Source organism: Pyxicephalus adspersus, chromosome 2 (assembly GCF_032062135.1).
Source record: "Pyxicephalus adspersus chromosome 2, UCB_Pads_2.0, whole genome shotgun sequence".
NCBI lineage: Eukaryota > Metazoa > Chordata > Amphibia > Anura > Pyxicephalidae > Pyxicephalus > Pyxicephalus adspersus.
The window spans coordinates 143,389,602-143,461,690 of NC_092859.1; the positions used below are offsets into that span (position 1 = coordinate 143,389,602).

Sequence of the window (72,089 nt, forward strand, 5' to 3'; positions counted from 1 at the left end):
GGTAAAAGTTTTAGTGATTAGTCGGCTTTAGGGGGTAAGCTCTCCTCTGCACATCTAGTCCTCCATGATGGTTATGAGGATTTACTGAAGAGGTGTTTTTATTGTGAAATCTTCATAGGAGGCTTCCAAATATCTGCCTTCTTATCAAGGTAAATAAATACAGGGTTACTTTAGTACCACTTATTACCAAGAGTTAAAATGTATATAAAGACAGTATATGTACTTTCTCATTTTTAGTATGAATTCTTATTATATCCCTAGAACTAAATCACTTGTCAATAACTTCATCCAGTGATGTAAATCCTTGTCGGCCATGATGACCTGATAATCAATTATGTAAACCCATTGCAATGCCACCACTAATCTGATCACTGCAACATTTCCACAGATTCTACAGGATTCTATCATTGCCATTGCCTTGCCTATGGGATTCTATCATTTCCTCTTCCTGCACTTTTTTTTAAGGTGGTGATGGGGCTTTTGAAGCCAAAGTTTTCAGTTTAGCCCAGGAGTGGGTATTTTTCTTATAGCTCATGTCCACAATTGTTTTAAATATTTTGGGTTGCTATTATAGGTTATATGTTTTAACGTGTGGATCCTAGAGGCGGTAAATGTATTTCTAATTACAACCATATGGGTGATGGTTTTGTCCATACATACAACTGAAGGTCTCATTCCCATGTTACATGAGTAGGTGAGATGGGTCAATCTTGTGGGCAGATCATGAAATTTCATAGGAACATAAAGAGTGAAATGGGAAGGGAGCCTGCAAAGTAACATTTAGCAGCAAAATACAAACAATGACTATAGATAAAGTTCTATAAATCTGTTTTCATTCAGTGAATATTTTGGAGATCAAGTGGTTAAATAACCGCCATTAATAAGAGAATTCTTTAAAAATGTGACTCACATATGTGAATGAGATTTCATGTTACAGCCAACAGTTACCTGTAGCTGGAATTATATGAAAACACATGTCTTCCTCTGGTATGGCGTCTGCAATGCATTACAGTGCACTCTCCAGCCCTTTCAGGAGACGACGTCTTAAATTACAAACAAGCTATGCCTAAAGAAGCCTTTGAAGATTTGGTAAAGGAAATAAACGGAATGGTATTTTAGTATTTATTTTCATTCAGCATTCCGCTAAGTTGTATGAGGCACTGGTAAGTAAATATTGCGCAGTACTTTTAAAATAATCTGTACATGTAAACAGTACAATGCTTATAGCAATAACAAACAAGTCTTATGGAATTTGGATTGGCGCAAGAATCGCTGTGTAGGAAGCAAACCCAAATAATAGAAATAAAAGGAAAATATCTAAAACACATATTGCTGGGATTCTATTATAAATATATGGATTTAAAGCCACATGGAAAAAATGAATGGCTTAAGATGATCATCTTGGGCCAAAAATGTAGCATTTGAACAGTGGTCATCTGACAATGCTTAGTGATCTACTAAAGCAGACCACTAAATCACCAACTGGGGAGGATCAGTGTCAGTTCACATAAAGGAGGATGCTATGGAGTGCCTCCCATACGCTGGGTGTATAGCATTCTTTTTGTCTATGGAATGGATTTGTTCAGTGGCTAGCAATCTTGCCTATGCCACGTTGGGTCCCAGGTTCAACGGAGCTTGTATGTTCTCCCTGTGCTTGCATGAACTCCCATATCCTAAGTACATGCATTTAGGTTAATTGGCTTTCCTTCAAAAATTCCCTCTGTTGATAACACATGACAATAGTAGGGGCATTAAATTGTGAGCCCCTTTCAAGGACAGTTAGTGACATGGCTATGGACTTTCTACGGCGCTGAACAATATGTCGGCACAATATAAATACAAGTTCATAATAATAACAATTCTGTCACTGAAATCTGTCATTTAATTCACAAAAGATTGTTTCCAGCAACTGAGATTTCTTGTCTGTACACTGTAGTGAAAAATCTTCCATTCTGGTAACTGTATGTGATGCTGTCCTGTAATGATAGCATTCAGTACAAGAATTACGTTTTGTTCCTAATCTTTATTTCTTTAAAATTTTCTCCACATTTACATGCAAACTAAGGATTCCACAAAAGCACCGGATACTGTTGTTGTGACACGGGTCGGGGTGCTAACAATGCCCATCTTTATGAAAACATTGCAAACTTTTATCAAATCAAAAAAAGAAAGAAAAATTGTCACCATCACTAAAGTGTTAGATGGAGTCACAGGAGAAATAGGGAGCCGTTGTGCAAAAATGAAATTTGGACCTCAATTAATACTAACCTAACATATTAGGTTCATGGAATTGTGGGATCAAAACTAATACATTGGAATACATAATACATAATACAATACATACACAAGAAAAACACAAATAGAAGTAAAATAATACCTGGTAAGCCACTGTATGGTATAATTTTTACTGCAAATTTTGTAAAACTATTTTGTAAAACAATGAGCATTTGGTGTTGTATCATCCAGAAATAATATAGACTACTACTACTATTTAATAGGGATGAGCAAGCAAGGATATTAAGTTTGATCTTGTGGCGAATCGGGCCTTTCTCGCTTACCGAAAATGTAAGCGAGTACAGCCTTCTGATTCGCTGACCGGTCGAGCTCTCGCCGAACAGGCATCATGCAGCCCTGGAAATGCTCTGCCAACCCCGGGCACTAGAGGTTAATTAAGAGGGGATCGCAAACAGGAGGAATTCCAGGGAATCATGTGAATCTTCCTGTTATAATTTCCTCGATCTTCTGATGGTTTCATGAAATTGGTTCACCGAAATTTCGCTCAACCATCGGAAGTTCGAGGAAATTTTCGTCCCTACTTTTTAGCTAACTAACATATTTTTTATAGTGCTGACATTATATGCACAGCCTTTCTACAAATAGCATATATAGAGTAGATAGAGTTGTTCCAATTTGGGCTGGTAACAAAGTCATCTTTGCCATTTGGTTCAGTCCTAATAGAACCTAATAACCATGCTGTATGAGCTAGCATCAGTTAGCTTGTTCTCTGTACTGCCTCATTGAAAAATGAGTACTTTTATTCAATGAACAAATTCTGGCCATCATCTGGCCACTAAGGTTCTGGGGCTTATTACAGGCAGTGGCATTCCTTACTGTAATTTGTTCCAGGATCTTAGAGGCCCATGTGTGCCTCCACAGGCTGCACATTTGATATGTCTGTCGCTGGATAGAGTCATGTTTGCTCAGGCAACATGCAGGGTCCGAATCTATTCCTAAACTGAGAAGTTCATTTAAAAATGACACAGTTGTGTAAATCCAGGTACCTGTGCAGTTCTGGCCTGTCTTCAATATTATATGTCACAGATCAATCCCTTGCTGCAACCTATAACCTAACAAACATCTGTTGCCTAAATAAACATGCAGCAAAGCTGCACTCTCTTACCACCTATAAATAAAATAAATTATATCAAACGCACCCAATAGATCCAATGTTAACTATATTGTCTATCAAATACAAAATGACGAATAGACCCAATGGATTTTTGTTACCATTTTCTGTCCAAAAAGTTTTGAGCAATATTGCAAAAACATTAAAATGAAGTCCAAGAAATGCTTCAGATCCACTGCCCAATGCAGTGTTTCTCAACAAGGGTTCCATGGAACCCTAGGCTTCCTCCAGAAATTTTTAGGGGTTACTTAAACAATGAGCAAGTTCAATGGGCCTGATTTATTAAAGCTCTCTGAAGCTGGAGAGAATACGCTTTCATCAGTGAAGCTGGGTGATCCAGCAAATCTGGAATGGATTTATTCAATGTCATTTGCTATTTGTTTTCAATCTTGGACCAATCTATCCCTGGTTTCCTGGATCACCCAGCTTCACTGATGAAAGTGTATCCTTTCCAGCCTTGGAGACCTTTCTTAAATCAGGCTCAATGACTCCAATGACTTTTTTGTCTATATGTAAGGGTGACATTCTTCTCAATGGCCAGCAATTTAGGAGGTTTTCTTCCCATTGACGACCACGCTGCTGTGCAGTGAGTTATAGATATAGGAATTTTAGCAGGGATTCTCTGAAGACGTGAACGTTTTTTTAAAGATTACCCTAGGTTAGAAATATCTGGTCTAATAAGCCATGTGGGTCTACCTCTACACCTTCTGTTTCCCTTAGATTCTACATTTTTCCTATAGCTTATTATGTCCTCCCTATTTTTACTACCTGTCTATATTCTTTTAAAATTTCCAGGTGCAGATTATTTCAGTATCAGTCATGAAGATGAATGTTTTCTATTGTTAATTTAAATTGGCAAATGAACAAAAAATAATTAATTCCTAACACTTGCCAAGTGCTCCCCACCCCAACATATGAATAGTAATTGAGCTAGTAGTTTTGTAAAAATAAGGGATCGCCATCGTGCATACAATTCAGCACAGGTTGTAGCATTTCATACAGCAGCCCATATTCCTGGCAATAGATCCCCCAGACTGGTCCCCCTGCTAAGCATAGAGACAACCAAATTCCACATGTTTTGCTGTTTATAAGCGCACCATGTGTGTGTTATCAACTAGCAAGTGTGTGTACAAACACTAACTGTGCTTATAGGTAAAATGAGCTATATATATCCCCGTAACATCCTGCCAACTGGTGTTTTAAAGATAAGAAGTTGCAGATGAGTAAAGGATTTTATGCCCTGCTCTTTCTTTTTTTTATTATATATCTTTGTTAGGTTATTATTTCTGCATGTACCTATTGAAGATACTTTCCCTACACTGGGGTGTTGTGCTTTATTTGAGGGGAACAGGGGTTTTGGTCTTCCCTATATATATATTCCCTATATATCATTTCCTGGGCATTTGTCGGGGCTGCCAGAATATATACCATTATTCTTTTAAAGGCACCCTAATAAATTGTCCATTATCAGCAGGTAAAGGTTTATTTAAAAGATTTCACATTTACCAAGGCTAAATTGTATGGTAACAATTTTTTGTTTCTTTAATTGCTCCAAAATCATATTATCATTCTTCTTCTTATGGAACAAATGAAAGTTTCTTCTTTCAGTACATGGACATGATGGTGAAACCTGATAATTACAAGGAAATAAAATCAGGAAAAACTTGTTTCTCAACATTTAGCTCTTGCAGTTAGTATACTTGTTTATTCAGCAAACTTTATTTTAACCCTCAAATTACAGATTTTGCAGTTTCTAACGATCTGTTTTGTTAATTAAAAGCTAAAAAGATTAAATCCTTGGCCATCATGGTTCATTTTGTAGAAAAATGCCATGATTATGAAATATTAACTCTTGTTTAAAAATAAATGTGATTATTATTATTATAATGATTACTGGGACAAATTCTGTTTTCTTGATCCCGGATCATCTATGTATAAAAGCAGGCCAACATACACATACGCCCTTTACAATTTCTCATTAGAGCTGCTGCAAGCATGGGTGGAGGCCCCTGGGATATTAGGAATGCCAAGCTTCTTCCAAATTGCTTAGGGCAAGTTTAACATTAACAATTACACTTATGTGCTATAAAATTGATTTCTCTAGAACCCCCTTTCTTTAGCTATATCAGTGTCCTCAAATTACATCCAAGAACATCCATAAGGAATTTGTGGTGCTTAGAGTGGCTTTTTAAAGCTGAGCTGCAAAGTAATATCAAAGTAGACAGCTGAAACACATATATTAAAGCTGCTTTACCCAGCATTGGATTTATTTTTTGTAATTAACACAGCCTTTCTAGATAACACATCCAGGTGCAATACCATATTGTTAAAATGAAAGCAGACCTAGGCTAAAAAAACATAAAACCACTAGGAGGTGACAAAAAAAGACATGTAAAGTCTCTTTTACCAAAAATAAAAAAAAGCATTGGTATCTGGTAACTTTTTGTTTTAACCCTACACTGTATATGTTCTGTGTAGTGTAGAGTTTAGCTTTCTATGTGGCACCAATACATGTGCAGGAGTTATATCTCCAGGGGCCATCCAATAGCTGAAGAGGATCATCAGGGATCCAGAAGTCCATTGTGGTGTTGGCAGTGAAGATGGCAGCTTCCTGGGGCGCAGATCCTGGACCTGTCATTGCTGCCATGCATCTACAAGTGGGAAGTTTGTTCCATGCTTTGAAAACTTGCCAAATATGGCAGAAGCTCACTACCCACCAACAAGTACAGTTCTTGTTTAAGGAGTATACTACTAACATAAGTGTGGTTCCAGTCCGCCCAGACTGGACAGTGAAGGAGATTTATGACCTTATCTCACCACTGACTAGGACCTTGCACCTGTAAGTGTTTGTTCCACTGAGTGAATACATGGGTTGGTATTGCTGTCTTTCTACTTGCCTGGTTGGCATGTAGGTCCATTAGTTTCCATACTTCCTGGAGGCACTGGGCCTGACTTATTAAAGCTCTTTAAGGCTGGAGAGAAAACACTTTCATCAATGAAGCTGAGTGATCCAGCAAACCTGGAATTTACTAGCTAATGTTTGGAATCTTGGACCAGATCCATTACAGGTTTGCTGGATCACCCAGCAATACTGATAAAAGTGTATCCTCTCTAGCCTTTGAGAGCTTCAATAAATCAGGCACAATTCATATACATTATTTCAATCTATATAAAATAAATTACTTTAAATCAGTACCTCTTTTTCCCAACGTCTCTCTTATATAGCATAGACCCTGCTTTCACCCCTACAACCTCCTGCTGTCCCCAAGTCTGTTATGTTTGTACCTCATGCTCCTAATGTTATTTAAAGGATTTATGTAGTTGCAACATCCAACAATTTTCTAAGGACCCTTACTAAATAAGGAGGTTCTATTCCAGAATTCAAAATCCAAGTGGAACAGCACTCAAAACTGAAACAAATTTAAGCAATATTATTAATGATATTAGCAAGTATTTATATAGCGCTGACATATTACTCATATTACAAAGTCTGTTACCATTTTTTACCATTTTGTTTTTAGTTTTGCTTTTTTGCTTCAGTGACAGTTTGTCAGTGGGTGACTCCTGGGTTGCCATTGTCCAGAGTTGGGAGGCTAATTTGCCAACACGCGCTAATTTAATGCAAGACCTTTTTATCCTTCAGTTAATGACTTAGTGCTTAGTGTGTTTTATAATAAAAGCTGTTCATTGAATGGTAGTGGTAAATTTCACAGATTAAAATATATTTTCAGCATACTAATTAATAATATTATTACATTATTATTATTACACAGTATTTATATAGCGCCATCATATTACGCAGCGCTGTACAACGTCCATAGTCATGTCACTAACTGTCCCTCAAAGCAGCTCACAATCTAATGTCCCTACTATAGTCATGTGTCTGTTATACAGTCTAAGGTCAACGTTTGGTGGGAAGCCAAATAACCTAACTGCGTGTTTTTGGATGTTGGAGGAAATATACCAGTTCCAACTTAGCGTTGTTACCCTTAAATGTAAATCAAAGTTTACAATCCAAAGACCTAAGGATGAATCTCCCCCTTTTATATAAAATGTATTACGTCATACTGGTTTATACCATGTTCTAGTAGCTAAAGTCCAGGAAGTATGGTTTTTGTCATCCAGCTGTCCCTTTTAGACTGTTGTTGTTATTGGGGCAGTTATTCACTTTTCAGATATTTAGTGCTGTGTTGTATACTACATGCCCTGTAGATCGAATGTAGCCTCTCCTAAACTTTTTGTACCAGATTTGGAAATAAATTCAGGTTTTAGAGTACTCCTGCTAAACATAATTCATCTGGGGTCAGTTAAAAAAACAGACCTTGAACTGGTTATTAATGTAAAGTTGCCCTCCTTACAGTGACAGTCCAAAATGGCTTCCTTGTAGACAGAAAAAATGATCATTGGTATTATAAAAATAAGTGTAAGAGGACCTATGGTGGTTGACCAAACTGGTGAGCCCATAAAATTAGTACCTACTTTTATGGGCTCACCAGTTTGGTGAACCAATATAGGTCTTTATAGACCATATTTCCTTTCTATCATATGCATTAGGGAGGTGGCAATATGCAAATATAGTAATAAACCTTTTTGGGAGTGTATCATTGGGATTAGGCCAATGGTTCTACCAGGTGGCAATGGACCCAGAACTATGACGATATTGTCAACTGGCAGATCAACCAGCCAGAACTTGAGGAACCCCTAGGGACTTCTGAAGGAACACCAAGATTAGACGGAACTCTGGTTGAGAATAGCTTATCCAATGTAAAGGGTTCAGACATCTGGACCACAAAATTAGTGCTTAACCAGTACAGGTACCAAGTAAAGGAAGAAGACCAAAATAATTAGTTGAAGAGCAAAGCTCCTGGAAATGATAGGGTGTGGTAATATGAAGATCTACAGCTGTTATTCTGGGCAATATATTTTACATTTATTTACTTTTCCATTTTGTCATTCAGCTTTAAACTCTATTGAAAGGTAAATATCATTATACAGCATATGTTAACCAATCTATATTTCTTTGTTTAGATTTTCAAGGCTTTACCAGTCCTACTTGACACAAGATTACAAGTTACTCCTGGTACTATTGTGTGTTATCATTCTGCTAAAAACCAAATACCAAAGAAATAGGGTGTAGCAAATGCATTAGACATGGTGTAACCAATGTGTAGGACATGATTTACTAATGACATCACTTTCACTCCTAATAAAGTTAATGAATAAATGTTCACTTGAACAAAGGTGAAAATCACTCCATTAGCAAACCAACGCAACCTTTCTGCTTAGAAGACTGCAGACCTTCAACTTTTCTTCACCAGCTCTGGTTGTGCTGGAAACACTTGCTTGACAAGTCACATTAGTTTTGTCACTATCACGGATGATTTTGTTATCTGCTAACCCTTCATCAGCTGTAGTGTGTCAAATGTTCATTTAGTATACAAAGAATGAAAGTGTTTTTTATTAAGTTTAGGCATAATAGAGGGACTCATAATGCCTTATTATCTGAAAGAATTAAAGATTGTTTTTCAGCATTTATGGGTGTTTTAACTTCTTCCAAACACTGCAAGATGCATTTTCTTGCTCTGGTGTGGACTGGCCCTTTGGAATGAATAGGAATTTAAAACATGGGGGTTTAATTGCTCAGGTTAAATGCTGGGGAACCAGTTTGTGTCGACTATGCTCCCAAACCGGTCTTTATCTCTTTTTTAAAAACAATATTTCAACTTTTGTCTTCACCTACAGACCTTCAACTTTTCTTCACCTGCTCTGGTTGTGCTGGAAACACTTGCTTAACAAGTCACATTAGAATTGTCACTGTCACTGATGGTTTTGTTATCTGCTAAGCCTTCATCAGCTGAAGTGTGTCCAATGTCCAATAATTTAGTATCATTAAATTACAGGGTTTGTTTTACTTTAGACATAATAGTGGACTCATAATGCTTTATTATACAATAGAATAATAAATCAGGTGTGTTGCTATATACTCACAGTTCAGTTATATATGGGGAAACCGTCATGCAGTTATTGGACTGGAGAAGTTTAATAAATACATAAAAAAAATCGCAAGCTCAGTCATTTAAAGCATAGTACATGTGCATAGCAATACTGTTCATACCAGAGCAGTGCAGAGAATTTACAATTATTATTTGTAGACTTGTAGCTGCCCATAGCGTTCTACTACAGCCTTAACCACGCTCCTAACTGCTCCCATTCATTTGCAGTGGGCAGTGGTTCCTGGAGGCAACAAATCCCTTCTGGCCCTAAGGTTTATTAGGGTTGTCTGGGATTGTCCAACCACCCAGTTATTAAACATAAGCCCACAAGGTATCTACACTGAATTTCACAAATGAGCAGGTGGATTATCTTAGAAATTGGCACTTGTAAAATTTGGGGTAGGAAGGTATTTGGCACATATGATCCCATTATAGGAAAGGTGGCCATGCACATGAAGAGTTAGGCAAGTAGCGTTAGTGTAAAGCTGCATACAAACTATATAAAGATTTATTTAAGATTTATTTTTATTGGACTCAATACAGCTATTTTATATTGAATCTAACACATAATTTTTTGAATTTCCCACCGCTCCTCCCGCTCCAGGAAACCCCGGAGAACGTCTCTGCGGAAGAAGAGGACGTGTTCCAAAGACCTGTGGGGACCAGCAGGATGCCAGGGATGGATAAAGGAACAAGGGAACAAGGTGTTTTTTTTTTTTTACCGGCCCCAAGTGAAACTCACTTGGGATGTCACACCCGGGATTACCGCTGGGGGGAGGGGGAATTAAAAGTTGTGTTCAGAATAATAGCAGTGTGTTTAAAAAAGTTAATAAAGTTCAAAATCCTTATAATAGCTTTTATTTCCATGCACTCAAATGAAGAAAAAATGTATCAAATGTGTGTTATTCACCTACAGAAATTGAAGAAAATGGAAGATTACGCTGTTTAAAAATAGTATACCGGTAGTATCTGTATTCTTCTTTACAAACACTCACTGTATAAACTGAACAATGATTGAAATTTTGCTTTCGTTTGAATCACTGAACTAATATTTATTTGTATAACCTCTGTTTTTGAGAACTGCTGTACATCAGTGTCGTATAGAGTTGACCTGTGAACAGGTATTCCAGCCCAGGATGATTGGACTCCGTACCACAATTCTTCCACTAATTTTGGTTTTGCCACAGAAACAGCATTTTGGATAAACACAAATTTTCTATTGGATCTGGGGATTGGCCTAGCCACTCCAAAATGCCAATTTTGTTGGTCTGGAGAGAAAATGTTACTTGTTTACTGGTGTGTTTGGGGTTTTTGTTTTGTTGAAACACCAACACCACAGCCATGGTGTGTGGACCTCCTCACAAGGTAAAAGACATTCCACCTATTATATTGTCTTCCAAGGAAATTACTACGATATGCCACAATGGTATGAAGACAGATTTCCAGACCCATGTGCTACATTTATCATATGTTATTTTCTATTCCTTGCTGCCTTAAATCCTAGAATGTAAAGTTGTTTAACGCCTTTTAGGAGCTCTGAGCTCCCTTTTCCCTATTGACACCTTCACAGATGGCATGGTGGGACTTATAGCTGCTGTTACCGCTTGGTGTCTGTGTTCATGCAGCGACAATAATCTCCTGGTTCTTTTTAGATTTCATCCATGTGACTTTTCACAGCTGCTCCACAAAAGGAGAAGAAGGGTTTTTTAGTGTGTTGTAATCGGTAAAAACACAGAATGGGAAGGCGCTCAATATCTTTATATAGCCAAAGTTATCTTTATGTTGTTAATATTATGATAATAATAAAAAAGTTTTGGCTTTATATATAGTTTAAGTTTACATTATTCCTGTTGCTCATGAAACGTGTTGTCTGAAAATCTACATTTATTTAACACAAACCCAAAATAACTCTCTCTCATGATTTTATATATTAAATAGTTCCTACCATCTGTATTATGATTAAACCCATTTAAAAGTCTTCGATCTCCTAAATGTAAGAATTCTGGAAAGAGATAAATCAGCACATTGCAGCATTTTTAATATGAACTTTCTCAAGTTTCCTCAATAAAGTAAATACCTGGATCATGTAAGGATAGGCAATACATCTTTAAAGATCACGCAGCCTGAAAGTGCTGGTATGGTGATTAAAGACAAATGCCATAATTATCTCTTCAACCCCAATTTTTATCAAATTAAACACCAAAATAAATAAAGAAATGAAAAAGAACATTTACCTTCTACACATTTCCCTTTATACCATTATCTATTGTTCAAGAGGAGTTCACACTGATCTGCATTCATAGGGATGATTTCAAAGTACATCCTGTACTTTTTTTCCGCTTTTAGGTTCATGGTATAAGCAAAATGGAGAGCAAAAACTATTGATATGCAAAATGAATCACTGTTAAGATTTTACACCACAGTTTTAATCATTATTATTCTGTATGGCGACAATATTACATAGTCATGTCACTTTGGCATCAATCTAATGTACCTACCATGCACATAGGATAAGTCACCCTACACCACAGGGGTCTATTTATAAAGCAGGGAGGTGATATTCACCAATCATTCCCAGGTGGATAATCTTCCATGTTCATGTGATAGAATGGCAATAATTGATTTTCTCCCAAGAAAAATTTGGAAAAAGCCAGATTCACTGCTTTACACTAAAGCTGCATACACACGTCAGATTTTTCTCGCCCGATAATCGGCATCGGCCAGATATCGGGCGAGAATCTGGCGTGTGTACAGTCGGCGTTGTTCATTGTCCGTGGATCCGTCCTGGCAGATCCACGAACGATGAACGACGAGTGATCCTAATGCAAGGGAAGGTGGAGAGCGCGCAGCGGGGTGCCGCTCCGTCGCGCTCCCCCTCCCCTCTCCATAGAGCAGAACGGTGCTGTAAGTATAGCACCGTTCATGCATCGTGCAGTCCTTTGTCATTGGAAAGGATCGTGAAAGATCCTTTCCAATGACAAAAATTGCATGTGTGTACGCAGCTTTAGACCCCATAGCCTATGGACATTTTTTTGGGATGGGATCAATACCCTAGTATAATGGTTGTGTGCTGTACCTACAGCTTTCCAACACACCTGCAATTGTTTTGATTTATATATAAAATGTTACTTTTATAACATAAAAACAAAAAAACATTTTGTTCATATTTTCTCCTTTTTTAGGAACTTCCCAACTCCCCTGCAGTAATGTATATTTGTGAAGCAAATGAAATAAAAATAACAACAGTATTTATACCATCATTAAAATATGCTCTGACCACATGAAAGAAGCAGCGTGCTATTTTAGAACTTGGTTTTATGATGTGTCACATGTCTGTGATTGTTTTATGGTTTCCATCACTGAAATCTGAAATGGCCAGAAACCATGTTTAAAGTGTAGCTAGTTAACTTGAGAATTCCATACAGTTATTTCCTAATAAAGTTGGGGATTAAACAATTTACACATCAATAAATGTTTTTATTGTAAGAAGATTAAGGGTTAGTACGCACATTACACTTCTGATTTACTTCCTATATGATATAAGAATCTAATCTAAAGTAATTCTGTGCGAAAATTAACAGCTGATGAATTATAAAATATCTAATTTTTGGGTTCTGATTGGTTGTGGATAGAAAGATGTGTGGGTAAAAACCAATCACATGTACACATGGAGCCTGATTTATTGAAGCACCCCAAGAAAATAGGCTATCATGGGAGAACCTGGGTGATCCAGCAAAAATGGAAAGGATTTCATAAAACCATTTCCTATTATTTTAAAAGTTTTTAACCCTGGGCAAGATCCATGGCCGCAACAGGGCATGCGTCCCAGGGGGCTTTCCTTGAGTGTTAGGAAAATGTGCTGATCTCACGCATGAGCAGTGAGATATGTTTTTTTTTTACATTTTTAGGAAAACATCCCCCAATTTTAATGTCTGCGCAGTGCAAGATCGGGTCACATAGGCAGAATCAGTAAGAAGTAAAAAGAAGGTGGCTGCATCCGCTGTCCAGTCTGTGCCGGAGAAGGAAGAATGGCATGGGGTCTACTGGACTTAGATTGTAGAGGGATTGGCAGACTATAAAGGTAAGTGGTATTTTGTTTCTTTTTCTTTTTTGAAAATTTCAGCAGTGATAAAACTTTTGCAAAAACTGCTGTGAACAAAAACTTTTATTACGCCAGTGCATTTTTTTTCATTACGCCAGTGCATTCTTGAACCCAAGAACACAGCAGCAGCAATCGGCTCAATACGGTTTTCTGCTCTATACAATACTAAAACAATTTGCCTGGACATACACTATAGCTAAGTTTTCACTGGTGGTGAGGTTGTGATGTGTTTACAGCTTCCTCATGCCTGGGAACCGCTGCTTATGGGGAACAGAAAATAATTGGGGATTGCAGTGAGCGGTACTAGTACCACTCACTGCTGCCAGCTATCAAATCTGCAGATCCTGGTTCTTTAAAGTGGAACTTTTTTTTAACCCCGAGCGGTAATCCCGAATGTGGCTCAGGGTAAAAAAAACATGCTGAAAGAATTAACCCTGAGCCACACTCAGGGTATCTAAAAACATAAAAAAAAAAAAAACACTTACCTGGTCCCATCAGCATCCTCCGGAGTCCTGCCTGTCGTATCCCATCCTCGGGCCGCGTCCTTTTTCCGGGAGTTTCCAGTGACGTTGGTGTGTGCGAGGGAGCGCAGCAGGAAATTCAAATTATTTTGTATTGAATCCAATACAAAGTAATAATTATATTATATATAAATATATTTATATATATAATATATATGCTACTGTACAGCTATAATACAGGATTCAGTAATTTTATGCACCCTTGTTTTAACAGATTTTTGTGATTTTTTATTTAAAGTTTATTATTAAATGTATTACATTTATTAAATATGGAACATATTTTGGTGAGTTATGCCTAAGAATTATAGGCCTACAATGTAAAATACATTTTCATGCAAAACAATGTACCGCTTTTGGCATAAAAATACTGACATAACTAGACCGGCAGGGAGGTTAAAAAAAAAAGAACACCTTTACTTTCGAAGAGCCCCTATTCCCTCTACAATCGGATTCTAGTCCATGCCGTCCCAAATGTTTTTTTCTTTCTGGCACAGAGGAACCAGCAGCTGCCACCATCTTCTTCCAGGTTCTTCTTACGTCACCCGATCTTGCACTGCTGACGTTTCCTCTTGAAAAAGTATATAAAAAAGTGCTGATATCTCCCTGTATGTGTGAGATCGGCACTTGTTTTTACATTTCAGGACAGCCCTTTATCTAAAATCAGGCATGAGCAGAAGGAGCAACATGCAGTTCCAGGGATACGTGACCTCCAGTTTTTTGGCTACAGCCGTAAAGATGTAAGAAGTCCTCTGTGAACAATTAAAAAAAGGCATTTTTTCATTATATTATTGTTATACAGTATTTATATAGCGCCAACATATTACGCAGAGTTGTACATTAAATAGAGGTTGCAGAAGACAAATACAATGAAAAAGACAGAGAAGTAGAGGACCCTGTCCAGAGGAGCTTACAATCTAAATAAAAGCGTTAGCCAACCTTTTATAATATGTTAACAATGTCATGATAGGTCCGCTTTAGAGGCAACGCTGCGGTGCCAGCTGCGGGGATCCATGCGGGATTGCTCATCCTGAAGCAGCTCTGAAGCTGCACTTTATAGCTGACCAGCAGAAAAATGTTTTAAATTGCAACATTGTAAATCTTTAAATCTATTTCACAGAAATGGCAAAAATGTCCAAAGGAGGGCTGGGTACAGAGATATAAAAATACATGCAGCAATACCAATATCATTATTATTATTATTCAGGATTATATAGCACCAACATATTACGCAGAGCTGTAGGCTAAATAGGGGTTGCAAATGACAGCCAGATACAGACAGTGACACAGGAGGAGGGGAGAACCCCTGCCCCGAAGAGCTTACAATCTAGAAATTGTATACCAATATAAATCCAATCACATTACATGGGGGGGATTTTAGATATACACCACAAACACATAAATATCTCAATAAACTATTTTCAAATGATTTATTTCTGTAGAAGCTAAGGTTTGAAATGTATATTTTTATTCACAATTAATGATATTTTTGTATATTTCTTGGTGTGTCAGAACCATGATTTGTAACACATGTATGTGAATGTACTGGGGTTGTTTGTGAAGTGTGGCCCTCAGCAGAGCCATTGTGGTCCCTCATATGAGTTACTACAGGGCCTTGTTTTGCCTTGGCGGTTGCTAGGAGACGGTGACAGGATACAGCGGAGGTCTTCCCTGTCAGTGTCCCCAATCCTCGCCGCCCTCTCATGTGCCCCTCATCAAATGATTCTCTGCAACGTGGTGTAAAACCCTTCCGGGTTCCAGCTCCATTTCCTGTAGTGAGAGGAGAGAGCGAGCGAGGAGCATCCAGCTGGGAGCGCACCGGGAAAACGTCCACCTGCCGCCGCCACTACCGGTGCTCAGAGTGCCTCCACCGCCATAACCGGAGCAAGCGTGCAACCCCCTACCCTTCTACAACCGGACCCACCGTGCACCCCTTCCCATAACCGGACCCACCGTGCACCCCTTCCCATAACCGGACCCACCGTGCACCCCTTCCTATAACCGGACCGTGCACCCTCCCATTGTAAACCCGGTCCCTGCACCCCTTATGCAGAGGGTCACCATGACAGCTCCCGGGCTGACCCTGTTAGTGTGTTTGCTCGCCTGTGCAGCCCTGGGCAGCTCGGTGTACAGACGGGAGCAGGACGATTCTCTCCCTCCCATTAGCAGCAATGGGAACAGCACCGCACAGACACCAGCAACGCACGGTAACGACACCGCCAAGGTGACCCGGTTCAGCTCCATCAAAGAATATATGCCAACCATTAAAAGTGTATTCATCTTCGTGTGCGGATTCAGCAGCCTCCTCATCATCTGTCTGGTCGTCAAAATCTTCAGGTATTGCTGGGGGGAGAATGGAGGCTGCAGGGCTGTGCAACCCCAATATGTCAATGGCAGGTCTTCATAATTATCATCCCTATCATAGGTCTATATCATATGTTGCATGTCCTGCAACTTAGAAACTTATTTATTTTACATAAAGTCATCATAATGTCACCTTGTCATATTCATTCCTATTATAGCTTTATATCATATGTTGGATGTCCTGCAACTTTGAAACTTATTTATTGAGATTTGATATCATTGCAATTCTTATAGTGGGGTTAGATCATTCCAGCTTGGATGTATTAAACTTTTGTAATGAGATATATTGTCACCTTGTCATCCTTATCATGGGTTTATATCATATATTGGATGTCCTGCAACTTAGAAATGTATTTATTGCGATTTGATGCCATTGCAATTCTTATAGTAGGTTTAGATCAGTCCAGCTTGGATGAACTAAAACTTAAACTTTTTTATTTAGATGTAATGTCATCATAATGTCACTTGTTATCCACTTCATGGATTTATATCATTTCCATATTGGATGTCCTGGAACTTAGAAACTTATTTATTGAGAAGTCATCATAATGTCCCAATGGCATTGCAGCCCCTACCCTGGGTTTAGATCATTTCTATTCATAAGCTGATCCTTGTGTATTGGTTTGATGTTATTGCAATCTTTATGGTGGCTTTAGACCATTTCAGCATGGATGTCCTGGAACTTAGAAATTTGTGTATTGAGATTTGATGTCATTGCAAACCTTATGGTGGCTTTAGATCGTTCTACCTTGGATGTAACTTTTTTAATGGGATATATTGTCATTAGAATGTCACCTTGTCATCCTTATCATGGGTTTATATCATATGTTGCATGTCCTAGAACTTAGAAACTTATTTATTGAGATATAAAGTCATCGTAATGTCACAATATCATTGCAGTCCCTACCCTGGGTTTAGATAATTTCTATATTGGATAAGCTGAGCCTTGGAAATGTATTGAGATTTGATGTCATTGCAATCCTTATAGCGGGTTTAGATCATTCCAGCTTGGATGTACTGAAAATTAGAAACTTTTTTTTTTTTTTTATGAGATAAAATGTCATCATGATATCCTACTGTCACTGCAATCCCTATCATAGGTTTAGGTCAGTTTTATATTGGAAGTGCCACAACTAAGAAACATATTTATTGAGATTTGTCAATTGCTTTTTCCAGATTTTCATTGCAGTCCTTATGGTGGGTTGAAATCATATCCATATTGAATGCACTAAAACTTTGAAACTTTTTTTTAATGAACTGTAATGTCCTCCCATCCTTGCAATTCCTATGACAGGTTTAGATCCTTTTTCATATTACATGTCCTGTCACTTATAGACTTATCTATTGAGTTCTGGAATAATTAGGATGTCCCACTGTCATTGCAATCCCTACAATGGCTTTGGATTCTTTTCCGTATTGGATGTCCTGGATCTCGTCACTTTTTTATTATGGATATGTCCTCCTGGCATGATCGCCCGTGTCATTTGCAGAATGTATATCCCTTAAGTTACAGACTTGTTTCTCCTGAGATATGATGTTATCACCCCTTGTTATTGGAGTCCTTATGGTGGGTTTATGTCATGTCCTGGAACTTAGAGAAACTTGTTTATTGAGATATAACGTCATCATAATGTCCCAATATCATTGCAGTCCCTACCCTGGGTTTTAGATCATTTCTATACTAGGTGAGTTGATCTTTAAAAAAAGTATTGATATTTGATTAAAAGTTTTTTATGACATATAATGTCCTCCTGTCATTGTTATCTTTATTCTGACTTTAGATCACACCCATATTGGAAGCCTTATCACTTGTAAATGTATTTATTGAGATCTGGGGTCATCATGATGTCCTACTGTCATTGCAATCCTTACAATGCCTTTATTTTCATATTGGATGTCCTGAATCACAGAAACTTTTTTTTTTTTTTTGAGATATGATGTCTTCTTGGCATGATCACCTGTGTCATTTGCAGCAGGGATGTCCCACAACTTGAAAATATGTTTCTGCTGAGATATGATGCCATCACAGTGTCCCCTTGTTATTGCAATCCTTATGGTGTGTTTAGAATATTCCAATATTGGATGTCTCGGAACTTAAAAACTTTATTTTAATGAGATATAATGTCCTCTTGTCCTTGCACACTGGCCTAGGTTTAGATCCTTTTTTTCCATATTGCATGTTCTTTCACTTAGAAACTTGCTTATTGAGATTTGATGTCATCATGATGCCATGATGGCATTAAAATCCCTATCATGGGATCAGATCCTTTCTATATTGGAAGTGCCATAACTGAGAAACATATTTATTAGGATTTTTTTGTCCGTGTAGTGTCTCCTTGTCATTGCAGTCCTTATGGTGGGTTTAGGTCATTCCAGCTTGGATGTCCTAAGCCTTAGGATGACCTAAATACTATTTTATTGAGGAAAAGTCCTACTGCCATTGTTATACCTATCATGGGTTTAGATTATCTCCAGGCTGGCCTTCCTAAAACTTTTAAACTTAGTTATTGAGATAATATATCATCGCAATGTCCTACTGTCATTTCAATCCCTATGAGGGGTTAGATTCTTTTCCATATTGCATGTCCTTTCACTTTTAAACGATTCCACATTTTCACAGACCTTACAGTGAAAAATCCCTCCCTTATCCGGAGATTAAACTTCTTTTCTTCCAGAGGCAACTTATTATTGTTGTGATGAGAATGTTGCTGAATGTGTGACTCACTGCTATATAAATAGACCCCATAATGTCAGAACACCTATAAATTGTACGATTCAGTAGTATTGAATAGGAATAAATGGAATATGTTGCTCATTGCAATGTTATGATCATACCAGGGAAGGTAGGACAGAAATGTCAAACGCAGACTTAATGATTTGTGCTTCCAAATTGTAGAGTTTGTGGCCTGTTGAGGACGGAGGTGAGCAAACCTGTGGCATTCCAAATACAAGTATACCAGGATATAATGTGCCTACCTTTAACATTTTTGTTTTGTAGATTATGTAGGTTTTCTTTCCCTGAGTTGTTACAGTGCATGTCAATGCAACTCACTGGTCTATCTTGTTCCACAGAAAGGTGAAGAAGGAAAAAACACAGAAAAACATTCCTAAAATAAGTATATTGCACAATGTGTAATGCACCTCTTGGATTGTAAGCTCTTCTGAGCAGGGTCCTCTCCTCCTCCCGTGTCACTGTTTGTATCTGTCTGTCATTTGCAATCCCTATTTACTGTACAGCGCTGCGTAATATGTTAGTGCTATATAAATACAGTTTAATAGCGTATTGCAGTGCGTTAAAAAATTGTGCTGATGAGAATTTGTTTTCTATGTATTGTGGTTTGAACAAGCCCTACAATTTCTATTTATTTTCATTTACACTGGGAAGGTAATTATAGGTCTTTATTCCCTTAGTGGAACATCCAGGAGACATTGGGCCTGATTTATTAAAGCTCTCCAAGACTGGAGAGGATACACTTTCATCATTGAAGCTGAATGATCCAGCAAACCTGAAATTGATTTTTTTCAAAGTCAGTTGCTATTTGCTAGCAAATGTTTTGGATTCTGGACCAGATCCAGTCCAGGTTTGTTGGATCACCCAGCTTCACATATGAAAGTGTACCCTTTCGCAGCCTTGGAGAGCTTTAATAAATCAAGGCCATTCACAGATCTTCCTATTTGTGCAGCCATTACAAAGGGGTTTCTAGGGATGATCTAAAAATATGTATTGTGCTTTTTAAAAAATGCAGTGGTACAGCAGGGTTCCTCCAGAGGTTGCTGGGGGTTCCTTGAGCAATGAGTAGTTTGTGTTTCTCGGGTCAGTAATTATATCCGGGTTTCCGGGAGACCTGAAAGTTATTTCAATAGTTTCCCCATGTTAAATAGGTTGAGAAAGGATGACCTGGAGGGATATTCCTCCAGCCTTGGTTAGGCAAGTCTCCATGGTGAGGAACTGGAAGATATTACTGCTGTATTCTCCAAGAGATATAAAGATTCCGGTGGTTACTAATCCTCAGTGTCTGTTTTTAGTAGACAGATTCATTTTTTTAATTATTCTAGAATGCAATTTAAGTGATGTAAAGACTTGTGTTGGATATATTTTTTCCAGTTTCCTTTTACAGCAATGATAATGTTTCATGTGTCTTGACACATTTTTAATTATAAGGTACAATTACATGCTGTAATATGGTATACAAATCCTGTATAACCAGTTAGAAAAAAAGCTTTCCTTTAGGTGCCCACACAGGTGCAAATTATCTGCAGAAAGACTTTTTAGACAAGCTCTGCCAGTAATTGGCATGTCTATGCGCTGCTGCTGACTTTCTCACCATGTAATTATAGGGATGGGATGCAAGATGCAGCTTGAGATGGGTGTATGCAGCTTTCAAACAGTTAATACTAAAGTTGGCCATAGGATCAGAAAGGTGTAAATATTTGGTACAGCAATTTTGGTATTCAGTTTTTGTTGCAGATTTTGCAGTCTGATATTTTGATGTAAAGAGTTTTTAAAGTGTATCTGGACCCTATTTGGCATCATGGCTTAAGCTTCTTTTACAATATGTGCAGTATAGTATTGGTACATCACATGGTATCGGAGATTGCATAGAAATCAATGTGTGCTGTTCCTATTTTAATAAATGGGGTCAACCTCACAACAGACCGCAATACAGGTATTTGTTTTAGAGGTAATGAAGCCTCAGGGCCCTTTCACTTTTGCAGTGGAAAACCACACTGTAAGCCACTTCCGGGCATATAGCAAACTGCTGCTTAGTTCCCGGGAATTGGCAAACTACACTGCAGCTCAATGTATTTGCACACATCGCCCTTGTATTTGCAGTTCAGGTCTGGCTCTTCTTTTAGAGGGGGGTTTGATGAGTGCAAACCACCCATCAAAACCTTTTCCAAATCCTTTCTTGGCATTTAAATGAGCATAGCAGTAGTTATTTACCCAGAAACCCCAAAACCATAGGTTTGAACAAGTTTCTAGTATTAGATTTTTTTTTGTTTTCTGCACAGGCACAGTAGTATTTTTTTTTTTAGTGTGGCATTTGACTTAATATGTAGTGCTATTGTAAAATTTGAATTCATTATCAAATGCATTGCCTGAAAAGTGCAGTGCATGAAAAGTGCATGTCCATCATAAAACTATGCGAATGCAAGTACATAAGTGTCCAGGTGCTTCAGTGTTCTCTTGTATACGTTAGCTGACACCAAAAATGACTGCACCCATCTAATCACCCATGGCTCCTAGGCTGCCAGTTGGGTCTTCCATTCCTTCTGCAGATCTGATAGGGAGCCCAGCAACTTACCCAAGAGTTCACAACTGACTGACAAAGCTACTGCTAATTGCAAAGCTGTAGCTTAATGTTATTATTAATAAACAGGATTTATATAGTGCCAACATATTATGCAGCGCTGTACATTAAATAGGGGATTCCAATGACAGACAGATACAGATAGTGACACAGGAGGAGGAGAGGAATCTCTCTGAAAAAACATACAATTTAAGAGTTTGGGAAAGTAGCAAACAATAGGAGGGTTGATATGGAATGGCGGGTGAGTAGTGAGCATTTTTAAAGATAGGAGACGGGTAGGGGAGTTTGAAAAGATGAATTTTGAGTGCTATTTTAAAGGAGCAGCAGAAAGTAAGAGCAAGCTGAATAGGACGTGAAAGACCATTACAGAGAGTCGTGACAGCTCTAGAAAAGTCTTGCAGTCATACGTGTGATGAGGTTATGAGTGAAGAAGTCATTATTAGATCATCGGAGGAGCAAATAGAGCGGCTAGGGGGTATTTATCAGGTCAGAAAGGTAGGACAAGAATTGTGGACGGATTTGAAGTGTCAGTCTGAACCAGGATGTACTCAGGATCCTCAAGAAAAAAAAAAACTTTCCAATAGATTAATTAAAAAGTATTTGCTCAGAAAATTATTTATAGTTAGCCATGATGCTGAAAATTGCTTTACAATCACTTTTATCACAACTGATCACCATGGATGAAGTGGTTTCTACCTGCTTTACCGGGGTTACTGGATTATTGCACTTATCCCGAATAAAGAAGTAAACTCTAAAACATTGGTTAGTTTTTAATTCTTCCCAGTACATAAGTGAATAATACACTGGCTGTATCAATGCATCATGTGCTTGTAGGATGACCGTGATTGTTGAGGATCTCTCCGAAGCACCACGGGGCTTATTAAATATTGTCAGATTACTTTGTGCCCTTATGAACAGTAAACAATCCTGGTATTTGTTTTACATTGTGATTCTTCTATCAGAAACAGGATGTCCTTGTTTTAATTTATTCCCTGCTGATTTTTGTACTTTCATTATATCCAGATTCAAGCCCTTCTAGTTATTATTAAAGCTGGTCAAGCATTGTGTTTTTTCCTGTCTATCTAGGAAAACATTTAGCTTAGCTGTGCATCTTTATTAGTGAGTTTTGTATGAGCACGGCATGGACTGCGAATACAGTGCTGGGCAAATTCCTGCAAAAAGCCTGAGATGTGGAATTACCTGGTCCTGGTAGAATTTATTTTTTAAAATCGCTCCAATTGTAGGCATAAGAAAACCTGATGGGACCATCAGGCGCCTCGGCCCTTTTGGAAATCCTACACTTTTCAACAGGCAATACTAAGCACTAGAACTGATGTGCCTTGCCAGTCATTTTTGACCATTCCTCCTCTGAATAGTCCTTTTACCCACCTACCTTCAACTTTATATTCTAATGTCTATTAGTCTGAGGAAGCCGATTTAGGTGAAATGCGTCAGGACACGACATCCACTTCATCATTTACTTCTTTGCGCGTACCTCAGTCAATTAGGAGTCTATGTCTAGCTCCCCCAACCCCTCCCCCCACACACAGGTTGCTAGGGGGGGTACTATTGAATTTAGAAAACATATATACCAATTGTGATAAAACTACAGCTTACTTGTTCCTGTGGCCAGTGGTTTCTTCTCTGAGGTTGGTTTCCAACATTGGTAATATGACGCCATTGCTAACAAGCATCTGGACTTCACAGTGATGGAATTTCTAAGCCATGGCCATTATACTGCGCTTCCCTGCACTATTTTGCATTAGGGAGAATACCGGTTTTGTTACACAGAGGGTCTGTGTGTGAGGGGAGCTGCTAGGGTGCCAAATGACCCAGGTACGACCCTGTAAACAATGCCCAACCTTCCTGCCAATCCATACTGCTTACAGTCTCCATTGTATGCCACATCGGCTCTGTTGCTTCACTTTGAATGGCACCCAGTGTTTTCTCCAGCCCCTTTTAGCTGGGTGCACCACCAAGCACTTTTCAGTGTCCTCCCAGCTGGTTGTGGGTGATTGCTGAAGAATTGGGTTACAATACAGGGGCTTTCACCCTCCTACAATTTCTTCTCACCCAGCTTAAAAAAATTTTGGTTCAACACTGGGCACCCATTGTCTATAGACTAGACTATGGCCCTAATTTATTAAAGCTCTCCAAGGCTGAGGAGGATACACTTTCATCAGTGAAGCTAGGTGATCCAGCAAACCTGGAATGCATTTTGGTAAAAGTCGTTAGCTATTTGTTAGCAGATGTTTTCAATCCTGGACTAGATCTATTCCAGGTTTGCTGGATTACCCAGCTTCACTGATGAAAGTGTATCCTCTCCAGCCTTGCAGAGTCTTAATAAATCAGGGCCAATGTATGTAGTTTAAACTTGTAAGGACCCAATAGTGTGAATGTGCCTTGACAGATGTCTTCCATTGGCTTTTCTGCTTTTCCAGCATCCTACAGCTTTCTAGATATTGATATGAGCACACTTATCTTAAAATTATAGATTTTATCAAAAATGAGGCTCCTGTAACAGGTTCTGTTAATTGAACTTCAGGTTCTGCACAAACGTTTGAAAACAAATAATTATAAATACAAAAGCAGAAATTCACTACAGAACCCAGAACTTGCTCAGTTGCTATGATTGTATAGAAAATTATTATGGCTGCTGATTGAAATGGTAAAAGATATTTTACTGTTTTCTTATTTAGATTACACATAGATGGGCAGTTTTTGTTAGCAGATATGACGTGTGCCCATCCCTAACCAGCTAGGGATCTGGGGTGTACAAGGTAAAAACTCACCTCATATGCTTTGGTGTTTGTTCCACATGTATTACTTCAATAAGTGATGATAATGGTGTTGTCATATTATTAGCCCTGTGTCTGAAATGTAAAAAATTATTGTGGTCCATAAGGGAGCACAAAGGGATTGCTTAGCGCCCCTAACCAGTGCAATACAACTTACGGCCTTTAAAAAAAAAAAAGAAACTTTATCTGTGGAAAAGTTAATATAGGTTTGTTATAAACGAATTGTAGAGTGTGAGAAAATGTCTCCAGTTTCTACTGCCCTTGTTATCTGGTTCCCCACATACTGCTTCTTGTGATACTTTCATGAGTATTGAGGCTCAGGATCTATGTGGTTCTACTATCAGGCACTGGATGGGTGCTATTTATTTAACATGACCACCCAAAGTATCTGTTTCTGTAGACTGCAGTTGATATTTTATATAGTAAAGAGTAATGATGGGTGGTTGAACGTGAAAGTGAAGGCTCCTCGACGCTGTTCATTCACAGATTACTGAGTCTTTATTCCACACTGTGTCTGTTTTTAGAAGTGCCCATCCTGGGCATCACTTTGCTGCCTTTTATCAAAGCTGGCCCCAATGACTGGTGATTTGATCACTGGTAGAAAAAAATTTAGGAAATAGCTCAAATGCAGGATCAGAGAATGTATGAAGCAAGGAGATCTTACTTTGCAGCTTTCTCTCCAGCAATGAAAATAATGAGCTGTACAGTAATGATTTCACCATATCTAACTCGAAATCCTGTAAAAGCAGCTGTAATTATAAAAATAAAATAATGTGTGATTGTTTGAGTCCAGCTCATGCAAAATGCAGCCAACATACCCAGCATGGGCTGCGATAAATAAAGTTGGAACGAGAAGACAACAAGAAGATGAGGGACAGCTTTGATTGGTGAGAAAAATATATTTATTTCTTTAAAGCAGAACTACACCCAGTGTATACTCGCCTGTCCACGATCTGTCTTGGGTTCCACCATCTTCTTCCTACTTCTCCTCCTCATTGCGATCCTTGGCGATCTTGATTAGCAGCGGGGAACTACTTGGAACAAAATCCCTCCTGAGATGTGTGCAAACCTGGTGGCCAACTACAAGAAACATCTGACCTCTGTGATTGCAAACAAGGGGGTTTGCCACCAAGTAACAAGTCATCTTTTGCAAAGGTATCAAATCCTTTTTTCACTCATTACAATGCACATCTAGCTCTGACTTTTGAGCACTGGGTTTTTGAGGGTTCTTTTGTTGTTATTCTGTTTCTCGCACCTGCAATAAACCTACCGTTACAATTATAGACTGGTCATTTCTTTGTCAGAGGGCAAACGTACAAAATCAGCAGGGGATCAAATACTTCATTCCCTCACTGTACATGTACCATGTGCTAAATCCTTCAATGCCACATGCGTGCCGGTGGGGGTGAAAGGCAAGCCCTGTGCAGTTTAGTTGCTGTAACCATCACTTTCATTTGTCTTTGTTCTAGTTTTTTTATTGTAGCCGTTGATCCATAACAATCTTAAAAATATATGTAGTACATATTTGCTGTTATGTTTTGGATGTTGTGATAGACTTTCTGTGTACTAGATTGGGTCTTTTACGTTCTCTGGCTGCCTTCTTGTCCCTGAAGATAGAGTATTTGGTTTCTGCACAAAGCTCATTTGTAGGACAGCAAACCATGAAATTGCTCTTGTGGTTGGACATAGACCCCAACCGTTTGCTATTAATAGGCAACAACGCATCATTTTTTAGCTGTATGTATTTTATTATTTTCACACAGTCAAAGCCCATTTCCTGATTTCACCCAGAGCTGTTCTGAGTATAATTTAAGCCTTCTGTGATCATGTAGCTAAAGTCTGTATACATTTGTACTTTGGATGTACAGCCATGGGGAAAAAGAAAGTACACCTTCTTTGAATTCCAAGCTTTTATGTAACAGGACATAATAAAAAATAAATACGGTGCTTAACAATTTCTAAATTTTGAATTGAACCTCGGGTGTAAAACAACACACAACAGATTCTGCTGTGTAACTACCGGTATTAAACAAAATTGAACCCTAAATGAAGGAGCCATATGTGAAAAAATAAGTATGATTCCAGAGCTTATGGAATCAGCTTTAGCATCATTAACTTCGTCATACAGAGAATGATTGATTCATCAGACTCTCATATCATAGTGGAAGAAGTTTGTCCCACTTGTCTTACAACATTGGTTCAGTTCATTGAGGTTTCTGGGCATTCATTTATGCACAGCTCTCTTAAGTTTCCCCCACAGACTTCTATTGGGTTGAGGTCTTGACTTTGACTGGGTCATCACAACACCATGATTCTTTTCATTTTAGCTATTTTGTTGTAGATTTGCTGATGTTCTTGGGATCATTGCTCTGTTGTATAATCATTATCCTGTTGCATGACCTCATTTCAGCCAAGCTTTAGCTGTTGTACAGATTCCCTCACATTTAACTAGAATACTTCAGTATACAGAGAAGTTTGTGGTAGAGTTAATGGTGTTAAAGGTGCCCAGGTCCTGTGTCTGCAGAATAAGCCCAAATCATTACCCTCCACCAGTATGTGTAACAGTTGGTATGAAATTTGTGTGCTGATTAGCATTTTGTTTTTTCCCAAGCGTGACACTGTACATTATAGATCTACATCTCCAATTTGGTCTTCAGAAGTCTTGTGGTTTGTTCAGATGCCACTTTACAAATCTAATCTGTTTTGTCATGTTATTTTTAAAGAAAATAGGATTTAGGATTTCTCCTGGCAAACTTTCCAAACAAGCAAGCCATACATGTTCAGTGTTTTTCTTCTGACCTTTAACAATTAACATGCTGAGGCCTACAGAGTCTTAGAAGTAGCTTGTGTGCTTTTGAGGTGAATTTTCTGGGATGTGAACTCAAAGATTTCCACTTGTGAATAATCTCTCTTCTTGTACAATGATATACTTCATATTTGGAAATGGCCTTATAACCCTTCCCAGATTACTAGGGGGCAACAAATACTTCTCTAAGATCATTGCTGATGTGTTTTCTCCTTGCATAGTGTTAACACACAACTGAATGCTCCAAACCAGCAGACTGCCAGTACTTTTTTATTTTATAGAGATGGCCATACTTGATTTAAAATGGAACATTTATGATAATGATATATAAATAATGACACAGTGTAAATTCTTATGTGTGGTTTGTAATCCAAGGTTGTATTTATGACCTGCTAAGAACCAAGTCAGATGCACCAAATCAGTTTGGATATTTTCAGATTGGATAGAAAGTTAGCAACAATCTGCAAGGATTATAGTACTGTGATTTTGATAACTTTACAAACCCTCCATGTTCCCCTCATGCATACTTGTCCCAGTCTAGTGACAGGGATGGTTAGAGGTCATCAATGAAAGCCCATGCATTTTCATTGCTTTTGTGCTTTAGTGTACACTATATAGAGCTGTGTCCACACTAAAAAAACATGCAGTTGTTATGTGGTATACATAAGGCCTGGCCTCTTCTACTTTTATTGGACATAAATGCGGGTGGCTGTGCAATCTAGTGACTTCATGCAATGTAGAGCGCTTAGTGGAGATGTCATGTGTTACTTTCTGCAGAATGTCTGATATTTCTCCAAATCAGATACCACTTAAAGCAAAACTAACTCCTGGGAATCCTCACCTGTCCCTGTTCTGTCATCTTGTGTGCCACCATCTTTTCCCTTTTTTTTTTCCTGCATCCTGATCTTCGGCCATCATGATTGGGAATCGTTCCCAGCACCCACAAGGCCGAGTGTTCCTGGCAAATTTTCAAGATAGGTGGCAATCAGGCAGATAAAAGTACTGAATACAGAAGGGACAATTGCCTGTCTTTGTCTGCAATAAAGACCTGCCTGGTGCCAAAATTTTAATTAAATTAATGATTTAATTTAGAGTGGCTCCATTTTCACTTTCTTGGTACCTGAATGTGGATTGCAGCAGACAATAAGCTCTCTCCTACCTTTCATCTAGCTTAGATTGTTCTTGGGCTAGGTACACACGTTAAATGATTCTCGTCCGATTCTTGCCTCAGGGCTAGTATTGGACGAGAATCTGATGTGTGTACAGTGGCCATCACACGTCGTTCATGGATTCGTCCTGGCAGGTCTACAAACGACGAAGGATGAACAACCGCAATGCAAGTGAAATCGAGAAAGTGCCGTGGAGTGCCGCTTGTTCGTGCTCCCCTCTCCATAGAGCAGAACGGAGCTGTATGTACAGCGCTCCTTCATGCATTTAGTCTTTTGTTGTTGGTAAGGATGACAAAAATTTAACGTGCACGTAGCATTAGGTTCAATAGGTTGTAGACACTGAATAGAACCCCACAACCTCCATATTTATTTCATTTTTGTTTTTTATTGCCATCAGTCTGCAAAGATTCTGAAAATACTTTTGATTGTGGCTCCTTCAATAAGTCGAGGTGCCGTAACCCAAAGCAAACCCATCAGACAAAATCATTCACAACTGGCTCTAGGAAACTAAATTTGTATTTGCTTTCTGATCAATACTGCAATTTGCGCATTGTGTTTTTTGTGATGCTTCATGACTGTTTCAAAAAGGATAACCTGAGTGTTGTGAGTGTAGAATTTGATTTTTTTTCTCTGTGTTTTGTATGTTGCACAAAGAATTAACTACTTTTGGAAGAGGACCAATCTGCACAGCTTGTGTATGACAAAGGAGAGTTAATGTGTTGCTGTTTCATCTTGTTCTTTTCCTATAAACAGTGTTGACGTCACTGGATGTGAGGCCTCTTCTATTACAGCAAACATCATGGATTACTTAAACCAAAAATAACAACCCAGCCTCAGGAATGAGCTACTCTTAATGCTGGCTTAGCAGTTGGCGAGAAAAAAGCCAAAGAAAAGTGAGGGGGGGACAAATACATGTTCCTTACCTAAACATGAGCAGAATTAATATAAAAATCATCAATCTGAAGCAGCAGATGGACTTGTGGCTGCAGGATTTAATTTACTGACACTGTCTTTGCCGCCTTTAATCATTTTGCTGTTTGCACTGGGATTCCCAAGCTCCCAGTGTCACTGCTAATTAAATTATAAATCTTCCATTGTTAGGAGTTTGCAAATGTTCATACTTTTTGCAACAAATTTGAACATGGCAAGGACTGGAATGATCGTTTGTACAAAAGTACATGACTCGGTAAATGTTCACTTTCATTAGGAAATGTTCATTTCACAAGGAAAAGATTTTTGATATTAACCAAAATGGTTAAATTTTGAAAGTACAAATGTTTTGTTGGAAAAAAAAAAACCTTTGGTAGTAAAACACTTCTGATCAAGAGTATTTTTTATAGCCCCAACATATTATGCAGGGGAACAAAACTGGAATATAAAAACATATCACACTTACCTTTAATTTCCAAGATCCCTCGATCATCCTGGAGCTTTTCTCAGTTGGGTCCCGCGTTGTTCTGGAATTCTCCTTTGTCCCAACGCAGAAGAAGCATCCTGAGCCCTATTCTGGCTACGTCACCCAATCTCGCACTGTAAAGGGCAAAAGAAAGAGTGCCGATCTCGCTGCACAACGGTGAGTTCGGCATCTCTTTCCCCTCAGTGTAGGAAAATGCCCCTTCACCAAATTTTTCAGCAAGTTGAAAGTCACATGAAAAGGGAATGCACTGCAGATAAGCATTGAAAATACATGATTTCTTTGTTCTTTTAACTCACAGAATAGGAATTTCATGCCATGCCCCCCCCCCCACACACACACACACACTCTTTCCATCATGGGATTTAAAGAGTACAATCAGTTTCTTTACCTCTAGAGTCCCAGATGGTATTTTAAAGCTGATTTATGAGGATGAAAAATTGCAATGGGTTTTCCTCAATGCATGTTCCATCATGGCACAGACTTACTCATGTGCAGGCTCCCCGCAGCTATGATAGGTATAGGATCCTGTCATTGCCTCCTAGGAAGCTGACATCTTTGCCATGATCTTCTGGTTGCATGGACATCCTCTTCGACTATTGCATGGACACTAATGAAGCAAATGCTGCCAGCTGCCACTACACTACACAGCGCATGACACCAAATGAGTTACCAACATATATAAAATGTTCTGGGAGGTTGAATCTGGGACTGAACTGGTTGAATGTTTAAATTCTTCAAGATGATTTTGAAAGTGAATGATTTTCTGATATTTACATAAAGCCATCATATTCTTTTCAAGGCTAATAGATGGATATATTTTAGAGCATCTATAGACTTTTTTTATTTATGTGCAGTAAATCCTGATTTAGTGTAATATTGCTGAAAGCCCCGGTGCTTTGCGATACAAATATATGCATTAAAATTGCACATTCTGGCTTAATGAGAAGCAGCTGGTATTCAGAGAACAAAGTCTACCACAAGGACTGTTGAAAGCTGTTTTTAATGTGTTCTTATTTTAAAAACATGACTTTCCCCTTTGAGTAAAAAATATCCAAGCCATAGGTTTCCCTGAGCCGTTGTGGGTCTGAGATCATGTCCTTTACCTTTTGACCTGCTGTGCTAGTTTGATTCTTATGTTGTTATTGAGAAGTGGGTTAGTCTTGGTATAGGGAGGCCCTTGTAAAGATTGTTTGTATGCAAGTTGTTTTTCTCTGTGTGTGTGTTAAATCAAAACTAAACCTTCAAAACAGTTGTGACCAGGCACTGTCCCTTTTGCAAAAAAATGAACTTACCTGCCTGACTGCAGTTTTTATGTCTTCAATCCATCGTGAGTGCCGCCATGTTTACTGGGTGTCAGACCTTCGGCCATCTTGTTTGGCCTGGACAGAATGGCAAAACCACAGTGCATGTTCTTTGGAGTTTATTCATGTCCAGGCAATTCCAACATAACCAACAAATCCTTGCTTCCTACACTGAATTGTGCATGCAGTAAGCTATCCCGTTCACCACTGCAGTCAAAATGTCGCCACAGTGTACTGTTATGTAGTTCACGACTACAACTAAACACTAAAACTCCAAATCTTCAAAAGTTTTGCGGTATGATTACAACATTGAGACATGAAATGAATATCTCCACTCTGGCTGGCTGTCCATTTTTCAGTTTTAACATATGGAGCTTAACAATTATAGACCTCACAGAACTGACTACTCAATCTAACTGTGTATCTTCAGGTTCAGCATGGTGGGAGTTTTGATTGGAACGGCAGCATTCATGTGATTTTTGCCCACAAAAAAAAGCTATGCAGAAGACAGTAGTGTGCTTTATAATGAATAGCGACATGTTTATCTAGATCCTGTGTGCAGTCGGAGTTTTATTTCAGAGATTTGGCACATTTATTCCAGCAGCGCACAAACCAGCCTAGTCTGACCCTCTACATAAATGCAACAGATCGACAGATGCAGAACGCATTGGTTAAAGCCGAACACACAAATAAGATTATAAGCTTAGTGTTATGGGCAGCTGGTGTGTGTAGGCTGTTTGCAGGAGGCAATTACATGGCACTGCTACAAATCAATTGAATTTTCAGGGTAGAGAGCTAACGAAATAAGAAAATCCCCCTGCACACATTCACTGTACAGTCATGTAGGGGGGCACAGTGTGTGACTACAAATCCCATTTACACCTTTTCTCACCAGCATGTGCTGTCCATATTGATGTGGCAACGCTCACTCACTTCAACTCTATTTTTAGGGTTGGCATTCTGAACATTAGGCATGGATCAATAAGCAATTGTGATAAGCCAATGTTTATCCAAAATACACAGCTGCGTCTGTATATTTTCAATGCTTTACGAATAATTGTGTGACTGTTTGCATTTTATTTGTATCTTGTATCAGGGATCTAAACAAGGTTTTTGGAACAAGTAATCTACATACCTTTATTTGGCATCCCAATGCTTTTGGGTCCTAATTACTGTTTTGAAAGAGCAGAGGATTTTACTAACCAGTTTTCAAATATGTCATCTTTTACCACTTTTTTTTCATGTTCAATGAATGTGCAAATTAAGATGGGTGTACATTAAAGTGTCAGTGTATGGCCAGCACTGTGGCTCAGTGGTTAGCACTCTGGTCTTTTCAGTGCTAGGTCCCAGGTTTGAATCTTGGCCAGGACTCTCTCTGCATGGAGTTTGCAGTTTCTTCCTGTGTTTGTGTGGGTTTCCTCCAGGTACTCCAGCTTCCTCACACATTTCAAAAACATGCAGTTAGTTTAATTAACAGCTAGTGACATGACTATGGACTTTGTAAAGAGCCGCATAATGTTGGCGCTATATAAATGATAAAAATATTAGGAAGAAGATGAAGGTAACTTATTTATGTATTTTGTTTTTTTTAATTTTTGATAATGTTCAGAAAAGTTCCAGTTGCTGTCAGTGTCCTTGGTGGGGAGATTCACACCTTTTTTTTTTTAAGTTAAAAGCACCCTTGTAAGTGCACCCTTGTATGCAGCAGTATGGTCATAGGTAACAGTCAAACTATGTTTAACATAGGATAAAGATTAACATTAAAAACTAAAGACTACCCTAGATTTTAGGGCTTCCTCTGCACTGCATAGGCTTTTGATTAGGGTACCATTGTAAATATCTTTCTTGCCTTAAAAATTTTCCAGCCCAGCAGCTGGCACTCCTTGCTTTGATCCTGCAGGTTGGAGAGCAGTCGCTCCGCATCTATACAAAACTGGACTGCTGGTCCTACACTGTGCATGATGACATACAAGTTCTGAAATTGACAGCACCGAGTGGAAGCACTTCCAGGGCACCTGGTCACAAAACGATAAAGGCTGTAAAAGTGAGCAATTTAGTAAAGTAAAAGTGCGTTTAAATGGCATTTCAGGCAAAATGCAGCAGGGAGTGTGGTGGTGAGGTGGGATTGCCCACTGCAAGGGTGGTATTTAATTTTCAAGAATTCTGCCTAAAAAATTGCTCAGCAAAACAAAGAGCCTTCACTACTTTCCAGGTGACCACATGGGAGATCTTCCCAATAGGGACAGAGGAAGGAGTAAAGACTTAACAGGTTCTAACCCCTTCCCAATGCACTGAAGGATATTTTACCCAATTTCAGAGCTTTTCCCTTCCCCTGTCATAGATAACAAAGCAAACTAACTGATGTCTTCCCAATTCACTTATATTGTTAAAAAGCTGACAAGTAAGAAAAACAAGATTTTGGCAGACGTTCCACTTTAAGACTGCCTGTTATTTGGAAAAACAAAGAGCAGATTCAGGCGGCTTGTTATGCACAGTTGTGTGATTTGTAGTGACATGCCATAGAATGAAATCGCCCCTTCATGATATAAACAGTTGTGCTTGTCTCAAAGATGAACTTAATCTATTTCCTGCCCCGCCATGCCTAGCTTTCTGAATTGCTCTGTCACTTTCTGTAAATCTTTGTTTTCGCCTAGAATGTCATGGGAATATTTTGAAGAAGTAAATAAATGGAAGATGAGACTCTTCTGTGACGTGAATAAGCAAAAAAAGATTTGCGACAATTAATTTGAATCTAAAAATAAGTTCAAGGCAAATATAGCACAAAAGGACCAGTCAGTAGATTTCCGATGTTTTTTTGCTTTTCCTTTGTTTATGTGGGCACATGATGCGTTTTAGATTACCGTGAAAAGCTGCATATGACAAGGATTTCAGCAAAAACACCCTCCAGTTAGAATTGCGCATCAGGGATGGCACTTGTGAAATGGCAAACTAGGTTTCAACTCTTGCTCATGGGGGAATTGCTAAGTGTAGGGGTGAACTATATGTAAACCGCAACATGTTCAGGATGTAAAAATAAATAAACTGGAACACATTATATATTTCTGCCTAGGGCTGCAAACATTAATCAAAGAAGTATTGCCGAATGTCTTGTTTGAAAATAAGTTATATTGATGAGTTTAATATGCTGTTACAGCCATTTACACACATGTGAATTCCTTTATTTGATCGTGCAATATGGAGATCGTTAAATGTATAGAGGGCCATATAGATCAATGGTACTAATGCACATACCAGACGATGCAGCATTCATTTTAACATACTGATATGGGGGGGGGGGTCATGACAGCCTAGTTATTTTAAATGGGGCACCTTTATTGGGTGCACATAATGCACATCAAAGCAGAACAAAGCCTGGCACGGCCAACGTTTTCACTCTCTTTCTGATGGCGACCTTCAGCCACCTTGATTGGCTGGGTCAGGATGACTTAACTTCCTTGCAGGTGCACTGGAGTTGAGCCATTTCTGGAGCACGCGGGAGAAGCTGGGATTGTTGGGTATTTTTGCAACCAAAGCTGATGTTACACATGTGCAGCTCAGCTTTTTGGTAGGTAGGTAGTTCTATTCAGTAGCGAGTCCCAACATCTTATCTTCTCCCTTCTTTTAATCCATGTCCCGATCTGCGGCCATCGTGATTGGGATTTAGTTCCAGCACCCACAAGGCCGGGTATCCCTGGCACATTTTCAGATGGGTAAGGATCAGACAAGTAAGAATACTTATTGAAGAAGGGACAACACCTATCTTTCTGCAAAAATCACCTGCCTTATTGTGGATTTATTAATTCCGCTTGAACACACAAACATTACCAAACCACATGGATCTAAATGGGCCCAGAAGCTATTTAAAACCCTGGTTGTGTAAAGATATGTTTCTAAAGGGACCCTGGAACAGCACATTTACCTTTTGTTGTTCATTAGTGTAAAATAAACTCAAACTCCAAGAACACCGATAAATATACCACAGAAATACATATGAAGAATTGGCTTTATTTGTCATCAAAGTTATATTCTTGGCCGGATTTACACCTCAGTGCCAGGAGGGTGACTTGATCTTGTGGAGGAGTACTGCTGGGTCACTTCCCTGCCCCCAGGCTGTGATTGGTCTGTGAAGGACGAGGAACAATAGTTTAACTTCTGCTTGCAGTATTCTCTCCCTGTCTGCATGTTCCAACTGTGCAATATATTACAAAAAGTCATGTTTGGGACTTGCGTTAGTTTTATTTAAAAGAATATTGGATCTATAATTTCATTGTAGTTAAAATAACAAATACAGTTAAATACCTAACTTTATATAGATATCATCCCTGTTCTTCATTAACATGTTTTTTTTTGTGCTTTTTTATGTTTGTATTGTGCTTTTGCTTTCATCCCCACAAAGGACAAGGCTGTTAGCCTTCAGGCCTGCAAATAGATGTGTTTTCCAGTGGGAACTTTGGGTATATGAAACACTGCCCAGCCTAGGTCACAGTTCCTGAACTGCATTGCCTTTCTCATTTTTTTTAAAAGGAGGGAACCCTTGAAATAACTTGTAGGTCTTAGGGAACTTCTGCTAAAATTATAATACCTGCATTTTTCAGTACATTAGTGGGGTGGTCAGTGGGAAGAATGCTTCTTACACTGCTGGCTTTTGGGAAGACTGTCACCCTACACATGCCTACAGCCAAACGATCATTGTTAGCGCTAACTGACCTTAGTGGCACAAATTTCACATTAAGGAACCCCTAGCAACCTCTGGAGGAACCCTGCTTGAGAAATCCTGGCAAAAGGTAAGTTAAAAGAAGGGTGGAGATAGCACCGGGGTCATGTTGGGCTTAGGTTAATTATATAAGTTCATTGTTTTTACTTATGTTATTTATTTTACTTATGTTTTACTTACTTATTTTACTTTTGCTTACTTATTTTACTTATGTTTTAAGTTTACATTTCAGCTGAGACGTATGTAACAAACTGGCTTTCTTAGAAAATGTTCTTTTCCATATGTTATTCAGTAAGGTGTAGCTTCATTAATAGTCTGTTCTTTTCTTAAACATCAACTTTTCTTAGGCGTAAATTTCCCTTTTGTAGCAGAAAATAAACACGTAGGGTTCTGAATTTGTTGGCAAATAGGTTTCCGGTGCTCGTGATAAAAAATCCTGGAAACTTCGCATTTCTTAGTCTGCAGAGATGGGTAGAGCTAATGAACAGATTGTCATGAACAGGGCAATATTTAATCTGTTGCCCAAAGGAACATTTTTATATGCTTGATTTACACATGCTGTGTGACTACTTAATGCTGGTTTTAAGAGCATTTGATTTTGCTTAAATGGCCTGGCATTTTTATGACCTAATTTAAACTAGACCCAGAGATACCAAACCTCTGGTGCGGGAGAGTTAACTACTTTCTTCCTGCTTGCTGTGGATAATCAGTCTGTTCGCATGCAATGGTATTATTGATGGATCACGCTGATTTAGTAAAGCTGTCCAAAAATATTTGTGTTTTCAAAAGGAGGATAAGAGTTTTCTTTAAAACCAAACTAGAATTCAATTAAAACAAAATCTTTGTGCACATTATCAATTAAATTGATTACATCAGCAATAAGCTTTTAAATATTGAAAACTCACCAGTTCAACCTATGCCCTTGTGTATCTTGCCTGTTCTTTTTAGTATCTTGAGCTTCCTGTAGTGGGCCTTTTGGAGCAGATTTTTTAGGCATCCAATGCAAGTCCCTACATCCATGTTCCTCAACCAGGATCCCATGGAACCCTCAGGTTCCTCTGGTGGCAGGAGTTCTGCAAAGTGAAATTATTTCCAGTGGCCAGCAATTTTGGAGGCATTCTTTAAATTGACCACCACATTTATGAATTGTGGGCTGTGGATTTACTGTATCTTATGAGTTCCTTAAATGATGAGCAATCTCTCATAGTAGTGTAAATGACCCCAGTGATCTTTTTGGCTATCTGTAAGGGTGTCATTCTTCCCATTGGCCAGCAATGTAAGGGTCATTTTTCCCATAAACCGCCACACTAATGTAATGTGAGCAGTGGATAAAGTAATTATATCAAGGGTTCTCCAAGGATCTGAAAGTTATTTCAAAAGTTCCCCTGGGGTAAAAAGTTCAAGAAAGACAGTCCTAGAGCATTGTCAGCCTTGCCTTTAAGGTAGCTGTATCAGCAGACCCCACCAACTTACCAGAGCAATGGACTATATAGCAGGTTATCCGGTGAAGTTTTTATTTTGTGATACTTCCCCCACCTCTTAGATTGTAAGCTCTTCAGGGCAGGGTCCTCTCCTCTTCTTGTGTCAATTTTTGTATCTGTCAGTCATTTTATTATTATTATTATTATTATTATTATTATTAATAATAAACAGGATTTATATAGCGCCAACATATTATGCAGCGCTCTACATTAAATAGGCATTGCAAATGACAGACTAATACAGACAGTGATACAGGAGGAGAGGACCCTGCCCCGAAGAGCTTACAATCTAGTAGGTGGGGGAATTTCACACACAATAGGATGGGCGATATGATTTCCAACCCCTATTAAATGTACAGTGCTGTGTATTATGTTGGCACTATATAAGTCCTGTTTTGTAATAATATTATAAATGCAGATAAAGTAAATACAGGTAGTCCTCGGGTTACATTTGAGATAGGATTTGTTCTTAAATTGAATTTGTATTTAAGTCAGAAGAGGTACATTATTTTAATAAATGCAATTGGGACAGATGTTTGTCTCAACATATTAAGCAGTGTGGTGTCAGTTACTGTATAAAATCCTCACTGTGAGCTAATCACAAAGCAAACAAAAAAAACAACTTTATGGTGCATTATGGATCATTACCTTCTGGAGCAAGCTGAGCTTTGATATGCAAAAAGAAACAACTGCAGAGTTTCTCTTGGTCATTAAAGAGTTACAAGATGTTGCAGAAAAAGCTCACCCCCCTAAGATCCACACCTCAGCTGTGTTACGAAAACCGCCCCTTCCCCCATCAAACCTCCTTCCTGTGAATCCTGTTCGTATCTAGGAGTCGTCTTTATGTTGGATGTCCTTAACTCAGGGACTACCTGTACAGTTATTTTACATACTACCTCCTTCTTCCACAGCCCTGGGCAGTCAGTTGTGCTATGATGATTTTCCATAAAATAGCATTTATTATGGTTGAAATCGATTGTCCAGATTCGAATATTGCTCATTATTGTCTTAGAACTGGATGTATAATAACCTGCATGGTAAAAGGCTAAATTTTCTAAATGATGTTATCAATGTTTATTGAGCAACTTGCAGTGTCAGTTGCTGTATCTCTACATCCACAAAGGACCAATAAAAAGATCAAACATAGAAAAAGTCCATTGTTACAGACTGTGTGACACACCTTTATCCTGTTTGTATTCCTGATGATACAATTTGTGTAATCTAATCAGCACTATATAATGACATCCTCCTTTTTTGTTTATTTTCCCCTAACTTTTACTGTTAGGTTATCAGATGTATGATTTCACATTTCCTTTTCCTCCTATTATGTCCTACTGTTCTTTTATTTGAAAAACATTAATACATTGTTTGTGTTTAAGATGACAGGATATGTCATTTCTGCATAGTCAGCGTTTACTACTGAGCAAATTGTTAAAAGGGCATGTGGGTCTTCCTAAAATATGTGTTTCTGAACTGAGCTTTGTTTTAGCAATCTTTCCTTTTGTTCACAAAATGTGGAATACAGAAAATTGTACAGTTTGGAAAGGTGGCAGCTTGAAACTACATACACACGTCAGGTGATCCTCGATTCCCCGATAATCGCTTTAGGTCTAGTGTCGGACGAGAATCTGACGTCTGCATGACTCATCCGCTGTCATTCATAGATCATTCCCGGTGGTTTCACCAACGACGATCGATTGTAATGAAAGAAAAGGGAATAGAGCACAGCGGGGTCCTGTTCTGTTGTTCTCCCCCCTCCCCTCTCCATAGAGCAGAATGGCGCTCGTTCAATGTTTTCTTGTAAGGGATTGTGAAAGATCCTTTCGACAATTATTGAATGTGTGTACATAGCCTTATTCAGTTAGTGAGTTGGAGTTGAAGAAGATGATGATTCTTTGCCTATTGCAGACACATATTATTTTGGTTTGCCTTCAGACACGATGGCTGTGTTGTGTGTTTTTTTTTTTTGTTTTATTTAGGCTGTTAGATTGGCCAGGACTTGTTTTCCTCTATTATATGATTATCATTTTGCTGCTGTAAATGAATCACTTATGTTTCTCAACCAGGATTCAGTGGAACCTGAGGGTTCCTCCAGAGGTTGGTAGGGGATCCTTAAGTAATGAGCAAATTTGTGCCTTTTCTAGTCTGTGACGTTGATGATCTTTTTGGCAATTTTTAAGAATTTCATCCCACTGGTCAGAAATGTGAGAAGCATTCTTCCCACTGCCCACCACACTAATGTATTGGGAGCTGTAAATATAGTAATCATATCATGCTCCCTGAAGACATAAATGTTTTTTCAAAGATTCCCCTATGTTAAAAACATCAGGTTGGACTGACCTTAGGTTTCCCATGCATCCTTCATTTTTATCTGTCTGTTCTCCAAATAGATTTTAATAAAAGGTTTATTTTATCACTGTATTATACATTTGATATTTTTGAGAGGAAAATAGTTTGTCATTGGAGGTGGGTAAAAATATACCTACATGGGGCAATCTTTAATGCAGATTGAAAGGTTTTTTGGTACTATTCTTGTGATCTGGGAGGGAAAGTACCATTTTAATGTTAGTTTGCAGTTCAGTTCACAGATTTTCCAAGTTTGGAGCTTGAATTTTTTTTTCCCATTCCACCTCTCTTCTACTCTTTCAAAGACTTCCAGTCCAATTAAGTTAACAAAAGTCCAAAGACTTCCTTTTATGTTCTATAATACATTAATTTAGAAAGTGTCCTCTGCATGTAGCAATATGTAAGGATCCCTTTATTACCACTCCTTATACCTTTTCAGCCAAGGGCCCTCATGACAAAGCTCTTTATAAACTTCACAAAAGGGAAAGCTATTCCTGTGGATGTAATGGTCATTGTGGATGATTTGAGCCCTCCAAACCAACACTTCACTATTGTAACAATAATGATGCAAGAATTGTTAAAGAACCGTTTGTATTATGTGAAGTTTCCTTGAAAGGCACCTCTGAAATATACATAAGAAATTGTCCTTTGTGTGCATCTTTTATACATTGGATACAATTTGTATCTTTTTACAGTGTTATGTGATTTTATCCTTGGTTTGTTCTCTATTTCTACATTTGTTTTTTCTGTAGTCATTTAGGGCACGCAAGGGTTATGCCACATCCCACATAAAGGCTTGTGCTTTTTGTTACTATCCACATTCTCAAACAATTGTATTTTGAGAAATTGCACCTCTTCATGATTATTAGATATGAAAAGGGAGAAGTCATCATCTTTTCACTATCCCAGGAACAGCAAAGCTTCATAGAACGGTGTGTTGTAAAGAGATGCTTGTTAAATTGAACATAGAAGTCCTTTTATATTTATGTGAAAACGCACTTTTATTGTTGAATTGCAATAGAAAGATAATCATTGTTCTGGTATAACATTTGATGAAATAAGTTTACTTTAGTAAGATAATTTTAAATTGGCCAATATAATCCTAATTGTTAGAAAATTGAATACACATGCTGCAGTTATTTTTGTTTGAAGTTGTGGTGTTTCAGTATTCTCCCCAGAACATTTTTTTTTAAGCTGGGTGGGAAGAAGCTGTAGATGGGTGGCAGCCTCTGTATTGTGAGACAACTTTTCAGTAACCACCCAAAACAGCCGGGTGGTTACTGAAAAGTGTCGGATGGAGCGCCCGGCTAAAGGGGACTTTGTAAAAATAATACAGTGATCCAATCTTTTATACATGGCATTGCTAATGTGGATCTAAAGCCAAATGTTTTTTTTTTTTTTTTTAATTTTGTAAAGGCTATGCAGTGGTTGTTTAACTTTTTTTTTTAGGATTTTGTTGCTGTCTCAATCCTCCCAAGGAGATTTACCAAGCTTGCAGAAAAAAAAATTGTAACTGGTAAAAGAATGGGGCAAAATCTTCCAATAGGGATGCTTTAATGTCTTAATTGGTGATTTGCCTCAATTTAAAGAGATTTCATGGTGTATCCAGGGGTCAGACACTGGAGGTCGTCTCATTGTTAATGTATCACTATTATTTTAGCTGATTTCATTTCACCATGGTTTGGACACACTATATATTGTTTTGCAAGTGAAAAAAAAGAAATCAAAAGTCGGTCCATGTGTAATAAGCATAACCATTCTTAAAGCATACCTAAACTCAGAAATTTCACTTTACATAAAAGGGTAGACAACCCTTTTATGTTAGGTAAAAATTTTGATTTTTTTGCCACACCCTTGTTTCAGAATGAATGAGAGTTCAAAGCCTCCCAGGATGCGTGGCATAGGTATCCTGGGAGGCTCTCAACTCTCATTCATTCTCGATCGCCTAGGGGGTCGGTGATGCGCTTTATGCGCTCTTGGGTGCTCCTTCTGCGCTTGCCCGAGCATCTCGGTCATGTGCAGAATGAGCCTTTTTGTGAAAAGGGAAAAAGAATTGCCAATCTCACGCATGAGCAGAGAAATCAACAAGTTTTTTTCCGACCTATGTCACCCGATCTCATGCCTGGGTCGAGTGACGTAGGAAGAAGAACCCTGAAGAGGTGGTGAAGATGGCAGTGCTCAGCTCGCCGGCTCAGAGACAGTACCGGGACGAAGCAGGATCCGATGGAATACACCGCTGGACCAATCGACTGGACTGCAGATACAAGGTATGTGATTTTTTTAGGGGGGGGCAATTTTCAGTTTACTTCCTCTGTAAAACTACATTTTTTTTGGCATCAGTTGGGTTGGTTTTGTCTATTGCAGTTATTTATTGGCGCTGATTTATTTACACTCTCCAAGACAGGAGAAGATAGTCTTTCATAGGAAAACCTGGGTGATCCAGCAAACCTGTAATGGATTTTTAAAACTCATGCGCTATGAGTTGGCAATTTTTTTTTTTTAAACCTAGCCCAGATCTATTTCAAGTTTGCTGAATCACTCAGGTTCTCCTAGTCTGTCTGCTACATCCACCAATGATTGACAGTCTATGTATTTCTGTTTTTGAGGCTCCTTTCCCTTAATTCAGCATGGTGATACCTAGGTAAATGTCAGAAATGTCAGATGGGTAATATTGTAGTAGTAATTCAATCACTTTAATCAACAGTTGCAGTTGAATGGGAATAGCAATTTATTGATGAAGGCATGGAAATGAATTTGAAGTGACTGTCCTAATACCTAATGCTCATACCAATTTTTTTTTTTTTTTATGTGAAGGTTGGGTGAACACACTCAAAATGGACATCCCTGTTTCATTCTTTGCCATAGACTTTCTTCCACATTAATTTTTTTTCCTTTTTTCCTAACAGGTCTGGTAAAAGGATACGGAAAACTCGAAAATATGACATCATAACAACACCCGCCGAGCGTGTCGAAATGGCTCCTCTAAATGAGGACAATTTCGAGGATGAAGACTCAACAGTATTTGATGTGAAGTACAGATATAGGTAAGGTACATCATTAGTTTGAATTCATATTGCTTAACTTTCACAGATTGCTGTAGCTTTTTTATTGTTTTATAGGGTTTTCTTATAAATATAGAGCCATGTTTGCCTGAGCTTGTAGTTTTATTTTACTGAGTTCTTCTATGATATGATTTAAAGTGAAACTAAACACTGGTAGTGGTACAGTGATGATGTGATATACAGTGATGGTACCACTGGTAGTGGTACCACCAACTCTTCAAGGTTCACTCAATCCTTTTAGGCCATTGGGTGGCCACTTAGGAAACACAGAAGTTATATTATCCCCAGCATCTAGCTCACCAGGAATATAACTGGGCTCTACAAAAACCTACCAGAAGCAGGGGGAATTAAAGGCATTATCTGGCATGATCTGCTCTGTTGCCCTCTAGTGTTCAGCCAGAAAAAGTGAAAACCAATACAACCTCCACACAGATCAACTGTATAAATAAACACTTTTTTCTAAATCTAAAACTTACACTGCATTCTTGCTATTTATGACCTACATTTACACTTTTCTAAGCAACCTGCACCAATGACAGCTCTAGGAACCTGCCCAAGCTGCATTCGCCACAGCTGCCAGTAGACCCTTCTGTATCCACCACAATCCTCTTTGGCCATTAGACGAACACTAATGATGGAACGGATTGTCACTTACATTGTCCCTATCATCTAGGTCTGTCATCGGCACAGTAGAGCTGGGCTCTACCTTCGTGGCAAAGCTTGGAATAAGACTTAAATCCCTCCTTGTATGCATGAATTGTTGTAAGAAAACACTTGCAGAAAGCTTTGGAGATTTGGTTTCAGTTTATATTTTAGTGTCTTACAGGTCCAGTTTTATAGGATCTCAACATAACTTTATAAATGAGAATCTTTGAAAATTCTGACACAGCAAGACATTGAGGAATTCAAATAATGTAAAATTATCATGATATATTGTGTAAACAGCTGAGAATACTATAACGCTAGAGAGTGACTTCAGATATGACATGGCCTTTGTTGGGTCATGGGGAGAAGCTTGTTGAGGCAGAATGTGAGGTCTTTTTTTTAATGTGTAGAAGATTCCATTGATCTTTTCACAAAACTGACTCTGCATTGTAAGCATTTGAGCCTCTCATCTCCCTCTGTGTGTCAGTTTGAAGTCATCATTTGTATGCATGGCATAAGGCATCTGAAAAAAGGCCTAAAATGGAAATCTGCACCAAACCGTTTTCAGTAGGGTGGTAGAGTACAAAGAAAAAATTATACATAAACAGACTTAATGTGAAATTCATGGTCATTTTGTACATCTATTTCGTATGTGTAGTACTATGGAGTTGTGTTTTTTTTTTTTTTTTTTCCAGTAAAAAGCTAAAGTAACTATAGAGGAATAAATTGTACCCACCATTAAAAGCAAAGGAATGGAAAGCTATGTGCTTGAGCTTTGCGTTCTTAACATTATTTCTCATAGCTTTGTTCAAAAAATGATCTAAATGCCTTAGCCTATGAACACATCAGATTATTATCACCCGAGATTAACAGTCGTGATCGTCTTGGAAAAGGTTTCTAAGGATGAACCCATGAATTACCAATCGGGAATTAATGCTATACAAGTCAAGGGAGGTGAGCACAGCCGCCTGGTCGCTCCCCCCCCCCCTTTCTTTATATAACCAAATGGATGCTATGTGTACAATTCTTGTTCGTTCATCTGTCACTCTCTGTCATTGGAAAGGATCAAGAAAGATTGTTTCTTCCCTCACTCCTATGAGATATTCTTTGAGAAGTACTGGTAATGCTACATCATTTAAAGAAGACTGTGCCCTTCCAACTTTGTGGCAATAGTTGGAGAAGACCCTTTTCTGTTCAAGCACACAGCCATACCCATGTTTTGATGGGTTTGGTGTGTAGAAAGTCAACTGGCATGCAACATCCTAATTGGCAAACAAGCATACAAGACTATGCAAACACATGCTTATCATGTCTACATGTGTATGATTTATGGAAAATGAGGACTATTGACATCTGTTTACATTCTCACATTCCTATTTGGTTCAGTATCTTTAGTACCAATAATTCCAATTCTATACTTCTCAAAGCAGAACTGAACCCTGTTATTCTCTCCTGTCCCCATTCCATAGGGTGCCCCCATCTTCTTCCTTTTACTCATCCTCGTTGCGACCTTTGGCCACCTTGGTTGGCCACACTGGGATGATGTAAATACTGCGCAGGGATGTGGAATTTACAGAAGGCTCCCGACTATCCGTCCTCCGTACTATCCAGCCTAGTACAGAGGCTGTAAAACAAAATCTCTGTAATAAAATGCCAATGCGTTGCCGGCGGACGTCTGCTGCAGTCCTCCTGCATGGCACGCGTTGAGACGTCCCTGCTTCCTGTTCTCCGGTTGTGTTGTCCGCGGGTGCTGTGAGAGGAAGGCTGGCCTGTGTGTGGAGGTGAGTACTGTACTTTATTAATGGAACTCTGGACTATTCGGCTTTTTTGTTATCCGGCCTGCCCTTCCACCACAATAGGCCGGATAGTCCAGAGTCTACTGTATTTACTCCTGGCAACCGAAGGGGAAGCCAGGATTACCAGGGAGCGATCAGGCAGGTAAGAATGTTTATTGAAAATAAGGCATTGCCTGTCCCTTTCTGCAATAAAGCCTGGCTGGTCACAGATTTTTAAAGTGGAACTTTAGTTCTGCTTGAACCTCTTAATTGAATATTTACTCCTTTATGAAAATATTATAATTGTATAAAAATATAATATATGTAACCAAGTGCACCAGTGGATGGTGGTTCACCAGTTTTAAGAACCCTTATACAGTATGTGAGTGCAGTACAGTGCTCCCTATGTGTATGTTGTTTTCCACACAGTCCATTGTTAATAGGAAACTAAAATATTTATGAATATACCTTCTGTGAATGATGTATTTGCTTTTTTTGATTAATTTACTTTAAACAGCAGGAGTTCATCCTGAGGTTACAGATAGTTGTTTGGAACCCATAAATCATAATTATTAATCATGTAACTACCAAGATAAAACTGCATGAAGCAGATGCATATTTAGCTAAACTCTATCCATCCTCCAGTTTCATGTGATTTCAGAGAAGAAATTGTGGAAAGCAAAATGCTCATTTAGAGTGATCCTTTCCTTGTTCCAAGTCATGCTTTTGGTCATATGCTTTGTATGCAGAGGCTGATTTCTACTAGCAGTTTGGGATTTTCAGTGATTGCATATCTTTAGTTTAGCATAAAATATGATGTTATTAGGTATAAATAGGAGTCCCTGTCAGCAGTAACAGTTCCAGCTGAATGTAACCAATGGAAAGTTTAAACTTGCCTATGACAACAAGTCTGACAGTGCATGTAAATTCAGTCATCAAGGGCCACATACAGGCCAGGATTTTCATATCGACAGATCACATTCTAACTTTTTTGTAAAGAATTAGAGAGTTACTAAAAGTGTGCTGATTGGCTTAAACTGCCTCAGGACAAAAGATGTGCAAAATGGTACAATTTGCTTATAATTATATATATATATATATATATATATATATATATAACAAAGTATAAGCAAAATGGTACAATTCTATATGGTAATCTATATATAAGAGAGATATAGAATAATTTATTCCCGTCTAGCAAGTTTCAGAGTGGGATCCCTACTCGGTTTAGAAAGACAGTTTGATCCATTACTACCTTTGAGTCCAAGCCAAAGCTGTTCAATCAGCAGGAAGCACAAGCTTTTCGGAATTCAGAACTACAGATCTGACTCATTAGGAAGTGAGTCAGACCTCTGCAGTGACATTACTAAGCACATGGGGCAAGGGACAGCTGATTGCAGGGGACAGAGCTGTCACTGCTTGAGAAAGAAAATTAGACCATGAATACTTGCACTAGAAATTTATTGGGACAAACCAACATCCTTTCTTGTCAGGCATCCTCATGAGTGTGGTTTCATGTCCTTCTGTCAGTTTGACTGCCAAGTTCCTGATCTGTGTAGTAGAGCTAAACAAACATCAGCTCTTTTAACAGTGATTGACAGATACCAATGTCTCAAGGTCTCTTTCTGTTAACAAGCACAAAAAAAAAATGTTTTATCTATGGCAGGCTAACTTTTTACAGTTGTAAAAGGAGGAGGCTTGAACTCCTTCTTCTACCTGTTTTTTTCTAACTTTTTTTTATTTTGGTAAACATTTTATCTTTTGTGCATTAAAAAATAAAAATCCTTGTTTTTATTTATGCATGCTTTGCCTCAGAAATATTATTCAGGTGGCATGATGAATTGGACAGATCACAGAATAAAATGTATACTTTATATGTGTGATAATACAATTTTGGTCATCCACAGAAAAATGTGGACATTATTAATACAAGAAAATTTCAAAAGTCAAAAATATTCCAATAAAGTCTTTTATTCTGAATGACAACTTTTGCCTTTATATTGCACTAAATTCACAAACTGTACTAGAGACGGAAAAACATGGGAGGCGCAGCGTGATGTCAGTGGAGCCTTAAGTTGTATGAGGCAACCGCTGCTGAGCCACACACTTCAGTAATGTGTAGACCATTACAAGTTACCCCGCTTCTCAAATACCCCCTATTCTTATCCGACTGTTTTATTTTATTTGTTTATTTCTCCAATGCTCTTTTAGCTTTGTATTTTCTTTAACTGATATAATAATTGGCATCAAATAGTTTGATTTTGATAACCATCATTTCTTGTTTGGCCTTAAATTCGAATGAAACAAACCCATAATGAGTGAGAAAAAGCAAACAAAAATATTTTGCTTTTCTTTAGTAATACGAAAGACTAATACCAACTAATAATAGTTTAGTAATACCAACTAATAATAATAGTAACAATAGATATTTCACCTAACCTAAATTATGAATGTAGTGGTCCGTGAGGTTCGAAAGGTTGGCGACAGCTGCTTTAAATGATCCCTGGTAAGTAATGTGTTTTTTTGTTTTTACTTCTCCCTTTAGCGCTCATTTACCTGCAGCATTCGTCACCGCTACCCAACACAATACCAAGGCTTTAGAACAGAGCAGTTTTCACCAATACCTTCAAAACCTAAAATGAACTCTGGAAGGCGATACAATATATCTCACTCTTGTACTTTAGTGCCATTTGTATAATATTGTCCTGTTAAAAAGGTTGTCTTTGTTTCCCAAGGTGAAATTAGAAACTGGAGATAAAAGGCAATATTTTTATATAAACATTAAGCTTCTAGTGGTGCTGGCAGTGGTTTAATACTCTCACCCACTGCTCAAATAATGTCTGGAAACTAGTCAAGAAAGGGAATAAGCAAATATCAAAGCGAGATTATGAAATGACATAAATAAATGTCATTTAAAACATTTTTATTTGGTTTAGCTGAAGTTATTTCTGCAGAAATATATTTCCTTGTATACGAAAAAGTATGAATGTGTACACAGGTATATATGATTGTGTGTGTGTGTGTGTGTGTGTGTGTGTGTGTGTATATATATTTTCTAAATGGGCTTTAAAAGGACAAAACCAGGTGACATCGCCTGTCCCTTTCTCCAATATTGACCTGCCTCATTGTGTATTCTTAAAAGTGAAACTTTAGTTCCCCTTTGCTGCTACTGCAAAAAATAAAGTTCTAGCAAGGTAAGGGGGGTAGATAAGACTTTTGTATTGCAATTTTATATAACTGTGACAAAACAATGTATAAAAATGGTCATTGTAACAGTAAGGCATTTGATTACTTGAGACCAATTCCAAAAATTTAGGACTGTTAGCCTTAGCAGTCTTGGTAAAGTCCACAGTCCCAAAGCTGTTTTAGAGATGAAATAAATGAATTTTTGAAATACTTTAATGTGTCTTCTAGAGCACATGGGAGCCATCAAACCCAGGGCACATGGTTATGTAAAAACGGAGGGGGTTGATTCTGTTGTATTGTCATGCTGTTTCATATCTGAAACTTTTACAAAAACTGAAACCCCTCTCCTACTGTAAAGGCAATATATATTTTTGCTCACTAGAGATAAAGAATTAGGTTTTATCAGAAACTAAATTCATATACATGTTCTTACTAAAACGTACAATTTCAAATCATTCTGACTATACTGATAAAACAGTCCCCATTCTAGCTTGTTATATGTGAGTGAGAAATCAGGGGACTGGTAAACACCATCTTTAGGGTTTTTCTATAGCAACCTGTATCAAAATCAAAGTCCGGATTTCTGCCATTCTTTGTATTTGTGTAATTTGTGGTGCCGCCTGCGACTTTTCACATTTCCACATTTGTATAGTTCAGTCTCCCAATATTTTTAAACAAAACTGGAACAGTTTAATCATATTAACACATCTATTTATCATATGTAAATATTATACTATTCAAATTCTACATATTTTTTTTTTTTTTATAACATGCTTCCATCACAAAACAGATCACGTTTTATTTTTTATGTAGTTGAACATTTTTTTAGGGTTAATCTTTAGGCAAACCAGTTCTTTTTAGATTATAATATAATTTGTATGTACAAAAAGTACAACATACTGGAAATGACTGAATAATAATAGAGAATGTCATGTTGCAAAACATTTTAGGATCTAGGCTTTTGGAACTCAAGAAAAAAATGACTTGTTTTCATAAGCATCAGTAATCATCCTAATTTTTCAATTATTGCTTCAAGGTGGCCTAGACTAGTGACTAAAATCTTGTACGACTTGCCAAGAGGAAACAACTGTTTGTTTGGGTGGGGGTTGATTCTGATGTATTGTGTAATATCATTGCATATCTGAAAACGTTCCAGAATTCACTGCATCTTTATACAAGAAGGACAATATCTGTTTTGCGTGATAGACATGAGGCATTACATGCCAAAAACAAAAAGTATGCATTAGTACATAAACAAAAAAATAAAAGCTCTCAAAACATTTTGATAGTTTTTTTGTTGCATAGTTTTGCATGGTGTCTGCCTAAATTGTAATAACTGTTATGATACAATTCCATACATACTTCTTTGGCATGTGAGCTAATGTCAATGTCTGCATGCATGGTTTTTTTTTACAATACGTTTGGGCCTTATAAACAAGAGCAACAAAAACTCATAAAGAAAATTGAAAATTTTACAGTTTACCTGTGATGCTTCACGTAGATTGGCATTAGTTTTTCAGTATCTGAAGAGGGCGGTAATCGTCTGTTTTGTTCCGTGCAGCAAGTTTAGGGTGTATTGGAGCCAATTAATTCTTTAAACGTTTCCAGAATGCCTTGCTTGTACAAAATGCTTTAGATTACACCACAGCATTTTATTAAGCTTAGGGTCAAGACTGTGACTCAGCCTTTTAAAAATGTTAAATTGCTGCATGTGATTCAGTTATCCTAATGTTTTAATCCACTAATATGTTGCATAATGTCCTGTCATAAAACCTGTGCTACATCATTTTCTGGAAAAAATGTAGAAATCTTTGTCAATAACTGCAAGCCACCCAAGCACTTCAGTAGCCCTCCACCATGCTTCACAGTTGGTATGATTTATTTATTGATTGATTGATGTTTACATTAAGCAGAAGTTAGAGCTAGGACTGTTTGGCAAACAGGAATGGTACCATTTGTGATATTTTTAGTTTTTTTAGTTTTTTACCCTAGAGTTCTTTGTCATTTGTCAGCCACTCAACTTATAAATTATTCTGATTGTCTAAGGCCAAGGACAATCATTATTTATTCTCTAGGTGTGCGTGCAGTGTGTAACAGCTGTTAGCAGGATTGGACAATGGGTACATGGACAGGAATGTTCTGCATAGAAGAATCTTCAAGTAGATGGAAATCAGAGGAGGAGACGATAATTAGTTCTAATAAATGGTGCTTGTCCAGCAGTCTATAAAGGAAACTATAACCAGTGTTTAAGCAAGAAATGTTTTGAAACCGGGTGGTAAAAAAATTGTAGGCAGGTGGCAGCCCCTGTATAGTGACCGAACTCCTCAGTAACCACGCGAAAAAGCTGGGTGGTCACGGAAAAGTGTAAGGTGCTGCACGCGGCTAAAAGGGGCTGGGGAGAACATTGTATAACAATTGTTTGAAAATTTTTCAGCCGCCATGTCTAGTGTTCCTTCATAACCGCCAAACGTGCAGGGTCACAGCCTCTTCATAGGCATTGTTGCCAATCTGAATGGAAACCATTACCAATATCTCAAAGAAACATGAGGCTACCATATCTGACTTGCAAGTACCTTGGCTTCCATGCCAAACCATGTTTGCTACTATAATTTAAATCAGTCTAGCCCAGGACAACCTTTTCTATGACTTTTTAATATGCAAACTTATCGGTCAGTCAATGTAATGAAGCAAGCAGATCAGCATAATGGGAAACTAGCATTTCCAAAAATAAGTAAAAAAAATAATGGCTTCTATATTTCTGTTCAGAAGGATTTACAGACTTGCTTTTGTATTAGTTAAGTCTTAAGGCTCCTAACCACTTTGTTTCCTTGGGTCATTGTCACTAATCTCTTCTTAAATCATGTGTTTGATAAAGGCACAGCAATACGAAATGTCTATGCTTGTTAAAACAACACTACCTTTATTATCCTATTGATCAATGTACATTATAGGAGGCATTAAGAAAATTCCCAGGGGTTCATGAACTTTCTTTTAGCAGTACCTAGTATAGCAGATGTGGGAGCAAATTTGAAAAACTCTATTGTAAGGTCCTTGTAAATAAAAAGGCCAGAATTTTAAGGGTAAAAGTCCGCCCGAAACAAATATTCCAGTCTCCGTGTTCACACCAGAAATGTTTTTGGGCTGTGTAGAGAGAAGCTGTAACTGGGTGGTCAAAAAGTGGGCAGGGCAACATGTGGCAAATGCAGATCTCCCAGCTGTTTGTGCCATAGGAATCCAGTAACCCCATTCATTCTTTCAGCTTTTTATTGCCCCTCTGTACTTTCCAATGCCCACTCTCGTATGTCTTGTTTTTCCTTTGATTTTGTATTATGCCCCAACTGTCCAGTGCCTCTGTATTGTGACTCAACTTTTCAGTAACCACCCAAAAACAGCCAGGTGGTTACTTAAAAGTGTTGGGTGGTCTGCCCAGCTAAAAGGGGCTGGGGAAAACACTGCAATCTAGTAAATTTAGCTGAGTTTTATTTTTTTAAATCCTAAATATCTCAGGAAATCTTTTAGTACAATTTCCCAACTGTTTTCACTAGTTCCTAATTTCTCTTTAGCAAAACTTGGGTTAATAAATATGGTCTGTTATTTTTATACCAATTTCCCATGCGGTATTACAAAGTTACAATGTGTGCAGGGTCCTGTTACAAATGAGGCCACCCATTGCCATTAAAATTTTTTGTTTGTGTGTGTTTCAGTTACTTTATTTACAAACAAGACAATAAAGCTAAAAATAACCGCTTTCTTTACTCGTGCTTCAAATTTATTTTTATTTAATTTTTCTGTATGTGATTTAGCACAAAAATCTGTTAAGTTTTCTTTATATTATTTCCGTGGAAACTATGCATGTCCAAAGTAAAAATACAAATAGATTATAAAGCTTGTAATTAAAAGCTTGACTGCCTCAGGCAGCATTGGTAACTTGGTGAAAAAACGCAAACAGAGCCCTTCATTCACGCTGTAAACCTAATTCCTAGCTCCATGGGGTGGGACGGGTCAACCCCAAGCAGATGTATTATTTCGTTGTTCATGCACTTAAATATTCATTTTGCAGTGATGTTGCCAAAATAACCGGCCAGTATATATTTTTTTAATCTTATGTTTAGGACTTCTTGATTCTGTTTGAATTCTTCATAGTAATTGACCACCTTAGGACAAGCTGTGCAGCTTTCATGTTTGTTTATTTGCTCTTCTGAAAAATGTTGCATCCTACTGCTGCTATCATCACATTGATCATTCTCGACATGCTAAATTATGGATTTCAGTGCTTTGCTTTGTGGTCATCACACACAAGCAGGGGAAGTGTCCATTTGTTTGTATGTGGCCATGGGATTTACTTTGAAGGTGCTCTGAAAACGTTTTTTCAAACTTTAAACAAAAACATACCGTGACAAATCAGAGTTGGTTTGTTGATTTTTATATTACTTGATCAGTAGTGGCTGCCCAGTTGTATCGTCTAACAAGACCAATAAAGTAAGTGCACACGATAATGCAAGCAATCGGATTTCATATTTAAAATTGCATTAGAATCGGTAATCATCCAGTTTTAGCAGATAAGGTCCAAAGTGCCCTTCATGTTCATTACTTTTTGGAATGCATTTCTTTAGTGACATCATGTAAAGGTGGATTGTATTTTATTATTATTTTGTTTTTATTCTTGCCGTTTACCTTGAAACTTGCAAAAGTTGTATGTGAAAAAGTGAAATATTAATTTTCATTGTTCTTTGAGCTTACTGTATACCGGTGTTTCTCAACCAAGATTCCTTGAAACCTTAGGGGTTCCTCCAGAGGTTGCTGGGGGTTCCATGAGCTATGGGCAATTTGTGCCTCTTTGGTCAGTTTAAGTGACACCAATGATCTTTATTGGATATCTGGCATTCTTCCCAATGGCCAGCAATGTAAGAAATATTCTTCCTAGTTACATTCACACTAATATACTGTAAGCTGTGGATATAGTAATTGTAGAAGGGGTTCCTTAAAGTGGACCTAAACCCTTTATAGGCAACCCTTTTTGTATGAAATAAAATTGTGGGAAAAAAAAGGGTGCAGAATGGGTGCACAGCCTCCGAGGTTCACTACATCATGCATCCTGGGAGAATATGGGTGCTCCTTCTGGCACCCGCCGCCCCACCCCCCACTGGGCGGAGAAAGGATACTTGGGCAATGCAGGACCAAAGAAACGATCAAAGAAACCTCCTTATGAATCTGTTTTTTTTTTTTTAATTTTTTTTACTTTAGTTCCGCTTTAAGACCAACATTCTTCACATTGGCTAGCAATGAAAGAGGCATTCTTCCCACCGAGCATCACACTAATGAACTGTTAATTGTCGATTATTGTAATTATACCTGGGGTTCGGAACACCTGGACGTTAGGTTAAGAATCCTCCCATGTTACAAATCTTGAGAAAGACTGCTGTATACCAACAAACAAATTTATAAAATTTGACATGCTACATACTAAATTTATTTATTTTTTTTTTTTTGTTTCCATAACAGGTAAATAATAATCTACATCTGTTGATAAAGAATGAGTGGAGACGAAAATCTGAAGCACAGTTAGGAATTACTTGGGATAACGTATCTCAAAGAAAAAAAAGAAGATGTGAATAGAAAAGTTATGAAACTACATGGAAAGAACAGCTTTAAATAAAACTTTGTATCTATGCTTGAAGCTTCAGACAAATAAGGAAAAACACGTTGACCCATTCTAACTGGATCTTTTTTTTTTTTTACCCTTTGGAGAAAATCACCATCTATTTTATATATATATATATATATATATATATACACACACATATATTTATACACACACACACATATATATATATATATATATATATATATAAATATATATGTATATATATATATATATATATATATATATACATTCTTTACTACAAGCCAAAGATCCACTGTGGCTTCTTTTTGAAGACATTACATGAAAACATTTAATTACAGGAAATGACTCAACTGGTAGAGCAAAATCAATATGCCTCCAGGTAGCACATATATCAATGAGTGATTCCTTTCCCCCCATTTTCTCCCAGGAAACCTTCATGTAAAAATTTAATTAGGTTCCTGCCACATGGTTGGCAGCAAGCTCTTCTGATTTGCTGTCCGTGCGAAGGAAGATAACATCCAGATGGCAATGAAGTGATCCTTGGATATGGGACTGACTCATCCAGTAACATCTTGGCAATAAAAATCTACTACATTTACATCCTGTGAGACAAGGAAAACCCTCATACCTCACCATAAAGTGCATGCTTCATCTTGTCGGGTCATGCTATAAATATAACTAGCGATAAGTCTTATCAAAGAGTCCTCGATGTGTTCTAAATGAATCTCATTGATCTACAATACTGCTTACTGATTAGAGTTCCAAGTTTGAACCTAATTCCAAATTGCCAGATGGAAATTCCCGTGGAAAAGGCAGTGTATATACTCTAAACAATCTTGTTACATGTAGAAATATTTAGATATTGACCCTCTCCAATGCTCTTTATAAGTTAATAATGGTTGGGGTGGTTAACCGGAGTATGGTGTTATTATTTTTTTCTTACTGCTCCCATTGCCATGATTGGTAAATTATGGTGATATCTAGTTCTGTGTCTAAAAAGTCAAAGGTCAAATGAGTTTTCGGAGTGGTGCATATTTGAGATCACGCTTTCATATTTAATATGTATAGTGTGTGTGTTTTTTGGTGCATATTTAAATGCTTGTTCTATGCTTTTTCCAGGGAGAAACCAAATCCTGTCCTTGGAAAAAAACGACTTGTATTAAAATGCAAATGTTGTGCGGGTTTCATTTAATTTTACATCCAGCTCCATTTATCTCTAAAGCAGGCATATCTTTGTCAGAATGCAGCAAAAATGCCACTTGCAGGACATATATGACCACATATGGGATGAGAACAGTTCTCTTCTCTATATTATGTCTTGTTTTTTGTGTAATAAACCGCACTGAGAATACATACGTGTAAATGGAGCCAAAAGCAACCAAGGTTTGAGATGAGTAAATGATGTCTTTCCAATAGAATGTAAGCTTACATTTTCTTTTATGTGAACTTTACTATATGATTGGTTCCTTTTTCACAAAAAGTTATTGTTTATAGTTATTTAAAGTAGATTTGTAAGGAGAGAAAGATGGAAGTTACCTTGGATAACTTCTGTCTGGAAAAAAGTTAACTTTACCAACTGACTGGTTTTAGGGCTTATTTACGGGAAGTTCACACTTGACCTGGGATTAAGCAATTCTTTGTGGCTCCTTGCAACTTGCCAGCCACTGGTACACTTGCAATGCGAAGCTGTACTAGTATAACTGACTGCCCCCCTTATCATTCCCCAAGGGGCTGCCAGAGGGGGACCCCACCATGTACCATCCCCAAGAGGCAGCAGTCCTGGTATGAGGAAGAGGTAAGCATATCACAACCACTTGTTAAGTGTGAACCTGATCTTAAGATTAGTCCTTCACCTTGTATCTGTCCAATTTTGCTTTTTATTCATGCTTTGTGAAAGGCATTGAACTTTAGTAGCAAATGTACTACCACATACTACTGCCTACATACCATGAACTGGGGTGGACTTTCATTGTTGCCATTCATAGGCGATGGACTGCTTTATTACAACATGTGTTAACATACTGCCTGAAAAATCGGTGACCCAAGTTGGCAAATGAGCAAAGTCTATCTAGATACGGGAGGGTCAACATGATAGTATGGTATCTAGAATTAAGTAAAGCAATGGCAGCCTTTGTGTCTGTCATGACGTGCCCTTTGAATGAAATACCAATATATATAATTAAATAAGTGCAAGGCTTATTTATGTGAGTCTTTGTGCCAATGGTAACATTTATCATATCATCCACAGCTCTCTCTCTCTCAGCTAATTTTTCCAAACTTTTATTTATATAGCTATAAAGGTCAGGTCATTCACAAAGGCTTATACTGTATATAATTATGTTTAGGCAACCCTAACTTGTATTCCATTCATGCACTCCAAATTCTAGAAATATATTATTGTACTTATTAGAATGGGATTAATGTAGTTTCAGCAGGTCCACACGTTATATGATTATTGTAAAATCTACTTGCAAGTTATAATTTTTATGTGGCTTTTATGTTCTATTTTTCTATTTTGTGTTTTATAGTTTGGAACTTTCATATACATATCAGCAATAGTGAGATGGAGGAAAAAGTTGGCTAAAATGTTTGCCATTATGTCCTTTGTCCTTGCACCAAAGTGATATAAATGTTGGTATTGGACGATAAGACATTTCTTCGCTACGGAGTTCGGAGAATGTTTGCTGTGTCCAGCTTTTTTATAGTCGGGTTAGGAAATTGTTCATATGTATGTACGAAGCCAGAACTAACAAGAAAGAAAATGGGGAAATATATAATTGGTCTATTGTTCTCCCAAGGTATATACCAGGTTGTCATAATGTAGGCAGGGCAACACATGGCAAAACTTTTAGTGCTCCCAGTTGCTTGTGCTATAGGTATCCAGTAACCCCTTCAATTCCCATTTTTCTATTGTCCTTGTATTACACTCTATCTGCCCCATGTTGTGACCCAACTTCTCAGTAGCCACCCAAAAAAAGCCAGGTGATTACTGAAAAGTGATGGCAACTGGTATAAAGGGGCTTGTGAGAACACGGCTGGTATATTTATGTAAATGCAATGTCGATTATTAGTTGGTTATTAGACCCTTGTCCTGACTTTTTTTTTTTTGGGAGGGGGGACAAGGGTTCCAGAGTTTAGTTTTTTTAGTTTTTCTTTAAACCTATAACAATCACCAATTTGATAACCTCCAGAAAAGTAAATTTTGTACAGGGACTTATTGCTTGATCATTTCTTATGGCCAAAACTTATATTTCAGCAAACATTTTTGTTGCTGCTGTAATAAAAATTAAAACCCAATTTGCCCTGCTGTAAGTTCTCACATATAAAATGTGTTCTTTGCGCAGCAGTTGAATACAATGTGGGTAATTTGCCCACGGCAACAAATAGGATCTTTTTTAGTTGCACAGACTGCTCAGAATCTTTCCTTTTGCTCAACTGCTCTGAGCTGGTAAGTCTTGTATATTATGCATCAGAGTGGGTGCATCCTACAATATAGACAGTGCAGGAGTTTCTTGTGTGTATGGCTTTAAAAGTTTTCCCAAGGATAACTATATGTAACCACTCTCCTATATACTACACATGACATGCTCATCTACTTCAGCCTTTTAAGCTCAATGTATGTGGCTCCTGGACAAAGAGTTAAATTCTGAGCTAATAATGAACTCTTCCTGTCTGGCAAGCATGTGACACTGGCAAATATCCACAAGGATGTGATTGTAATTCTTTTCTTGTTGCTGCTATGATCCATGTTGTCTTATTTTTTTTTTTCTCTCTTAATGTTCCATTTTGTGTGGTTGTAAGGAAAACAAGCTAAAAATAGAGTACGAGTACTTTGTCATTCCTTTTTGATTAGCTATTTAATGACTGCAAGACCTCATCTGTGCTTTAATTACCAGTTCATTTAAGCAAATGAAGCAAGCTGGCTGCAGACTTCCTGTGCGCTTTGTAATGGCATGTCTGTGTTTAAAGTAGCATAGTTGCTTTCTTGAAACAAGATGGGATGTTAGGACTTGTGCATTCTTTTTTTTCCTAACTATAAAAAGAATGTGTCAAGACAAAAATATATTATCCACTAGGTCTGACTAATTTGTCAAGCTGAGTGGTTGTTATCCTGATTTTCACCCTTGAGCAATCCGTAAACTCGGACGAACATTAACCTAGAAGTGTTGGAAGATCTAGCGTTCAAGTTTTGTTTCAGGAAATTGACATACCAAGTAGTAAAGCATCGGGATGTCATTCCTAGAACATGCAGCATCAAAGCACATGATTCTGTTTCTTTTCAAATGAAATGCACTATTGTGTATTGTGGCACAGTACCACTGAATTGAAAATGAATACACATGCATGGTATGTCCATTACCACAGGTTGCTGTAAATCATACTAATCATAGTTAACAGATCTTAATGGGTCCTTAAGCTAAGATTCCAACTCCAGATTCATCAATTATTTAGAGCTCTATTTATAAAGCAGGGAATCCGACATTTCCTAATATTTCCGTTTCAATGGTAATAATTGATTCTCTACTAGTGGATGTATCATGGACCCCATGGTCAGGGTTAAATCTCATTACTGAATGATTTACAGTGTTCTCCACAGCCCCTTTTAGCTGGGCGCACCACCCAGCATATTTTAGTAACCATCTGGCTGTTTTAATTGGTTACTAAAAAGTGGGCTCACAATACAGGGGGCAACACCCACCTATAGTTTTGTCCCACCCAGCTTAAACAAATTTCTGGGGAGAATACCGATTTAATACAAAAATGTCATATGTAGAAGGTCCTTATACAGATTAGGTAGTCATTTAAAATTTAATTATGAAGTATAAAGTCCATTCTAGACTTCAAAACTGTAGACATCCCATGTTCATATAATTATTAAAAAAAAGTTCATTTATGTTTTCATGTATGTCTATTAAAAAAGAATGAGTGCAATGTGTGACACCCATTTTTTAATCTTAATCTTCCATGTCTTTCTTTGTTCTTCTTGCCTTTTTCTAGAGATATTTTTTTGTGTCTTAAAAATAATTTCACAAACAAAAAGTTGGCTTTATGTTGTTGCTTTGGGCGAATTGAGGTCTAGACTTGAATAGACTCAAGACAATTCTGTCCATTCCTTATGTCACAGAAAACAGGGATTCCTAAGCAAAAAAAAAAATTCAAACAATAGAATTCCATATACGGCACTGTAAGTCCTAACAGATTCAAATGTAACCAAAATAACTGTTCTTTTTTTTCTATCTTCTATTTTGGATGTGTCAGCCAGTCACCCCATAGCCTTCTTCACACAAGGAAGCTCAATGAACATTCCTGACACCTGCCAAGTGCACCAACCCTCCCCATCCCTCCCTGGCATGCATTGCGCTACAGTGAGCACCAGTTCTCAACTAAGCTTTGTTACAAAACTTTTTTTGCTCCATTTTCATCAATGTTTGTATAGGATTACACATAACTCTGTAAGAAACATTTGCAAATGCAGGGTTGATTACCAATGTCCCCCATTCTAAAGCGAGGTAACATTCCTTTATTTTGAGATTTGATATTTAATATAAAAGGTATAATAAAAAATAATACTGACATAGCTAAGGATTAATTTTAATCCATCTGCTTTTGAAACGACTTTGTAGATTAACAATTGCAATTGGGGGTAACTACATTTTTATACATAAAAGAATAGATGCGACTAAAAAGATCTTAATGATCTTTTGCTGATGTGTTTCAATTTTTAGCAATGGATGTTGTCACTTTGCTTCCTGTCATGTTTAGGTCCCAATATCCTAAACACTTATTTAGTAATAATTATCTGCTGCTTTAACTGATTAGGACGGGTCTGCAAAGCAACATCCTAACATCTAACAGGTTTCTTTGTTTCTTTTTTTTTTATTCTCCCTTTTTATTCAAACATGTTGCTTTGCAAGAAAAAAAAACTTTGTTTTGTAATTTTTTCTTTTGTAATTTAAATATTAAGATGCATTATACATACTCAGAGTTTAATGGAATAGAGGTGGTTTATTTTTTAATTTATATAATGTTAAAGTGTACATAAGATATGTTAGAAAATATTTCTAGATTAAAGACTATTAGACTATTTATGCCAACAAATTTAATTCTTTACTGTCCTGCGGGGCTCGGGCTTTTGTTGCTGCTTAAAAAAATCTTTTCAGAATTCTATTTTGTAAACTTTTGCTAACCATTTGTATATTCAAAGATTGTCTCATTTGCTTTTTGTGTCCTCATTGGTGGATTCCCACAATATAAAGTTTCTCAAACCTGGTTTACTGATGAAATATTTGGGTTCCTAACCACAACCTCTCATCAATGGACAACACATTGTTTTTTTTTGGAATTGTTTTGGATAATAAAGTATTTTTTTTTCTATTGACAGTACTATGGTAGATTCATGTTGTTAATAAAATGTTCTTGGGAAATGTAACCACGTCTGTGTATTTTTTTTTTTTACTTGTTCTTGTAGCCAACAGACTTGTTTTACTTTGATAGGCGGAAATTTCAGTTTTATAGAGTAAAACGATACGCTTTGCATATGTTTTAGCAAATTTTATTGCAGCTCTTTACATTCTTCTGTCATCCAAATTATAAGCAAAGCAAAACACTTCCTGAAAAATACTTGGGAGGGACTGCCAATTACCACATTCATAACACATTGGCAACAAAAGTCTTTGATTGCTCGAGGATCCTGGGGGTACCACGGGACCCTGGTTTAGAAACCCTGAAATGGAATCCAAGTGACTAGTTTGTATTCAAATTTTTGCTGTTCATTATAGTAAAGATAAAACACTTTGAAAAATTTAAGTTTTCAGCTTGTATGTATCAATGTGGTAAAACATTTTAAACTGTAAACTGGATTTCTATATACTTATTGAAAAAAAGATTTTGTATACAGGTGCAATGTATTTTCATACTGTACAAACCTAAAATAAAACTAAAGAAAAGAATAGTGAAGACAAGAAAAAAGGAGAAATTTAAATATTCCCAAGCTTTGCATTATTCATATTTCAGGGCCAATTGGATTTTAGGAGTTCCAATTAATCATTGTGCCTTTCCACAAACTACCATGCAAACCCAGGGAAAACCTGCAAACTCCATGCAGATTGTGTCCTGGCTGAGATTCAAACCTGGGACCTAGCACTGCAAAGGCAAGAGCACTTACCTCTGAGCCTCTCTGCTGCCCAATCTGGAATAAAGAGTCTAAACTACCTTTCAAAGTAGTTTACAGATGCCTACTCTTCAAGAGAGATTAAAGGTAGTTCACACTAACAGGTACAAATATCAACACTTGTCAGATTGGTATGTAGTCTGGATCACAGCCTTGAAAAGACTCTGGAGACACACAAAAGGATGAAACACCAGGAGAGAGTCCCCAACATGGACACAAGCCTCTTGGTGCTGGTGTAGGTCAGGTAGCCATTATAGCTGTTCTTTGTGACCCTCAATTGAAGCTTACTGATCGCATTTCTATAATAAATCCGATCATGAAACATTCTCTGCAACTATAGACCAGAATTAGATACTTGGTAGCCTTGATTACATTACATAAACTGTGTATGTAGTACTTGGAACCCTGTCTTTCATTGGCAACTTGACTTTCCAATGACCTTTAGGAATTTGTTACATTTAATCTCCAGATGGCACATCTTGCTGTCACAAGGTTTACTGCAGAAGTGCAACACCTAGCAGCAGTACTCTGCGCATTCCTGATCTCAGGTAAGAGAAAACTCATGTGCGGTTAAATCGGCACTCTTGTTTCCTTATCTACCACAGTCTTCATCACCAAATGTTGCACCTGCGCAGTATGAGATTGGTTGATGTAGGTGGAAGAAAAGAAAAGAAGATGCGCTGGGACGCAGGAGGATTTCAGGACGATGGATCTGCGAAAGTAAAGGTGAGTTGTATTCTTGATTTCGAGATCTGATTTGTAATTTTAATGTTCCCTTAATATGTTTATGTAACCTTTTTCAGAATGAAATTTGCATTTCTGGAGCTTACATTAGTCAATAAAGGGTATCACCCAAATGGCAAACTTTCTGCATTACAAACAGAAAATTGGCCTGGCTTGGTGCATAAGAGTAATGTTTAATGGAAAACTGAATCCTAGAACAGGTAGGCAAATATTCCTGCATTCATACTAAGATATTTACTATTTTGACTTGTGTATTCATCTAATAATACCACTAAGTAAGGAATTAAAAGCTGGCCAAATATTTTGGTGTAAATGATGATGTTTAAAAAGCTTCAAGGATCTAATATTATATATGTATATGTATCAAATAACCTAACCAAAGAAACATCCTCAAAAATGTATTGGCTTTTCAAAGCTAAAAATAAAGGCTGCTTCCTGTATAATTACAATCCTGTGTTGTATATGAAGTTTATGTGAAATTGATGTTTGTACTCCTTACCTGCTTGCAATCAGTCATATATTGTTACCAGCTGTCATTTTCTCCTATTAGTTTGAGTGGGGTTACTGTAGGGCAGTACAGTTGAAATTTTCAACCATTTGATAAATGAGGCTGTGTTTGGCTTTCTTAGAAGTTGTGTTTATGATAAAATGCAGCATATGAAAGAGTCTTTCTATTTCTGCCAACTGTTCTATATGTACACGCTTTCAAATCCAGATATTCTCCCCAATGCGTAGGCTTATCGCCACCACTATGGCTTATACATATGGGTCTACAAATAGGGGGTGCTTGGCTTGCCCTTGGCCATGGCTGAAGTTTTGCATTAAAAGTTTTGGCTATGCTAGTCACTGAATTCTCTGCCTCTCCCAATGGGGTCTTCTGCTGGCACAGCATGGCAAGCATAAGAGAGTTAACCTGGGCAGCAGAATTCATTTTGTATTTAGTCCTTATATGTGTGTTCATAGGTAATAGGTGCAAAGAATACATCCAGCTGATATCTAGCTGGCTCATAGCTTTCTGTTCACTCTGCCTATGCTGTAATGTTATCAATTAACAGCTATATCAGTTATCATTAACCCAATTCCCCCCAAATCAACCCTCCCTTTAGGGGGGGGGGGCTGATGGAAGTGTTCTGTAGCTTTAACACATTTTCTGTCAAAAGCTGAAATGCTTCTTTCTCATTGACACAGTACAGTATACATTGTCAACTTAGAACATATGGTGTGTCATTGGCAAAATCTCCAAGTACACAGAAAAGGAAAGAGCTAATACAGTCACCCCATATTATTATTGTCATGCTTGGGGTACAGGACCACTTCCATATATCCAGTCCCTCAAAAAGAATGCAGGAATCTGTTCAGGGTAATTATTGAATTTGCAGGCTATTTTAACAAGATGGGAACCCTTACAGTGGTATGACTACAGGATATGATAATATGGTAAACTGGAATCAATGCAGCACACACAGTGCTAAAGAGTGTCTTTTATTGAATGCTAAAACAGCTTCCTCTGCTGGGGGCGTTCCATTGTGGTTTCAGATCTTAGTCCCAAATTCTGCTAGCATGTTACCACACCTGAGCAGTCGCCTAAATTCAGATAAGACATTTCTCATGTCCTAGAACTCCCTAGAATTATAAAGGTCCACCTGCCAGCACAGCTAACCAGTAGCACACCAGGTCCTATCTGGTTGAGGCTTCCTACTTCCTACAGGTTTTAGGACAGAATAAATAAGCCCACCCAACCTTTCCTTTCATTCCAAAGCCAGAGATCCTGGCACAGTTTTATTAAACCTGCAACGATTGGTTGGTCTACTAACCCCAGGCTCCTTTCCCAGTACCCTGCTATCTGTCTAAGGAGCCCAGAGGCTAAAAATGGGGAAACATACTGCCCATCCAGAACCCATCTCTTCATTCCTTTTCAAGGTGTAAGATATACCTCTTACCAATTCCCACAAAAGATAACATAAAGACAGTACTGATCTGTTTTGCTGACACCTCGGAGCCAATGTTCTACTTTGTACTTTCGATGTATTTCTATGAAATTTGACATATAGTGGAATTGCAGGACACTTTCCATGGAAAGTTCACATAGCAGGGGAATGCACTTTCTGACATAAAAGCGATTCATCAGAAATTCACTGCTCATTTTTGTTGCAATTTTGGATTCATCACCCATTAATCTAAATCCCTATGCAAACTTACTGTGCTCATCTCCTCAGGCTTGCTCTCAAATTTTCCTTTTAGGACCCATAGATACAAGCCCTAATAAAAATTTATTATATACTGCTTCTTGGGCTCTTGGTGCAATTCAGCACCCGTGTAAGTCTTTTCAAAATGAACCGCGTATAAGATTTTCTGTGCCTTTTTTTATTAGAAGAAATTGTGTAGTCATTTGCTTTCCTACCACATTTTACCATCAAAAAAAAGACCTGATAATGGGGATGACATACCTATCTATTATCTAGTCAAATATGTTTTAATGGATTCATTTAATGTAGTTAAACTGATCTTTGTAATAGATGGTGATATCTAGTATTTTATTCTGGTACTTTCCTGACAATGAGCTCAGCTCAGCCTTACAGCAGCTTTGAATAAGGCCAAAATAAACCATTAAGTAGATAAAGACATAACATAAAAGAAGGGTTCTTATAAAGATCCTCAAGTATTCTGCAGATAGGTACCGTGAGGTTAGCAAGTTTACAATGTGTGAATAAAATATTACATTTTTTATTATAAAAAAAAGTGATTCCTGAACACCAACTCATCTAAGTATATTTAAAGACAAATCTTTTTTTCATACTTTTTTTGTATAGCGTAGATGGTCAGATCCAGCGTGGTTTGCTGTCTGTGTCCCTGCTGGGGAGATTCATTATATCAGGAAAGAAGATTGCAAATTATGGAAAGAGCCTTTAGAAACCCACAGCAGGCTTTGCTCTGCATTAAGTGTAAAATTAAATTTTAAAACCTTTTTGTGCAATTAGCTCTAGCTTATAATAAAAATCTAGCCAATACATTGATTAAAACAATTTATCAAATAAAAGTTTTATATGTTTTTATAATGTAAAAAAAATACATATTGCTCAAAATACTTGTTGTTTAAAAATCAACTATATACACTCAAAATAAAGTCAAAACTTTTATACTCAAGTATAAAACAATCTAACAAAAAATTTGGACTTCTAAATTGGTGAAAGACACTTTTTTTTAGATGTTATATTAGAGGGCAAAACAAGTATAAAGGTTTTTTTACTATAGTTACTTGGCAGACTTGGATGTAGGAGGGCAGAGGTACTTTGAGAGTGGAAGGGTTACTATGTGAAGGAAGAAGGGAGGTCAGCAGACCTTGGCACATGAAGGGGTTCGAAACTGGCATATAGCGGTTACCAGCCATTTGCAGTATGGAAAAAAAATGGAGACCACAAAAAAAACTCCCACAGCTCAACCAAAGATTCCCGAGGCATGTGAGAACTGTAAAATGCAAAGGGTGAAAAGAGTGTCAGGCACTGATATTTTGCAAGGGCCTCTATATGGCGGCTAGCCATGGATGTGAACAAAATGGTGGACTCCAGTGCGTGAGCCTAAGATTCAGCAGTAGTGACTGTAAAGGCTCCTAGGAGTGGGGAGAGTTTAAAAAATGAAAGCAGGCTAGCAGAAGACCTAGTTACTCACATATATATATAGATAGAGAGTTAATCACCTAAGTCTATCATCAACAATTGAAAAATATAATGGACCTTAAATAAGTTTTAGAGATTACAAAATTCTTCCTTCTTCAGAACTTTTAGGTGTTTGGGTCTCTTGTAAAAAAAAAATCCCTTTGCTTCTGGTGGCTCTAAACTCTACAACACATGGGACATGTAGTGCAGAACACGGCTGTGTGTGTAGGGGTGATGCACTCAAAGCCAGCCCATGAAGATAATGTCCATAGAGGATCACCCATCTTCAAGGAAGTCCACCAAGGAGCCGACGCTGAAGATGATATTTTCCGAGGATGCAGCTGTGATAGATCCTAGACCATTGCTGCAGGACAGCTGTACATGAATAGGTATGTGCTATATTTTTGGCAGAAGCTCACCACCCACCAATGCAGAATTTAATTCTGCTTTAGGTTAAGACATAATGCTTTTACCCCTGCCCAGGTTTACTGGATCCTCACTTCCTGTCTGGAAAAAGATTGTCTTAACTTACTTTACATAGGATCCAATCCCTTACTTCTCTTCTCTGTTGGCATTCTTATTAGACTTACTCAAGTTCCGCTTCCTTAGCAATTGTGGGCACCTTCAACCAACCACACACACAAGATTACACCAAAAATCAAACCAGATTCAGTACCCCCCTCCCCCCAAACTGTGCATATCTCATAGTAGAAAAATTCTATTGAAATTACAGTGCCTTATAAATGTTTACATAAGCAAAATGCATGAATTTTATGAAACTGCCCCTTTAAAGAGTTTTATACAAACAGCAATGTCATTATCTTCTTCATGTTTAAAACGTTTTCAGTTCTAAGAAGTAATTACAGATGATCTATCTTGTGATTCAGACAGGCACAAATACCTTTCATTTTAAACCAGTTCATTCCTGTGCCTCATGTACAATGCACAGAGTCTAAATAGTGAGCTCAATTGTGTGTTCCAGTAAAATCGCATTTAGCTTTCTTTGTTAAGAACCCAGAAAATGTGACCCGGGTATTCAAAATAATTATTAGCAATAAAGAATAACAAGCTACAAGCCGAAATCATTGCTAAAATCACGGTGAACTGTAACTTTGCCACTAAATAGGAGAGAAGAAGTAACTGAAACTTTTTTCGGACCCGTTTATCAAAGTAAGGATACTTTTCTTGACAAACACAGCAATTCCAATCCCTTCTTTTGCTTATTGGCCATTGTGATTCTTTTTCTTTCATTTGTTTTAAGAGATAATGCTATTTTGCCAATATGCCAATCAGGGCAGAGAGACGAGTTGGCTCAGGAGGTCCAGCAAACCTGTAATGGAACTGGTCCAGGATTGAAACATTTGCTAACAAATAGCAATTGACCTTTAGGAAATCCATTCCAGGTTTGCAGAATCACCCAGCTTTACTGATGAAACAGTGTCCTCTAGCCTTGGAGTGCTTTAAAAACAGGTCCAATGTGTGAGTCTACACATTGTTAATGACTTCATTGCTCACATGGCTCATGTGAGTTGTAGTTGGGCACTCAGTGGTGCATCTCTACAGGAGAAGATCCCATTGTTCCTCTACACCAGAAATACTACGAGGGTCATTTATAAAGCAGTGGTATGTCTGCACCACAGCCATTCCAATGTTGAAAAAAAATAAAAACAACCACCGCATATTTATAAAAAAAATCCATTCTTCCTTCTGACAGCTTCTAGGCTCTGACGTTGGGTCCATGCACTGCATAATAATGGAGAGCCATGTCATGTGACCTGTCCAAATCAAATGACTGGTTCTCCTTTAATCACAAAGTACCCCTCTGGTCAACTGTGTTTTGTGAATGGAGGAAAACAAGTCACATGATCATTTTGCACCATGAAGCATACTTACCTGATATAAAAAAACAACACAACAAAAATTTGCTTCTTATTTTTTTAAAACCGTAAATATATAATAACAAAACATTAAATCTATAATAAAAATATCTTTTTTTTTCTTTTGCAAAGGGTCATGAAGTTAGACGAAAGAAGGGTTAAATATATTCCAGAATGATCCTTCAGTTCAGCTTAAGTGCGTAGATTTTGTCAGATGATTCCCATTTCTTCACAGGTCAGTAAGCCTTCTGCAGGTCCCCTGATGTCCCCTATTTGACACTTAGGGCCCTCATATTTTTCTTTTCCTCTGGAGGTTGTCACAGCTCATTTATTTCTCGTGCTGTTCTCACACTTATTGCTCTTTTCTCATGCCTACTGAGGAAGCTGACACATCAGAGGGCACAACAGTGTGAGTTCTGTCGCAAGTTATTAAACTTAAGTGACTTTCACAAAGACTTTACCATTAGCACAGAGTTCTTTTGCACACTGGATAAAATAATAAAAGCATTTGATAAATGTAACCTTTTCAGGACTAGTTTTATCTTTGAGGCTGGATAGTCCATTTAAAGACCCTTAACCTCAAAGCAAAATAACATTCTTAGAATCAAAGCTGGGGTATGAATAATTCAACATGTATGTAATGTACTTCTAGAGTGTTTCTGGGCCATTTGTACACAATAAAAGAGAATAACAACTTCTAACAAACTCAAAAAGTAAAGATATGTCAGGAGGTTGATGGTGACTAAGCAGTAAACTTAAAAGCTTTATTTTGCCCTGAATTGCTTATGAGAAGTTTTGATACAATGACCTGTGACACACAAGTGCCAAGCAGGGTAAGACTGGAGTCCTGAGGTTAACCAGAAGAAGTGAGGAGGACCCACCAGAACACATAGCTTTCTATTGTGTATGGCACAATGGCATTTTATCCATGGCATCAGAAGCCAGAGACTATCAGAAACACAAAAAATAATTATAGAGGCATAGGAATATGGCTCACCAATGTTTTTTTCAGTCTTCATGTGGACCAGTTGGACCTCTGTTTCTGTAATTTAATAGATGGATATCTGCAAAGTGAGATGGAACCTTTCCTATCCACCTCTTATGACTGCTATTGTCCTGGAATTTGTAGTGTGGTGTCCTAAGGGTAATGGCATTTGGGGATTTTGTTCATTGTTCTGAGAGTAACACAAGGGGAAGCTGTGACTTCTCTCAGGTGTATGTGCTTCCTTCATTTATTCTGATACCCTTTGATTCCTTCCCCCTCCCATACAAACGCTCACAGTGGAATTGTAGGTCTGCTACTGCTTTATCATGAATTCACCCTACCGGTCATTATTTAATCATTCAACAGTTCATTAAATTATCTGCCATCATGAGAAGAAAAGCCCTGCTCCTCTTTTCAGCTCACGATAAGGCATTATTGTTATTATTATCCAGTATTTGTATATCACCGACATATCTGCTGTCCCTACTGTAGTCATATGTCTATAATACATTCTAAAGTCAATCATGCCAAGTAGGGATGAGTGTATCCCTTTATTGTGCATGAGGGAAGAGTCATGGTCAACAAAAACTTTTGGCCTTTTAATGTGCAGTTTATTATTCAAAAAAGATACAGGAAGTTGGGCACTGCCCGGGGGACCGATATTAAAAACATACAGTGATGAGTGACTTTTTATGCAACTATCGAGGGCAACATTAAAAAAAACACAGTACCTTTCTATTAAATATTAGCTGAATTTAGGTCAGGGGTGGGAAAACTATTTCAGTCAGGGGCCACAATCTGATATAAAATTTGACAGAGGGGACGGGCCGATGGGAAAGTGGGTGGGGTTATGCCACCATGACACCACTGAACGTGCTGTGTGCAGGGACACAGCCTCCCCACTTTCACGAGCCGGGATACAAACGGAGGACGTGTTCTGCGGCTCTGGCTGGTCCTTCTCCTGACCTTGCTAGGGGTGGCACTGGCCAAAGCCAGAGACCACCCAAAGGGCCAGAGAAACAACCTTATTGGGCCGTAGTTTGCCCATGCCCGATTTAGGTGCACAGTTCTCTTTTTTTTTTCTGCTTGTCTCAGCACTGGATGCTGGTATATACAGAAGAGTGGGGAACAACTATCATAGTTATGTGGCGCTCCTACTCATTGCTTATTAGCCAAGCACAGAGATATTTGTCCTCAGTGACTGGATTGGGGTCAAGGAGAAAATTTAGAGGCAAAAGGAACTGCAAGGAGCATTAAACATTGGTCTGCTGCAAAACCAAGCAGACAGGGGTTAGAATGTTATCAGTTAACCAGCAAACATTTTTTTTTCCAAGAACCAGGTCTATTATATAATGGTGCATTTTCTGTCTCTATTCAAATTACTACACACATTTAGAGGATGTAGAGAGTTAGGTGTTTCATTGGAAGCCAAGGGTAAGAGCTGGACAGATTGTAGGAGAAAACCTGAGAACTACAATCTCCCAAGATGCATCCGGAAAGTAAAAGACAAAGGAGACTTTGTAAGATAAGAATTGAGGCTTCTGTTATTCATTTGTGTTCCTTGCATTGCATACTGTGACTGTGCATGTTTACTCTTCAGGTCCATCATTTCAAGAGATGGAGCAAGGACAAAACATAGGAATGTAACATTAATAAAACAATACTGTTTTCCTGACAATTCAGAAGGTTTTCAAGAGGAACAGAAATACAGCATATGGAACGGCAAATATCATATTTTCAGATCTGGAATTATAAACTGTGGATTCAAGTTGTTTCAGTCTAACGCCTTCGGTATTTGTGTGGTTTACGTGTTCAGAGAGCCACCACTGTGCTGTATTTGTAATTATGTCAAGTGTTTGCAGCTTAGCAGCAGTAGACTGATTCCTGCCAGGTATAACTGAAAAGGGCAACTGCTTAACTGATAAAAATAATGAGCATTTCGTACCCTTCAGAAACTTCACATATACCATTCTCAGTGCTCAGCTGACAAGATGTTCAGTAATGGAGAAAGACAAATACAGTTATACACAGCCAAAGGGAAACTTTACGTGAAATATCCATGCATGAAAATTCAAAGCTAAACCATGTATGATATATTAAATTGTCTGACATGTTAAATTATTTTGACAGTTTCTCAAAAGCAATGTTTTAACTAACAGTCAAGGAGTTAAATACCAACACTCAAAACAAGATATGTTAAAAAATAATTTGACAATTTATAATATAATATTATAAAAACATATTACAGAAAATGCTTGCAGTGTACAAAATAACAATTGAACAATCCAAAAATTGTATTGATATAGATTACCTTTTACGGTCCTTAACCCGTTTCACCGGAAGGCTTCATCAGAAGGACACAGCAGTATTAGTGCCTCAGCTATATATCTGTATTTTAAAGCAAAAACAATATCCAAATGAATAAAACATCAGGAAAATACATATATTATTCTTTTTCCATGCGTATTCAAACATGAATATTTGTTTAAGCATGAGACCCAGGAGATCAAGAGTCGCACCTACTTGTTCAGATAATAGTTGATCGAGTTACTATCATGTCACTGAAATATTGGTGTTGAAAAAAAGGATTATTTATATAAAACCAGTAAGACAGACTTTTACATGCGGTGATGTGACCCCATACTGTGATAAACAGTCTCTTTTAATGCATCACAGTGTATATAGTCAAATGGGTAAAATATCACCTTTAGTTGTATTATCTTCTGGGTAGAGCACAATAGTACACCTATCAAAAGGAATTCATGAAACATTGTTTGGTATATCCTTCCAATAGATCTAAATTCAACATTTATACGGATATATTCAAATAACACACACTATATGTGTTTATTCCAAATTTCAAACAAGGAAAGAAACACAACCACCCTTTCTATCTTTATAGAATCAACAACGATTCCACAGCTCATTTGTTCAATAGTAGATAGAATACTGTGCTCTTGTATCGGTTATAAATAATATTTAAGGTAGATACAGTTCAGAAAAAAGACAGCAGACAGGAAGCGGTGAGTGTGATCTCCGCAGGACAAATTGTCTAAGAATAATAAGGTAAGCCCTCCAAATGGGAGTCTATGTATCCTGTTTCCTCAGAAGAGTACAGTATACTATCCACTATATGGGGTCACATCACTCATAACCGCATGTAAAAGTCTGTCTTACTGGATTTATAGAAACAATCCTTTTTTTCAACACCAATATTTCAGTGACAAGACATTACCTCGATCAACTATTATCTGAACAAGTAGGTGCGACTCTTGATCTCCTGGATCTCATGCTTAAAGTCTACCTATACTCAGAATTTTCACTTTACATAAAAAGGTAGAGAACCCTATTATGTAGGTTAAAAATTCTGTTTTTTTAGGAGCAACAACTAAAAAAAAAAAAAAAAAAAAAAAAAAAAAGGTGCAGCATAGCCCCCTAATTCTCGGCTGCAGTGAGATGAGCAAATTTTTTTTATCCTACAACACCCTATCCCGCACCTGGGTCAGGTGACGTAGGATGAAGAACCCAAAAGGGAGGGTATCGGACACCCCCGGAGTGATCAGACTGCCCTGTGGGATTAAGGGTAAGTGTGTTTATGTTTTTTTTTTTGAGTATAGTTCCTCTTTAAACAAATATTC

The 72,089-nt window shown here is 37.8% G+C and overlaps 1 protein-coding gene across 1 annotated transcript; it reads left to right on the forward strand.

The window, feature by feature from the left end:
• Positions 1-15,690: 15,690 nt before the first annotated feature.
• On the forward strand, positions 15,691-54,064 carry FAM174B (family with sequence similarity 174 member B). The gene is made up of 3 exons (XM_072402689.1): positions 15,691-16,356; positions 42,634-42,771; positions 53,898-54,064. The coding sequence occupies exons 1-3, from the start codon at positions 16,067-16,069 to the stop codon at positions 53,899-53,901; spliced, it is 432 nt and encodes a 143-aa protein (XP_072258790.1). The 5' UTR covers positions 15,691-16,066; the 3' UTR covers positions 53,902-54,064.
• Positions 54,065-72,089: the final 18,025 nt, after the last annotated feature.

Bases quoted from the DNA above. Each gene is read 5' to 3' on its own strand.
- FAM174B (XM_072402689.1), top strand. From the start codon at position 16,067: ATGCAGAGGGTCACCATGACAGCTCCCGGGCTGACCCTGTTAGTGTGT. The intron at 16,357-42,633 runs GTATTGCTGGGG...TTTTCCTAACAG, and splicing joins CTGGTCGTCAAAATCTTCAG to GTCTGGTAAAAGGATACGGA.